Source organism: Bidens hawaiensis, unplaced genomic scaffold (genome assembly GCF_021521415.1).
Source record: "Bidens hawaiensis isolate Kalapana, Puna unplaced genomic scaffold, B.hawaiensis_p1.1 tig00032836_1, whole genome shotgun sequence".
Taxonomy (NCBI): domain Eukaryota; kingdom Viridiplantae; phylum Streptophyta; class Magnoliopsida; order Asterales; family Asteraceae; genus Bidens; species Bidens hawaiensis.
Window position 1 is genome coordinate 127,782 of NW_027495618.1, and position 63,944 is coordinate 191,725.

General features: G+C 38.4%; 1 protein-coding gene and 1 pseudogene across 2 annotated transcripts; one reads left to right on the top strand and one right to left on the bottom strand.

Annotated features, from left to right (window-relative positions):
• Positions 1–36,531: 36,531 nt before the first annotated feature.
• On the top strand, positions 36,532–38,271 carry LOC143584171 (uncharacterized). Its single transcript, XM_077066275.1, has 3 exons — positions 36,532–36,553; positions 37,112–37,164; positions 37,999–38,271. The coding sequence occupies exons 1-3, from the start codon at positions 36,532–36,534 to the stop codon at positions 38,269–38,271; spliced, it is 348 nt and encodes a 115-aa protein (XP_076922390.1).
• A 5,284-nt stretch (positions 38,272–43,555) lies between these two features.
• Positions 43,556–59,528, bottom strand: LOC143584174 (protein trichome birefringence-like 38; annotated as a pseudogene). The gene is made up of 5 exons (XR_013144313.1): positions 59,029–59,528; positions 57,427–57,598; positions 44,625–44,800; positions 44,367–44,529; positions 43,556–44,265 (listed from the first exon to the last, which is right to left on the bottom strand). The product of XR_013144313.1 is annotated as a protein trichome birefringence-like 38 (transcript).
• Positions 59,529–63,944: the final 4,416 nt, after the last annotated feature.

Here is a 63,944-nt window from a genome sequence, read left to right on the forward strand (position 1 = left end):
AGATTTGTGCCATCCATCTGGTGGTTTAGAAACTTAGTTTGATTATGATTAATTTCTTGTATGGGGAAAAACTGTTGTAATATGAGTTCTTAAAATGCTTCCTATTTCATTTGAAACATGGTTTCTCTGCCCTTTCTCACGATTAGAGTGTTCCACCATTCTAGAGCTTTACCTTTGAATTTCAGAGATGCGTACTGAATCTTTTGAAACTCAGTACATTGACTAATGATGACGATGGACTTGATCTCTTCAAGCCATCGTTAAGTTGGTATAACACCTTGGTTTCCATAAAATTATTTTGGTTCATAGGTTATGAAATCCTTAAAACTGCAACCTTAAGTTACTAAATGGTTCTTAAGCTTATTATTGAATCTACTATCAGTATTGAGATTATGAATTCTTTTATCATGATGTGAAGGTTTTCGTTATGGATAGGTTCTAACGACCATATTTGAATATTTAAAATTATGTGTCTCTCCTTTCATTGCATCGATGAGATGAGTCATTATGTCATGAATTCTCTCTTGTATCTTGACTAAATATTGTTTAGGAATCTCATGGTCAGATTCTATCATGTCCTTGTTGCTTATTTGGTTGGAAACTTCATCATTATTTGCTTGACTGTTTAGGTTCGTCATTCTGTGAATTGAATTGCATCGGTGTGAAAGAAACTTATATACTGATGATAAACTATGTGACATGTAAACTTAACGCTATAAGTATAAAAAATCTCTTGATTATGAAACATTTAATAAATTAGTCATATTCTTAGAGGAAATTTCTTTCTAATTTTGCTTCTTCTTTTTATCGGACCTCAACTAACTTTTCCTTGCGGTTATTTGTTTTGTTTTGGCACAATCCATATGTTTTTCCTTTTAATTGAGAAATGATATTAAGGAAGATGATATATCCATATATCTCATAATTACCATAAAATTCTCTAAATATCTTGATGATGTTTGATAAGCTTCTATAAAGATATAACTACCTTTCCCTTTATTGTATGCTCTTGAAATGACTAGTACATACCTTGTGTACAGACAACCCATGAGAATTTCTCTAATTCTCTTTGTAGGTTTATTTATGTATCTTTTGCTAATTATCTCTCTAGTATTGACTTGGAATTATTATTATTTATAGAGTTTGTCCACCTGGACTTTTCCTGAAGCTGATATTCTCTTACTTCCAGACTTGCTGGGAGAATTACTCTAAGAGTTTATGGTTTCTATTCCTTGACATAATTTAAAGATAAGTTTAGTATTTAGAAGAAAGTAAAGCATATCTTTTATTTATGTTGTAGTAGCAAGAATGTACAAAACTACTATTGCTATACTGATATTAAGATCTTATTGTCTACTTCTTCCAGCGAATGATCAATTTCTTGATCTTCTTTTTCCTTCTTGGTGTTTTTGCTCATCTCCTCTTATTTTTGTCTTTCCTTGTTTTCCATATCTTTATTAAGCATTGATTCTACTAATTTGGTGACATGGATTTCGTAATGAATAGAATTACCTACAATGTCATACATTCCTTCTAAGGAATTCTGATCTGTATTCAAGCGTTTTCCTTGAGTGTGAGCAAAGTTAGGATTTTGAAATGCTGGATAATTGAAATATTGTTGTCCCTGATAATTGTCTTCTGGATTAGTCATTACTCATTTTCCTTTTGACATTATTGGTTTCTTTGATCCACTTGAACTTGCTCCTTACATATTTTGATTTTCACTTTATCAGAACTAATGGAGTCTTAGGGGGTTTTTGTATTTTAACAAAAGAGCTTCCTGGCCTCTTTTGTCTGCGAAGCACAGACATTAAAGCCTGCAGACTGTTTGTTTTTCAGAAGACAATTCATTAAAAGAAGGTCTGCACGCCCTCTTCAACACGCAGACATGGATCAACCTCTTCTTACCTCTTCTAAACCTTTTCATCTCTTCACATAAACTTTTAATGGTTATCTCCACACAATCCTAGCCCTCATATCACCCAACCTCCTCCCGTCACCCCCTCTCCCCACCTCCGACGCCGCCCTCCACCCCCAGTCTCTTCCCGTCACCCATCTCCCCACCTCCGGCACCACCCTCTCCACTCCCACCTCCGGCCCTCTCATTCCAGCCCCACATCCGTCGTCGCCCTCCACCCCTATCCTTTTCCCGTCACCCCTCTCCCCACCTCCGGCGACGCCCTCCACTCCCACCTCCGGCTGCCACATTCCTGCCGAATTTTGGTTCTCTAATTTTTAGGTTATTTTATGTTATTTTGTTTGAACTCATTCTCCTACTCTTGTTTACGTCTGGTCTTTGTTTTTCTAACACGATTTTGCAAATTTGCAGAAAGGGTTCAAAGTCAAGTGCTTCAATGAAATGTGGTGGTTTCCAAGGGACGGGAATGAAGGTTTCTATCAAATATCTTGGACCGTCTATGATCCAGCAAATGCAACATCCTTGTAATGAGTGCAAGGGTACTGGAAAACCATAAACGATAAAGGTCGTTGTACACAGTGCAAGGATGAGAAAGTTGTCCAGGAGACCTAAGAACTGATAAAATATAACATTGTTCTTTAATTTCATTAGAATTTTGGTTCTCTAATTTTTAGGTTATTTTGTAACTACAACTTTTAATTTGTTATGTTAGTATTCTTTGATTTAATTTGAATTTGTATGCAACTATAATGTTAATTGTAGTTTTGTTTGATTTGTTAATAATTTTAATAGGTTTTATTACCATCAGTTTGTTCGGTTTGGTTTGTTTATGAATAATTTGTTTATATCTTTGGTTTTGTTAAGAATTTTAATAGGTTTGATTACAATTATTTTGTTCGGTTTAGTTTGTTTAAAAACACTATGTTTTATTTTATCAGTCTGCAGACGTTAAAAACAACAGTTTTCTTCTTACAGACTGCAGAGGTATGGTCCACCTCTTCTGCAACAGATGCATGCAGATGTGATCCGCATACTGCAGACGTATTACCTCTTAAAAAAAACGTCACCTTAGTGTCGAATGAATCTGAATTTTCTTCCATTGTCATTTAGTATTAGTCTTTATCACTTGACACATGAATTGGAAGTAGAGACGTTCCAATGTATCCCTATCGAGGTCGACTGGAATTGTGATTGGACATATGTGTGAGGTTTGATTAAAAGTAGGAATGCATTCCTATATTATCTGTAATATTTGAATATTCTGTGATTACTGTTTAGATATTTTCTAGTCAAATATCTAATTTATTGTAATTGATGATTATGTAATAAGATTGCACTTTCTATTAGTATTTGTGGATTGCCAGGAAGATACTCAGTTGACCTCTGTATGGCAAATTAAGAACTGTCGGTTTATTCTTGACTGAAAAGCTTGTTATTACTGGCCATGTCTGATGGCTCAGATTTAGGTGTAGTTATTGAATGTCTAGCTACTCGGTGTATATGCCCAGAGTAGTTTGTATAATACATTTGTACAGTTTATGTTTAGGGATATGTAAACGTTCAATCTTTACTTATCCCTACTTATTCAACCAGTAGTTAAAGCTTAGATACAAATACATTTAAAACCTAATTAGCTGAAACTAATGGCTCTACTATAAGATTGATATCTATTTCTGATCAAAGCCTAGATATAATTAAATACCTATTTCTCTAAGATCGATGGCTCTGATACCAACTTGTCACACCCCATTTTAGGGCCTAGAAGTATGACCAATAGTTGGTACATGTTTTGTAAATATATCAGAGTTGCGGATTATTTTAGCGGAAGACTTTGGTTATAATAAAATATTAATTTATTTGAAAACTTATCGGATAATAAATACCCAAGTGTTTGATTTATAAATCATATTTAAATCTTGTTTATAATATTTTAATAATTTAAAACTGAGCCATCTCTACCTTGCGAGCGTCTAACTCCATGAATGGCTATAGTTCCTTGCTACCTGTACTAATATGTTTCCCTGCAATGTGGGGAAAAATACGTCAACGATGTGTTGGTGAAGCGTTGACTCTAAAAGGATGTAAATTACCTTTACGTCCTTATATAGTTTTCTTGATAAGCTCAGCGGAAATATTTCTACTTCCGGCATTTGTACCACTGCCCTCACACACACAAAAGTGTTCCCCAAGCCACATAGCCCTTAATGGAGAACTAGTTATGACTGTAAGCCCGTAGCCACGTAGCCTTTGACTGTTTAGGCTGAACAGGTATGTTTGGATCCAGACACATGTGTAATCGGTCTTAGTTGCTTTTATTTTCTACTTTGTATTATAACGTTTTAGAGATCACGTAATCTCATGTAAGCATTGACTGACTCTTTAAGACAAACAACCCGTTCATCTTCTAGAGTATAATTTTGTTTTGATTGTTTGTAAAGGTTTAACGTATTCACGTTATAAATTATATAAAAGTTTGAACATGTTCACCTGTGATTGTCTGTTCTGAATAATGTGGTGATCCCGTTTGAAAACCTTTGTGAATGAATGATTGATTGATGATTAACCTATAATAAAATAGGTTTATATATAAATATCCAGATCGTCTCTTGAACTGGTTACAGACCTTTAGTCTGGTTTTGATAGCTTAAAACTTTGATTGATCATTTGTTTGAATAAAATATTTAGACCTATAGTCTTTTGGTTCATTTACCAAATCATATGCTGAGCTTCTTCTTCGTGAAGAAACGTCTATAATATGTTTCTTCTTCAAGAAGAAACATTCACTGACTGCTATTTTTGTATGTAAAATCTTATGTTTCTTAATCATGAAGAAACAATGTTTTAAATTGACAAAATTGGTATAGATATTTTCAGGATGTTAGTGTGCGGTGAAAAGAGTGTTGGAATAGACGTGGTGCATTCCTTTATGTGTTCGTGTAGATCTTGGTGGGTTATAAGCGGAACTTTTCTTTGCTGCCTACTCCATGATTTCAAATGCTTCGTTATGTGATTTGGATCCTAGGTCTCCGCAGACAACTTGGTCGATGGCCTGTTTGTTTTGACTTGATTGTGCGTTAAAGAAAATTTATACTTGTAACCATATGCTCAGTCCATGTTGTGGGCATCTTCTTAGAATACTTTTGTATCTCTCCCATGCTGCGCGTAACGACTCATCATCATCGGTCTGGAATCCGGTAATGCTAGATCGGTATTTGGCAGTTTTATCAGGCGGAAAGTATTTGAGAAGATACTGTTCAACCATCTGGTCCCAGTTGGTGATGGAACCATAAGGAAGAGATTCTATCCAATCTAAGGCTTGACCCCTTTGAGAGAAAGGAAAGAGTTTTAATTTAATCTGATCTTCTGAACAGTATTGAACTTTAAAGGTTGCACATATTTGTAAGAATCGAGAAATATGAGAAAGAGGGTCTTCGTCGAGGAGACCATGAAATTGAACTGAATTTTCCAAAATATGAATGGTGCTTGATTTTATTTCGAAATGTTCGGTGATATCGGGTGGAGCCACTACATTGCCATAGCCTTCGAGAGTTGGCTTGGCATATTCGCTCATGTTTGGTTCATGGTTTTGTGCTTCCATCATTTCTTCGGTTTGATTTTCTCCTGATACGGTGGCTTTTACTGACTCGTCTTCGATTGTTTCGGCGGTATCTGTAGTTCGTTTACGTGCTCGTCGACTTGAGAGTTGTTCCGGTTCAGAAATTGGAGAAACAAGCTCAGGTCCGAATGTAGAGGACATACATGAGATTAAATCAAATTTAAACTATTTAAAACTAAAGGTTAGTGAAATTTAAGCTAAAACTTAGGTTAAGCTATTTTAAAACTAGACTAAAGTATAAGTTAATTAAGCTAAAGTAAAGGTTAGGCTAGCCTAAAGAAAATTCAAATATAATAGTTAGTAAAAAGAAAAAAAAACAAAAGTTAAAATTTTTTACAATTTATAAACAATGATTAAATTAAAACTTGTATCGCTCTTAAAAACGTACAGTGTCCCCGGAAAGGGCGCCAAAAACTTGAGGTGTGTTGTGTGGTTATAAAATATAATGGATGGGATTTAGCTTTTGCACAAGGTCGTGTTTAAAATTTATAAAAGTGATTTCTACTAAGACTAAACACACAAAAAATAAGCAAGTGTACCTATCATATATGTAGAATTGTATTAGTAAGAACCAAGTTTCGATCCGTGGACACAAATATCTCTAATAGTGAATCTTCGTTTTAGTTCAATCGGAGAGGTTAATCATTTTGGAGTTGATTTTTCAAACTTTTTGTAAAATAGAAATACTTATATATATAATATATAGGTGACAATAAGAGAATTTCTAAATGAGTAATTCAATTATAAGAAGGTTACCATCTAAGATCAAGAATCCACTCCATTCTTCCTTGATGATTATTAAGTAAATATGTGATAAACTTGCCTTAATAATATATGACAGAATAATCCCTCATTTCTAAGTGAACAATTCTATGACATAAAAGAAAGTAGCATGCGTATTTTCAAGTCCATCCTTGCTTAATCACATACTACCACGAGAATGTCAATTTATGTAGAGAAGTAGTTTGGTAAATTAGAACGATTAGGATTGACTTCTATTTCTCAAATACCAATCCTAACAACTTCGGGTGGTTAGAGTTAACTCACACAACCTCCCCTTGGTTGATTTGATTAGGTTATAATTACACATTCCATTAACATATGATTTCTTTAACTAGCATGATAACCTAAGAAGTCGTGTTAACAATGTTATTTCAGAATTATCAAAACTAGAGAAATAGATCATAACTTATATCTCATAATTTCGAAGTACAATATAAGGATCCATGATTTATCTTGAGTGAGTTATCAAGGTATTCTTTTTACCATTTCTAGTCTTCAAGAACATGAGTGAATCGTGAATGATTATTAATCATCAACCTTGATGTATTGAGTTAAAGTGATAAAACATTTCTTCATCAAAGGATAATTGCAAAATAACCATGTACTTTACCAAACTAAATCACATGTTCAATATAATCATCAAGTAAAACAAACCTTCATCATAGATTTTAGATGGTAAATGGAGTTTAGCTCATAATGAGCATGGTTATGAACATCAACAGAGATGATAACAAACACATGATCAAACTAAAAAAATCTAACCAAATTTTGGATGAATATTCCTTCTTCAATGGTGATGGATGATGATGATGATGATGATGATGATAGCCTACAAGCCTTCAAACTCTCCACGAGATCTTCAATTTGAGTGTAATGTGGGTGTTTTTATATGAGAAATCGGTATAGAGATTTTCTTCAAGCACACCAAATGAGTGCAACATGCTCATCTATTTATAGGCTGTCTGGGCACTCAGGCACGTCCCCGTGCTTCATGAGGCTTGCCTCCCCGTGTCCAGTCTCATTAAATGCTCTGTTAGGTCGTATATGCTGAATCAGCACGGGGCGTGCTTCCTAAGGAACGGCCCCGTGATTTTGGTTTTTTGTTATATTTTTTTGTCTTTTCTGAAAGGTGACCACGGCCCCATGCTTCCTGATACACGACCCTGTGTCAACGTGTGTAGTATTTTGTCTTTTCTTGCCTTTCACAGGAAAGCATGGGGGCGTGTCCAGGGAGGCATGGGGGGCGTGCTAGAGTGTTTTTTTAGGTTTTCTTTCATTTTTCTTCGTCTTTTCGCTTGTTTCTTCGTTTAAGGCTTAGGTTTATCTAAAAATACATTTTATATGATAAGTAGCTATTTGAGCTATATTAGTTGATGGAGGTTGCAGTTTTTAGAGATTATTTGATGCTAAAAAGATGTATATTTTTATATACATCAACTACCAAGTGACACTTTGAAGAACCATCCATCAAAATAATTCCAGTGGAAAGAACACCCACATTAACCAGGTAAGTACCCTAAGGAATGGTAAGGTTTTTGATAACGGGGTAAATCGACCATCAACCTTCGTTGAAGGAGTGGTGGAAGACTTGGGGGGAAATGGGAACACTGATGATGAGGTGGAAATATTACCAATAAATAAACCAAAATAATTAATTAATAAAAACTTAAATGAATCGGTAAAGGAAAAAGGAACACCAACCACCAAGGATACGGGGCCTACAGATAAACCGTTCTGTTTCCTCAGGCATTGGTGAGTCCCTCAACATCATCACCAAAAAAGGGGGCCCCATAATATGAGGAAATGTGGGCGGTCTTTAAGTAAGTAAAAACTAATTTACCCCTCATTGACTCTATTAAACAAGTCCCCGCATATGCTAAATATTTGAAGGACTTGTGTACTAAAAATGAACTCATTAAATGCCTAAACAGGTCGATTTAACAGCTAATGTGAGTTCGATTTTGACGGGAGTCCTTCCACCCAAGCTACAAGATATGGGAACGCCAATAATACCCATTCAAGTGGGTGGTTTTAAAATGATGAGGGCGTTATTAGATCTTGGAGTGGGGGTGAGTATTCTCCCGGGAAGCTTATACAACCAGAATGATTTTGGTCCACTTATAAAAGCCGACAACAACGTGGTGTTGGCCGATTTGACACTTAAGCTCCATAGGGGAATTGTTAGTGATGTGATTGTGATGATCGAGGATTTTTATTACCCGGTCGACTTTCTTTTCTAGATTATGTCAGTTGAACCAAAAACAGCAACCGAACGTGATTCTCGGTAGGCCCTTTTTGGCAACCGCAAATGCTTTAATAAACTCTAGAACCGTAGTAGTCGACATGACCTTTGGGAATAAAAATCTTCGGTTGAATGTTTTTTCAAATGTTTTTAACCCTCTGGTGAGTGATGAATGCTTCACGGATGAAATCATTGACGGGTTGAATCCTCATGAAAATGAGAAAGATGCCATAGAAGAGTGTGTTATTTGGTGCAGATCAGCAGTTGAGCATTCACATCAGTTGGAGAAGGAAGAAAGAGAAGTTGAGATTTATGCTGGAAGTATCGGGAATCCGCCATAGTCTCAATAGGTGGAGAAACTACTAGATATTATTGACTCTAAGTTGAGACCTTCACTTGAGAGTCCATCGTCAGTTCAGTTGAAAGAACTCCCAAAACACCTCAAATATGTGTTTCTGGGAGAAAATGATACGTTACCCGCCAACATCGCCTCAAACTTAGAAGATCAGGAAAAAGCATTGATGGAAGTGTTGAAATAACATAAAGCGACAATTGGGTGGACGATTGCGGACTTGAAGGGAATTAGTCCGTCTATCATGATGCATAAGATTATCACGGATCCCGAGGTGAAACCCGCACATGATGCACAAAGACGGTTAAATCCGAACATGCGGGAAGTTGTGAAGAAAGAAGTTTTGAAATGGTTGGATGCGGGAATTATTTTCCCGATTTCGGATAGTACTCGTTTGAGTCTAACACAAACGGTTCCAAAGAAGTAGGGTATTCAGATCACCCGTAATGAGAGAGGTGAAGAAAGTGCTACCCGACCGGTAACCTGGTGGCGAATTTGTGTTGATTACCGGAAGTTAAATGTCGCGACCAAACACCATTTTCCTCTCCCATTTGGTGACCAAATCATCAAAAAATTATCAGGTCTGAAATTATAATTATTTTAGATGGCTATTCGGGGTACAATCAAATTGCTATTCACCCCGATGACCAACATAAGACCACTTTCTTGTCTCCATACGGTACTTTCGCATTTAGGCGAATGCGTTTTCGCTTGTGTAATTCCCCAACCACCTTTCAAAGTTTCATGATGAGTATCTTTTCAGATATGGTTGGGGAATCATTTGAAATTTTTATGGATGATTTTTCTATATTCGGCTCATCTTTTGATTCATGTTTAAAAGAATTAACAAAGGTTTTAAAAAAATGTGTGGAAACGAATTTGGTCTTAACTTGGGAAAAGACCCAAGTCATGGTTCAAGAGGGAACGGTTATGGGGCATGTCGTCTTGAGTAGGGGGATTGAGGTTGACTGGGATAAATTTAATGTTATATCTAAGTGGCCACCTCCAACTAATGTTAACGGAATCCGGTCATTTTTGGGACATGCCGGATTTTACGAACAGTTCATGAAAAATTTTAGTGTCATCATAAAGATATTGTGTAATTTTCTATTAAAAGATGTGCCATTTGTTTTCGATGAAGAGTTTTTTAAATGTGTTTAATGTTATAAAAAATTGGTTGAAGCCTCGATTTTGCAATCACCCGATTGGTCACATCCAATTTAAATTATATGTGATGCAAGTGATTATGTGTTTGGAGATTTTTTGGGTCAACGGGTGGATAAGAAACCCGTTTCCATATACTATAAGAGCAAAACCCTTTCGTATGCTAAAATAAATAACACAACTACAGAAAAGGAGTTGCTTGCAGTAGTATATGCATTGGATAAGTTCAGATCTTATATTTGTGGGTGATAATACCCAAGATCTATTCAATAACGATTAAACGGATTAGATCTAATACTTTAAACGGATCTAGTTTATGATATCTATTAATTGATTATCTATATATGTATAATATTAGTTATATTATGTGTATTAGTAATAGATTAGTGAAGAGTTGAGCGAGAGATTATTTGGATAGAAGTTCGTTATTATTAACTCAAAGCTTAAATTATCAAGGGTATGAACACCCTATACTTAAATTATCAAGTATTTGGACAGAAGTTGGTACTACGATTATCGTAGTACCAACGGTTAAACGTTAGGTGAAGACCTTGCGGGAATGTCTTCACCGGTACATACTTCATCGTTTTCGGTAGTTTTACCTTAAGCACGAGCTTCCTCCATCCCGTACGTGGATCAATCTCATCAGTAAGTTTACGGATCAGAATCTGCGGCTTAAAGAACTTAAAGCCGCGGGTTACCTCGAAGAGAAAATGTTGATGAAATCATTTTGCTCGACGATCACCACCGCGGTTGATAAAAGGTCGATTCACGAAGTTACGAACATCCGAACGCGGTAATGAGAGAATGTCAGTGATTTTATGATAATATTGAACACCGTTCTCCCATTTTACAATACAGACCTTAACCTCAGAGTCATAAGGCCAGGAAACGATATCACCTTTACAGTCGACACGGCTTTGAAAGTTGTCTTCTGATTAGCTTTAGCGCGTGCGATCGCATCCTGCTTCAGTTCTTTATCCACATACCTGTATGCTTCAATAATTTTACAAGCTCGTTTGCTCCGGTACTCGAACCAACCTTGAATATCAGCAACCGACAGATCAAGATTCCACTCAAACTTCTTGCCTTTACCCTTTGATATCTTTTCCAGATGACTTCAGCAGCTTTGACATTTTCTTCATTGAAGGTAGGAATACCCTCATCAACATTGGATCATTGATAAAGATCGGGGTATTTCTCTGCTGTCACATATTCAATCTCTATTTCTTCATCTTCATAAATAAACGACGCATTCATCTGAGGAATCGTCGGATCTTGTAAGACTTTCTCGTCGTTTACCACCTCTACATCATCCTCGGCTTCCAGAGCATCGAGTTCTTCATCGTTCAGTCCCAGTAATAAAGTAATCTGTTGACGTCTCAAAGATTGATCGATGAACTGCCCTTCTTCAATATCATCACGGTTGGCAGAACTCATCACAATGCCCTTCTTGTAATCGATGAACAGGATGGTGTTGGCTTTGACCAACTCGACTGGTTGAACGATCACCGAGTCATAATAGACCACCATCTGTCTATCACTGCCTTCATCGCCGCTCGTGCCAGCACTAGAGGATGAGCTGTGAGCTTGTTTCGGTTCATTGTCTCCAGCACCCGAGGCGTCAGGATCATCTTTGACATTCTTCAGCTTCTTTAGTTGATCGTCTTTACACGTAAGTTGAAGAATCAGATCCTCCCGTTCCTTTATCTTCACCCCCCTGAGCTGTGACAATCTCACAAAGCTCCTTTGTCTCCTTTTGGCAATACGAGACAAACCCCATCATACGCCTTTGATTGAATAGCATGTGCTCTTGATCTTGAAGATCGGCCGCCATTTGATTCTCATAAAGGTGAATCAAACTCAAGAGCATGCTTATTTGATTTTCCGGGGGCAAAACATAGAAAGACTGAGGTACCGGCTGCACGGGACCTTGAGGAAGACTGATCCTCATAAACGAGACGTCCATGGGAACCGCCGGCATCATGGTTGGTGTTGGAGGAACCACCGAGGTAGCAGCAGTAGGCCTTGGTATCGTAGATAATACATATTGAGGAATCATTCCAAGCCTTAGATTAGATGTCAGCGTAGTCTTCAACGTGAATTCCGGGGTGCTAGTAAGCGGCACTGGCGGGATTTGAATATCAGACGACCTAGGCTCACATTGACTTATCTCAACTCCAGAGCCATGAACTACACGGCGTTTGGGCAGTTGCTCTGTTGCTAGCTCTTTGCCCTTTCGTTTACATTGTGTAGCAGAATAACTAGCTACTACAACCTCAACACATCGTTGGTCACCACCTTGACCACCATCTCCACCATCATCTCCATCATCACCTCCATTGTTCCCACCTAGACCCTCTTCACATTCGGAATCCGAATCATCGTGTATCCAACGATCATCAGAAGGACATGCATACGCCAGATTCGAGATATGACCAATCAAATGTTTGGTCCTCGGCGTTTCCTGATGATACTGCTTCATTCTCTTCAATGTGTTAGCAATCATATGATCCAGCTTTAGCACATCGTTACGAAGCGTTGAATCAATCTCCAGATCAGGAATAGCATCCTGAGTGATCATCTGGATAAACCGTGGATACATAAGGAATTTGTTTCGTCGATTCTTTACTAAACACTTTTCCTTAAGATGATAGAAGATCATCTCGGAGAAATTGAACAGTTTGTTCAAAATCAACGCGACAAATGCCGATTGTAACATGGTACGGAATTCATCGAATCCACCTTTACGACCTCCAAGGCTATGGATAAGCACGTGTAATAAATACTTGTACGTGGGGCACAAGTAAGCCTTGTTGTACATCGAACGTTCAAGGTCGCCAATATAAAACACACTACAAAATAAACCTCGGATCAACCCCTTATTGAATTCACACGAGTTGTCCATGTTATCACCAAACCTCAACACCCTTCGTATCACCTCGGTTGATATAACAATTGGCCTCCTGTTCACCTCAGCAACTATATGATCTTCAGACTCCGCATATCAAGCTGAGTTCCAGAATGGACGTATAACACTAAATTGAATCTCCAGGTTTTCTGTGATAGCATAGCTTATTCAAGAGCGACGTATAAAAGCTAGCATATCTTGAAATAAATCTTCATCAGCAAAACTAGTCCCAACAAAAGCACAAATGTTATGCTTTTTTTGTCAAATCACATCAACGGAGGTTCCGGCTCTTGTTGTTGTTGCACTGGTTGTTGCTCAGCAGCAGGGATATCTTGAACAATTTCGTCTGCCATAACTGAGGATACATGAAATCCGAGATTTAGTAAAACGAAAAACAAATAATATAAATATTATAAATCTTTGTTTAAAATTTTCAAAAATAAATCTAAGTATAATTCGTTAGTCTTTCTGATTCGATATAACAAATTAGGTACTTCGTTATAAAAAATTGTGTAATTTGATATCAATAAGAGAACACGAACTAGACATAACGAAATACCTTTGAAGGAATAACAAATTTAAGAACAAATGTGAATTAATTCGTTATCAATTTCACGAAAGAGTTGATTCATTATGTCATTGGTAACGAATTGAACACGAATGAGTTTCAATTTGTTACTAAATAACAAATCGACAACAATAATTTACAATTTTAACTAATCAGAAGTCAAAGTCAAAATTGGGATGAACTTAAAGGTCAAACATGCAATTCCAGAATCAATTGAACCATGTAGGACGATATAAAGATCTGCAATAAGCATAAATCAACTCGGAATCACATCGATAGCTAACCCAATCTATCTAAATTGATCAAAACTGAGTATAACTTGGTTTTTAAAGATTTTCATTTTATGAGTTAAACCGGTATACATAATCAATTAATAGAACCCTGAAATGGTCATGTTATTCGACGAAAATCATTGCGTTAGGATTCTCATTACCTTACGAAGCTAAAATGATTATCAAAAGAGGGTTTATTGAAGATCAAGATTTCTGGAAAATTTTTGCAAGAGTTTGCTTAAGGACGAAGGGAAAATAGTGAATGAATGAACTGAATCGTTCGTCACTATTCCCTATATAGGACGAATTGGCACATTTCCCAAGACAACAAATTAGCTGATTCGTTAAGTTTGAATTAAGGAATTAGCCAATTTGATATCTCATTCGTAACACGTGGCAACGAATGAGTAATTCTTTATAACTAACACGAAGTAATAACGAACTAAGAGTAATTCGTGCTTAATTCGTTATATATTAGAAGACGAATTGGGTCGTTGGTTACAGAGTGGCGGAAGCGAATCATATGGTAACGAAATGAAGTAATTCGTTATTAAAATAACCCCATTCGCTATCCATAATTAAAGAATTAATTTATTACGAATTAATTTATTTAATTCCCTTTCACAATATAATTTAAAAATAATTAACTTAAATAAATAAATAAATAAATATATAAATGAATAAATAATATCACTGAAACCCTTGTCCCGATGACCTTATACCTTTCGAATCTTACCCAGTGTGATTAGATGTATTACCTTAACGTTTTTTACGCTTACAACACATAACTTAAAAGAATAAAATAATATGTAAAAGAGAACATTAAATCTTTTTGGTATTTTTCATTTTCTTTTCAAAATATTTACATTCAAATCCGAAAAGTAAACATAAAACATAAAACAAAATTTTTTTGTATTTTTGTATGTTTTACGAAAGTAGTACATATTTTTGTAGTTTTTGTGAGTTTAAGCAGAGAATCATATTGACCAAATTTCCCTTCCATCGCAGTTTTTTATTTCAGCGATATTATGACTGGCGTTAAGTCGGTCATTGATATTGTTGTCCACTTAAATCTTATAACAAACTGTCAAGCGTTTTTGTGATATGACTAATTGTTCGATTAAAGCACAAAATATCAGAAACTATCAGCCTCTAATCGCAGTTCAAGCTTAATTTGATTTTTATTGTATCACCCCAACTTGAATTAAACAATTATGTTGTCGATCAAAATTTTGATTTTATTTAGGTTTTGTTTGATGCACCAAGATTCGTTTACTGTGAGTGAGTATGCACGAGTTTATTTGTAGGCTTACATACATTGTGTCCCCTGGGGTCTGTTTCTTATTGGTATTGAGACGCACGCAAGGGAGGAACAATGTATGACTAACAGCGGATCTTGATTAAGTCAGTAATTCAAAATTTACAATGTACAGCAGCGATCAAGTTTAATGACTTCGGGTTTGCTCTAAAAGCGTTTGAAATATTCATGCATATGAATACCTAGATGATTAAGACGCATAAAGACTCACAATGTTCAGAACCCTAATGCCTTTTATTCAAACTTATTATATTTTTGGTGATCAGACAAACATAAGGCTTGAGTATGACAGGCTACTACATTTCTGCCATCATTACCGAGATTTTTGGTAGATACTAACACCTCTTTTAATTTGGCGTTTCTTTATGTATATATCACATACTTTACTCTAACGGCTTGTTTAAGACCTATCAACGCACCAATGAAATTAAGCACTCAGTCTTTTAAGCTTATTTTTTTCTGGATATGGGACCAGATGATCAATGTACTATCATTTTCTCTTTTTGCTTCAAAACTCAAAATTTTTTAGGAGCATAAACATAAAATAAATCCAATCGCCCTAGTTACTTTTAGTCTATAGATTAATGGCTATCCTATCAATCCACAAGTAGATAACAGGACCAAAACATGCAAGCATGTTCCAGAAACTTAAATAACCGACATGATTTTCAGCGAAAGAATTAAATAAGAATGCATAACAGTCGCCCCAACTACTTCCAATTCTCGGGTAAATGGCTATCTCGAACATTCACAAGTAAATATCAGGACCAAACATATACAAGTATATGTCCTTCAAATATAAGTAAATGGCATAATATTAAGCGACAATATGCAAAAATCTTTTTAGTTTTTCTCTGTACATACTTTAAAAAACAATCTTTTTATCTTTTCGAATTTTTCTAAACAAACTGAAAACACAATATTTTTTATTTTAAAAGTTTCAAAATATTTTAACCAATAATAACAATCTTTTTGTATTTTTCAAAATTTTAATGTTTTTGGATTTTTTTTCTATACAAAAAAAATCACAATATTTTTATATTTTCATTTTTCACCCCCAAAACCCAAAACATAAAAATAAAGAAAGAAAAATAAACAAAAATAAATTAAAGATAGTTATCCTTGATTAAGGATATCAGCAAGCGATATTAATCCATTTAAACCAAGCAGAAAATTAAAACGAGTTTTATCAAATGCCTTGGTAAATAGATCGGCTTTTTGAAAATCCGTGTGCACTTTCTCAATATCAATTAATTTCTTTTCGAAACAATCCCGTATAAAATGATATCGAATTTCGATATGTTTAGTTTTTGAGTGTTGCATCGGGATTCTTGGAGATACTTATAGCAGCAGAGTTATCAATATAGATAGGAGTAGTAAGAAACTTCAAACCATAATCCCGCAAATGTTGCTGGATCCATAAAACCTGTGAACAGCAACTCGAGGCTGCCACATACTATGCTTCTGCGGTTGAAGTGGAGACCCATGTCTGCTTCTTACGCTGCCAGGAAACAAGCTGGCTTCCTAGAAATTGACAACCTGCTGTGGTCGATTTAAAGTTGATCTTGCATCCTCCATAATTCGAATCAGAAAATGCAGTAAAATTGAATATATCATCCTTGGGATACCATAACACGGTGTCAGGATTACCCCTCAGATAGTGAAGTATACGTTTTACCGCTGCCAGGTGAGTCACTCGGGGATTTGATTGGTACCTAGCACACAAACACACTGCAAACATTATGTCAGGTCGAGAAGCAGTTAAATACATTAAAGAACCAATCATTTCTCGGTAAAGGGTAGGATCTACGCTATCCTCCAATTCGTCCGGTGACAAATTGTGACCCACGGGAAGATGCGTTGAAGGGATTTTTACGGCAGTTATCTTGAATCGGCTCAAGACATCGTTCATGTATTTTGTCTGACGAATGAAGATTCCCTTAGCAGACTGATAAACATGCAGCCTAAAACAGAAATTCATCTCCCCCATCGAGCTCATTTCAAACTTTGTTTGCATAGACTTCTCAAATTTCTTACATAACATGTCATTTGTATACTGGACGAGGAGCAGATCATCACCAACATTCTTATAAAATAGAGTGCAGTCCACAGTTCCTCTCTTGAAGCCATTATCAGTGAGATGGTCAGCAAGTGTGCCGTACCAAGCTCTCGGGGCTTGGTGTAGACCATACAGGGCCTTGTTCAACCGGTAAACTTGGTCAGGATAATCTGGATCTTCAAAACCAGGAGGTTTAAAAAAAACACTTCCTCGTGTAATTCTCCGTTGAGAAACGCACTTTTCACATCCATCGGATAGACTTTAATATTCTTGTAAGCCACATAAGCCAAAAATATTCTTATAGCTTCCAATCGTGCAACTGGAGCATATACTTCATTGTAATCTATGTCCTCTTGCTGATGAAAACCTTGAATTTGTATTCACGATTTTGCAAATAGGTTCTGTATGAACGAATTTGGGCTTTATGTTACTTGCATTTTAATTAACATGAATCACCTTTCAAGGATTCACATCAGAAAACATTATGTGGGTTTCATCATCGAAAGACATTGGTCTTCTCAAAATCTCCTTAATCACAGGAACGGGGTTTGATTGTTCCTTGATAAATTGATGAAGAATTTGGGATTTCTTCATACCACATTTTCTGACTACATGACCATGTTCACCACAGAGAAAACACGTTCTCATGTCAACATTCATGTGATGGTTTAGTAGAAACATGTGCAACTGAAGGTTGATGATAAACTCCAGCAATGGGACCTTTGTCCAAGTCATCAAACGTCACATATTTCCTTTTCATGTAGAAATCCATATTTGAACAATTTGAAAAGCTTTGTTGAGTGCCAGTTCCATTTGATTTCACAAATTGAACATTTTTAGCAGATTTTAACAAATTTATAGCTTTTATCAAAGGATCTACCATATTTGATGTCTTGGAATTCACAAACTTGTTTTCAAGGTTTTGTAACTTAGAAGTTTCATTGTGAGAAACACTTTCAATCAATTCGGGCTTGATCAAGTTAAGTGGAATGTCTTTCTCAGTGAACACTTTGCTTATTCCTTTAAGCTTAAAAACACGACCAGTTGATGACTTAGATGCAAAAAGATTGATAAAACGCATCAAATCCTCATCAGAAACTTTAGGCTTTTCTGATTCCTTAGCCTTCACTGGTTTAACTATTTTCTCCTTTTTCACCTGAGATGTGTTTGAACCATACACCGCCTCTTCAAATTCATGAGGTTCACATAGAATGTGATTCGAACGTGGAATGTTCTGGTCTTTGTGTATCACTTCAGGTTCAAACACATCCTCAATGACAACTTTCTCAACATTCTCAACAAACACTTTATTGCTTTCAACATGATGTTTTTGAGTTGACGATTGGGCCTTAAAGTTATCAGTTTTTACTGGTTTAGGTTTTTCTTGAACAAAAGGTTCATTAACAACAACTTCTTCTTTTTGAGCAAAAGGATTTGCAGTATATTCATATGAAAAAAGTGGTGGTACTTCAACAAAACCTACACCCTTTTTAGAATCTTTTTGCTTACCAGTAACTTTAGTAATCTCATTTAGCAAAAATGATGAATTTCTAAATTTGCCCAATTTATTCTTCAACTCAAGAACTTCATTCTCAAGTTTGGTTATCTTAGATCGATGTTTCAAGATTTCTTGAAATTTCTGATCATTAATTGTCATTTTAACCGACAATTCAGCTTTTAGATCATGATTACTAGCAGACAATGCTTCAATTGTTTCCCTAGATCTCATTTTAGATTCTAAAGATTTTCTATAAGTATCCTTAAGAGAAGCAATTTCTTTCACCAAACAATCACTATGTTCTTTCAACGATTCTAACTTAGGCTTAACAGTCTCACAATCAACACAAGGCACATTAACATAATCAGAAACAGAAGGACTAACCTCGTCGATTTTGGCCACACATGTAAACGTGGTTGGCTGCATTTGACATGAATCATCATAATCAGACTCAGTTTTGTTGTCAGAAGATAGCTCATTCCCACTTTCATCTTGAAAACTTTCATTCAATTCGAACATAGCCAAGTTTGCTTGATTATCGTTGCACAATAACCTTTGTGTCCATTCAGTTCCATTAGCAGCAGAAAGCAAGGCTTGTGATCCCAAAGCAGACGGTTTACTGACGGAAGGTTTATCAGCATCATTACTCTTTTTCACAGAACTTTTATCTTGGCTTCGAGGTCCAGTGTACTTTTTCTTTGGTTTGTCACACTCTTTGTCAAAATGGCCAATTTCTTGACAGTTATAACACTTGACTTTTAGCTTATCAAACACAACTCTCTTGTTCAACGATGGTAAATCTTTCCCAGTTTTTTGCATGAACTTATTCACTTTCCTCACTATCATTGCCATGTTCCACATAAGATCCATAAGTTCCAAATCATTAGGGTCGACTTGGTCATATTCTTCGTCGGTTAACTCAATCGTCGCAATTTTACTACCGACCAAGTTCTCATATGAAGTCATGAAAGCACACAGAAAGGCAAAATTTTGTTCAGCCTCTTTCATGTTCACGTTAGGTGATGGAGAAAATTTACTTGCTGTAGCAGAAGTTTCGGAACCTCTAGAGTTATCAGTGAAACCAGATGTCATAAAGCAAACATTTGGATCACTATAAGTTGTTGTTGACCCTTCATTTGCATTCTGAGTGAGAAATGCAGTGATTGGAGATGTTGTGGTGCTTAAAGGCATACATCCACTATAGAAAGATGGATCTTGAAGTTCTTTTGATGACTTTTGGCACTTCAAATCATATTCCCGAGCTTCAATCTTTTGCATAAACTCAAAAGCAGTCAAATCTTTGTTTTTGAAATAATTATTCTCCTTCAACAACATCAAGAATGTTGAGTATGAGCTAGGTAAAGCATTTTTAACCGTATCCATCTTGTCAGATTCAGAAGGTTCCATCTTTAACTTATTCATCTCAGCAATTAAATGATTGAAATGAGTAAGCATTTCCTCAACAGTTTCACCTTTGAGTAAGTTAAAGTTTTGGAATTGGAACTTTAACATTACTTTCTTGCTCTCCTTAGTATTTCCCATGCATCTCATTCTAATGTGCTGAAACAATGTAGAACAGATCTTGAAACTTCCCACTTGATGGAATATATTATCAGGTAAAGCCATAGTAAGAGTCGAATATGCTTTAGTCTCGATTTCTAAAGCATTTTTCTCTTTTTGTGAATACTGTGTAAAAGCTTTAGGGGTAAAACCAGTAGTCTTATCACCAATCATTGGCACAGTGTAGACATCATCAAGACATCTAGAGCCATCGGGATGCACAAAACCAAGGTGTGCTCAAAATCGTGGTTCCCATTTTGCAAAATCACTGAATTTCATCAGTCGAGGACATTTGGAACGGGATCCAATTTCAACATCCAATTGTAACATCTGTTGCATAAGCAGGTTCTGAGATGCCAACGGGTAAGAACCAGCCATTGTAAATAACAACTTCAAACGTGATAAAAAGTCAAACTTGTGGGTTAAAATTGAATTTTTTTTTGTAACGAATCAGATGAAGTATCGAAACAGCTAAGGTATGGATAACGAATCAGGAATAATGACGAACTAGTAATGAATTAAGATTATAACATATTAGTAACGAATCAAAGACACGTCACTAACGAAGTACTGACAAATCAGTGTAACGAATCGTTGACAAATCGAGATGAAGAATTTAGAACAAATAAGTAATGAATCACTGAACGAATCAATATGCGAATTGATAACGAATCAGTGATAAAATTATGACGAATTCAAGAATCACGAATTAGGAATAGTAAGAACGAATCAGCTATAGTTGATAACGAATCAACTACAGCTGATAACGAACAAGGTTGTTAGACGGTTATAGAAACTCAGCCACGTTGCACGAATCTGTTTAGAATTGATAACGAATTAGGACACGTAGGTAAAGAATCAACAATAACGAATTATCACCATTGATGAATCTTCAAATCTTCAAGTAAGTTTTCCAGAAATCTGGAAAATTTCCAGATTCACAAACACACGAAAAACAAGCTCAAATCCGTAATACTAACTCAAACCAACACCAGTTCGGTAAAATCTTAGCTTAAATTACTCGTAAACCACTTGCGAATCCGATTATATCAATCTCGTATACATTAGTCGATAAAACAATCACCATATACCACACATAACATCCCATGCTCCGTACACATGTTAAACCAGACCAAAACCAGTCCAAACAACCACCAGTTCACAATTCAATCCACACACATATACCTTAATCCTTACCTAACACAAATTGAACCAAATCAATCCATAATCATTCAATTCAACTCAAAATTCAATCTAAATTTTAATAACACTTAAACGAACCAAAACTTGATTTACTAAGTTTCAATCACAACATAATCAAGAGCAATCTAACACCTAAATGCTCTGATACCACTAGATAATACCTCAGATCTATTCAATAACGATTAAACTGATTTGATCTAATACTTTAAACGGATCTAGTTTATGATATGCTATTAATGATTATCTATATATGTATAATATTAGTTATATTATGTGTATTAGTAATAGATTAGTGAAGAGTTGAGCGAGAGAGTATTTGGACAGAAGTTCGTTACTGTTAACTCAAAGCTTAAATTAACAAGGGTATGAACACCCTATAAATAGTTGATGGAAACCAATTCGTTACACATCCCGTAACGAATTGGATCCATTTAGTTAACTTACATGACTCAAAAGGAAAGCATACCAAATCTTTGATTCGTTATGCCCCCATTTGTCAACATTCCATGACGAATGGTAACATACATAACGAAATAACAGTCCATTCGTTAAACATCCTTAACGAATGGTCTTTACATTAAACGAACTGGCTAATTCATTAAACATCCTTAACGAATTAGCCTTTACATTAACGAACTAACATAAATTACATAAATGCCCTTAACATTAAAATATTAATAAATTACAAAGACTCGAGGTGACATAACCGTGCACTAACAGTGGGAGCAAGGTTGTTGTGTTCTCATATTACAACGTTGTTAAGTATTTGATGAAAAAGAAGGATGCAAAGCCGCGCTTGATCATATAGATTTTGTTTTTTCAAGAGGTTGATTTGGAGATTCGTGATAATAAAGGAAGAGAGAATGTGGTTGCTTGATGTGTGCTTGCGCGTCTTATAAATTATCATGGATTGGATATTTAGCTTTTGCACAAGATTGTGTTTAAAATTTATAAAAGTGATTTCTACAAAGACTAAACACACATAAAATAGGCAAGTGTACCTATCGCATATGTAGAATAGTATTGGTAAGAACCAAGTATCGATCCGTGGACACAAATGTTTCTAATAATAAATCGTTGCTTAACTTTAATCGGAAGTTTTAATCATTTTTGGGGTTAATTTTTAAACTTTTTATAAAATATAAATACTTATATATATTATATAGGTGACCAGGAGAAGAGATTCTAAACGAGTTGTTCAATTTTGCGAAGGTTACCATCTAAGATCAAGAATCCACTCCATTTTAGCATTGATAATTAATATGTAGACATGTAATAAACTTACCGTAGCAATATATGATAGATAGCTCCTTAACCCAAAGTGAGCATCTTTGGCACTAAGGAGATGATATGCGCATTTTAAAGTCCACCCTTTCCTAATGTCATACCATCTCAATGATGTCAATTTAAGTTGGCAAGTAGTTTCGTTAAGTAGAAAGATTAGGATTGACTTCAATTTCTCAAATACCAATTCTAACAACTTCGGGTGGTTGTAGTTCATCACACGACCTCCCCTTGGTTGATTTAAGTAGGTTATGATTACACATTCCGTTAACATATGGTTTCTTTAGCTAATTTCATATCCTAAGCAAAGCTATTTTCGGATTACCAAGGTTTAGAAAAATACACCATAACTTATATCTCATCATTTCTAAGTACAATATAAGGATCCATGTTTCGATAATGTATCAAAGTATTTCTATCTTTCAAGAACATGAATCGATCATGAACGATTGCCAATGATATTGACAACCACCAACTTTGATTTAGTGATTTAAGATGGTGAAACGTTTCTCATCAAAAGATAATTGTAACATAACCATGTACTTAACTAGACTACATCACATGTCTTGATTAATTATCAAGTAAACAAAGCTTCTTCATAGATTTTAGATGGTGAAAGGAGTTTAGCTCATAATGAGCATAGTGATAAAAACATTAAGATGATTGATAACAACAAATACATGATTAAACTTAGAACAATCTAACCAAATGTAGATGAATCCTTCTTCTTAATGATGGTAATGATGGTTGATGATGATGATTAGTGATGATGACCTCCAAGCCTTCAAACTCTTCACTAGATCTTCTAGGTAAGTGTTAGTGTGTGTTTTTATAAGTGAAAATTGGAGAGAATTCTTGTCAAGGCACACTTGATGAATGTAACATGAGCCACTATTTATATGCAATCTGGGCGATGAGACACGGCCCCGTGCAAGATGAGCACGGCCCCGTGTATTTTTATGACATGTGCCAGATTTGTTTTGTCTTTTGTGTGAGGTGGCAACGGCCCCGTGGTTAGCAGGCACGGCCCCGTGGTTTTTAGTGACATGTGCTAAATTCTTCTTTGTCTTTTCTGCATTTCCGTCCACGGCCCCGTGCATGCTGAGCATGTCCCCGTGCTTTTGTTCTCAGATTTTGTCTTTTCTTGTATCAGAAGCATGGGGGCGTTTTTCTTGAGGCATGGGGGCGTGTTTCTTTGTTTTCTTGTGTTTTCTTCTGTTTTTCTTCGCCTTTTTGCTTGTTTCTTCGTTTGAGGCTTGGTTTTACCTGAAATTATGTTTTATTATGATAAGTAGTCTTTTATGCTATGTTTTTAGATGGAAATTGCAGTTTTTAGAGATTATTTGATGCCGAAAAGATGTGTATTTCTATGCACATCAAACATCCCCACACTTGAACATTGCTTGTCCTCAAGCAATCGTCTTATAAATGTTCTCTAAAAAACAACAAATTTAGATTATAGCCATTCCTTAAGTGAGCTCCAAGAAGATGAAACAAAATAACCAATCTTTATGTTAGTGATAAAAGATAGAAAAACTTTTGTTTTTATGAGTTTCCGTTTATGCAAAACGTCACGTTCTCACAATGTTCACTCACACTCGGTTTTATATCTGATTATACCTGTGATGTAGGTATGTGAACACCCTTAGCCAAGATGTAACCTGTGATAAATAAGCTTGTAACAAGTTCAAATCTCCCCCTTTTGAAGGGTTGTATAGATCGGAAGGTAAACCGTGGTTTTGTGTGAGTAGGGATTGGTATTTTGTGATGGTTCAAGGGTTAATGGTAAATACAGCTTCCACTGTTTTCTGGGAGTTTTGAGATGTCTTCTATGGTTAGATCCTTTTCCTTCGATTTTTTTTATATACCTAATGACTCTTTTAAGGTCAGATCGTCAAGACCGGTTTTGTCGAGGATGTGGATTAATTCTTCCTCAATCCTGTTATGAATATAACTTCCAACTCTAATGGATCGTTCGGCTTTGAGCCTAATAGCCCCCACCCTCATTAGCTCGGTATATTCATGCTGAGACTGAGTTTGACTTTTTCTACATCTTCCTTCGTGGGACCAGTTTCCGCAACCTAAGCATCGTTCATATCTTTTTGCTCTTCTCTTCATTGCGTTTTTGGAAATTCCACAGAATGGTGGCCTTTGTTCGTTTTGGCGCCACTTTTTCCTCACCTCATTGCTAAAGAGAAAGATTATCTCCCTAAGTTCTGGAGGCAACCTAGGTTTTGTGAAGTGTATGCAGCAAAGGAAATTGAAATCGAAAGAATGCATTTCCAGTTCTTTAGGGTCTGCCGATAAAAGACCAGTGTTGTATTTTACCGGTGAAAGTGGATAGGGTGATCGGATTTTTGGGTTTTGTAATTTTGATAATAGGTTTGATGGAATTGTGTAGATATTACCTTCTTATTTATACAACGCTTCATGCGGTCTTGAAATGAAAAATTGGGACAAGTTCTAAATCACACGAAACATATGACTCACTCAAAGTTTCCGAAAAAATATTTATATGGCATGAGTTTGTCTCACAGTAACGGAGGAATTGGGTATTAACGCCATATTTTGCATAAATTTTTTTTTCTCAATATTACAAAACTTTTCTTACTTTTCACTTTTATGCAATGATTGGTTATTTGCAAAAAAAAAATTCTTGGTTTTCTTTTAAGGTTAGAATAATCTTTGTCTGCTGCAAAAATATTTGTTTTAGAGAATTTTTATAATTAGTTGGACAAACAATTGGTCAAGTAATTCCCCTCCCCACACTTGAATCTCACATTGTCCTCAATGTGATAAGATTCATGGAAATATAAAAATTCTAATTGAGTATTACGGGTTGAAATGGAGAGTTACTTCCCTACGGGTTAACGAAATTTCGGCAGAGCGTCCCCTGTTTTTCGTCCGTTTTCCTGTTTTTGTACCTGTAATAATGTAAAACTGCAAATAACCACAAACAACCAAGCATAAACTGCTTAAAATTGGGTATGGAATCATCCATCCCTTGCCCTATCGGGCTAAATTAGTACCTAGCATAATGTCTTTAGCACCCACGGCCATAATAATATCCAAAGCAACATAACACAAATAAACAAGTACGATGAAAAGTAAATTGTTTAAGACACACATAATAATAAGTTCATGAAATACTGCCAACCTATGCCTGTGCCGCCAATCATCAGTTACCCGCATCCGGGTCAAATGGTCCCCACTTTCTGTCCATGCGATAGCCCGTACGATCGATCTCTCGCCTCGTCTCTGCATATTCGGCTGCTCGTTGTGCGTCCGATGTAGCCATTTGTTCTGACATTCTGTTAAACGAGGCAGTAGTGTTAGCTGATAATTGATCAATAAGTCCAAATATACCCTCGAAAGTGTATCAGCTATCATGTGATGAACTAGGGCCGGCCCCTGATGAAGATGGGCCTCCTGTCTGATGGTAAGCTTGGCGTCGGTACTGTCTGGGCGGTGACTGTCGTCTCTCATGCACATCCTGAATCATCATCTCTGACGGGTCTTCTGGGTCCTACACTTGGTTGTTCTTGTCACAAAATCTTCACACTCCCGGGCTGATTTCCTAAACCATCTTCATGCTTTCACAGTAGTCAAGGTTGAGAGCGATCGTGTCCGGGCTTGGGGTTCCCTCTGTGTCTGCACCATAGGCCCTGTAGAGGTTGTAGATCCAAGGACCACCGAAAATAGGGGAGTTCCCTCGGGCAGTAGCATTTGACATGAAAAGTTTGCAGAAAAGCATTGTGATATTGCACGGTATTTTGTTTTTCATGCAATATAATGCCCAAAGATCCTTTAGGTTGACAACCCCTTCGCTCTGACCCCAAGCTGTGACTGTATGACTCAACAGACGGTGGATGTATCTCATCAGCGGGTCACGTAGTGCAGTGCTTTTAGAAACACTGGGCCTGTACGTTGTCGTTCCATAACTTAATTGTTCCCAAGCTTCTTCCCTTATGTCACCCGCTTCGGCCTCATCATCTTCACCTTCATATGTAAATGTTGATTTTGCTTCGAACCAGATGGCCGTGTCAGTCTCTGCAGCCGTGTAAATACCTAAATCAATTCCCAATTGAGTGACAGAAGTTGTATGCCAAACACCCCCACAACGAAACTCGATCGCCTTAGTATCCCACATGTCAAACTTTTTCTTTTTGAAATTGAACGAGGCTAGGAATTCTTTGGTGAGTTCTGTAACTGAATCCCCAGTCTGGTTAAAAACCCGTCCCCAAGGTCCCTTTACAATGTTTTGATAGCGGTCCCATTGGTTTACGTGTCTTAGGGTGTTTTCACATGCACGGAAATGGGTTTCCGGGTATCTATTGTTGAGGTATGTTAGTCTTTCGTTTGCCATTTGGTCCTTTTTCTTTTGGTTTCCAAAGACTAGGAATGCATGAAAATCGTCCCCATACTCGGCCATCTGCAAATTACACTTGAATTAGTCAAAATTCATGAAAAATTTACAAACTGCTGAAACAGAAAGCAAGCACGACGGCGTGCTTCCAGAAGCACGGTACCGTGCTGCTACTTCTAGTTCAGTTCCTTTGACTTTTGGTTGACCACGACTGGTGTTGTTTTGGGCACGGCTCGTGTTTTTTTTTAATATCAGTTTCTAACTTACTCAGACTCGAACCCTCGTTTCTAACCGGTTATAGAACTTGGGTTTAATGGTGGGTCGGGTATTTGTGTAAAAACTAAAAACCCGAATTGTTTCTCTCAATTAAACCCTAACCATCAATCATTCAACAACTTATTCATCATAATCAAGCATAATAACCCATACCCTCTTCTGGTTTTGACCCGATTTGGTCGATTTGAACAATTTAGGGTTACTCTAAACCTAGAATGACGAATTTAGACAATACATTTGTTAAATTAACATACCTTAGGTTTAGAATTGATGAATTGATGAAGAAATTCGTGAAGTAGTTGAGGTTTCGGCGGTTCCCGTAGTGAAAAATAGGGTTGGAAGTGATAGAAAATTATTTTATTAAGTAAAAAACTCGTAACTGATCTGACACCAAAAACACGACCCCGTGCATTAGGAAGCACGGTACCGTGCTGCTTAGTGCAGACAGTACTGTGTTGTTTATTTGTCGAGCTGGTTTGTTTTTTAAATGGGTTTATATTTTCTGGTTACTTTAAACTTTAGTAAAAACATCCTAATTTTCATTAAGAACATAAAAGTAAAGACATAATTAAAGATAGATGAGATGAAAAGTACAACAAATACTCTCGGGTCCTAACACATAATTCTAGCAGAAACAACTTAAACAAGAAACGAAGTCTGAACTTCAACGGCCACCACTCCCGAACAAGTCCTGGATGTGTGGTGGTGCTCGCTTGGCTTCCAAAAGTTCGTCAAGCTTCTTGTTGAGCGTGACGATTTCTCGGTTGAGAAAGTTAAGTTTTGAAGTCACATCCTTGTGGTGGCCATCCACAACATGGAAGTTCTCGAACCTAAGCAGGTCGACTTTGTTGATCAGCTCGACTACTCGAGCTTCGGTTTGCATGTTGCTTTCAACTTGATCTCTCACGATGCATTGGAGTCGCATGACTTGTTCCTCGAGAATGGAAGATTCATGTTGCTTCCCCTTTTTCACTGGCTTCCATTCAACCCGTTTTCCTTCCATTTGGGTAATTTTTGTTTGGTGTGAATGGAATAGTGAAATTATGCATGCATTATATAGAGACTGGAAAGTTGAACACAGCAACGTGTATTAGGAAACACGGCCCCGTGCTGCTAGAAGAATAAATGTTCCTACATCAGAGAATTGTACGGAGTCAGCGTGTATCATGCTGAAGATTCTAAGGTGACCACGGTACCGTGTTTAGGAAAGCACGGCCCCGTGCTTTTATCACTGTGATTTTTTTCTTTTAATTTTCAACATGATTCATGATCCGAAATTTTTAGAATTATGTTTATTCTGATAATTTGGAAGTTTGGTTATCTAAAAATTAATTTTCATTGAATAAAGATCCTAGAACAGTTACGGGATAAGCCCTGGTTTCCTAAGAAAAGAAATAGTCGGGTTAAGCCCAAAGTCCTAACACATTGTGCTTAATGCACTTGATCACACATAAAAGCATAAAATTAAGTTTCCTAGAGTTCTCCGAAAGGTTCTCCTCCTCCGAATGGTCCTGGCGGTGGAAATACGTGAAACCGAGAACTTGAAACCGGAGTTGTTCGTTGATGTCTCGGAGTTCCATTTTCATGTTTTCCACTGATTCGGTGAGTTACATGAGACGCATCTCTGCGAGGACATTCATTTTGGTAAGTTCTCTCACGAGTTCTTGAAGTTCCAAGAGAAGCTCGGTTTTGGAAACATGGCGGGCATCATTTCTCGGATGTCGGGAAACGGGAATTGCATCACTCATTTCAGTTGGCATGCTGAATTTTCAGAGGTTTTTTGGTTTGGGTTTTGGTTTGTGCAAGGAATGCAATAACACAAGGTGCCTTTTATAACCAAACAGGAAACCAAGCACGGCACCGTGCTTATGGGAGTACGCCCCCGTGTTTTTAGTCTGACAATTCAGTTACAAACCAGTCTGACTGAGATTTTTGCAGTGTAGATGCCGGCCCGCAATTTAGGCACGGGACCGTGTTTTTGAAGGCACGCCCCCGTGTTTTTGTGTTTCTAAAAATTATATATATATATATATATATATATTTAAAAACAAATAAAAATTTACAAGGCCTAGTTTTTAGAAGGTCTTGGCCAGACCTTATTTCCTTATGTTCTTAATCAAGAAGTTTGGAGGGTTAATACCTCGAACAATTCTTCAAGTGGACCGTCGATATATGGTTTCAATCGATGTCCATTCACCTTGAACTTCTGGTTGTTCGCATTTGAAATTTCGATGGTTCCATAATCAAAAATTGTTTTAACTATGTATGGACCTGACCATCGGGATTTCAGTTTTCCTTGGAAAAGACTTAAACGAACGTTGTATAACAGTACACGATCGCCAATTTTAAATATTTTCTTTTCTTTTATATGGGCGTCGTGTATGCGTTTAGTCTTTTCTTTGTATGACCAGGAATTTTCATAGGCCATTGTCCTCAGTTCCTCGAGCTCCCGAATTTGATCTTCCCGGTTTGCTCCGGCGGACGTTAGATCAAAAATCACTACTCTGAGGGCCCAGTAAGCTTTGTGTTTTAATTCTACTGGTAGATGACATGCCTTCCCGTAAACAAGCTTGAAGGGTGTCATTCCTATGGGAGTTTTGTAGGTCGTCCTAAGGTCCCACAATGCGTCATCTAATTTTTCTGCCCAATTTTTGCGATTCATCCCCACACTTCTTTCTAGAATCCTCTTAATTCCTCGATTCGAGACTTCCACCTGTCCACTGGTCTGCGGGTGATATGGTGTTGCCAGGCGGTGGTGAACCCCATATCGTGCTAAGACCTTGTCCATCAGGGTGTTACAGAAGTGAGTACCTCTGTCGCTGATGAGGGCTTTTGGCATTCCGAATTTTAAAAATAACTTTTTCAGAAATCGTACAAATACTCGAGCATCGTTGGTGGGAAGAGCTTGTGCTTCTACCCATTTAGACACGTAGTCGACTGCTACAAGGATGTATTTGTTTCCGAATGAGTTAGGAAATGGCCCCATGAAATCTATCCCCATACATCAAAGATTTCACAAATTTGAATGCCTTTTTGAGCCATCTCATTTTTTGATGAGATGTTTCCTGCTCTTTGACAAGCATCGCATGCTTGGATCAAAGCATGTGTATCTTTGTATATAGTGGGCTAGAAAAATCCTGCATCAAACACTTTCCTGACCGTGGTGGCAGTACCGTGGTGTCCGCCTGTTGGTCCTTCATGGCAGTGTTTGAGAATGTCTAAGGCCTCCTTACCTGCTACGCACCTACGAATGGCTTGATCTGCACCTATCCTAAACACATAGGGATCTTCCCAGAAGTAAACTTAAGGTCGGAGAAGAATTTCTTCCGCTGTTGATGGGTAAGCCCTTTTCTAATGATCCTACAAGCTAAATAATTAGCAAAGTCGGCATACCAAGGACTTTCGTCTTTTTCTTCTATCACCTCTTGAATGTGCATAAGAACTTCAAGTGGAAAATTATCATTGATAATTTCCTTGGGAAATTCTTTGGAAGTTGGACATTCTAAACGTGAGAGGTGGTATACGGCTACATTTTCTGCTCCCTTTTTGTCTTTAACTTCGATGTCAAATTCTTGGAGTAGTAGGATCCACCGGATGAGTCTAGGTTTGGCATCTTGCTTGTTGAATAGGTATCGTATTGCGGCATGATCGGTGTAAACTATGGTTTTGGAAAGAACTAAGTAGGATCTAAATTTTTTAAAGGCAAATACTACAGCTAGTAATTCTTTTTCAGTTGTGGTATAATTTTCCTGTGCATCGTTAAGAGTTTTACTGGCGTAGTAGATTGGGTGAAAGTGTTTTTCTTTGCGTTGTCCGAGTACGGCTCCAACTGCAAAGTCACTTGCATCGCACATGATTTCGAATGGAAGGGTCCAATCGGGTGTGGTCATGATTGGTGCGTTGACAAGTTTGTCTTTTAGTGTATTGAATGACTCAATACATTCCTCAGAGAAGACGAATGGTGCGTCTTTCTCTAGAAGTTTGGTCATGGGTCTTGAAATTTTTGAGAAGTCTTTGATGAAACGTCGGTAGAAACCTTCGTGACCTAGAAAACTTCTAATGGCTTTGACTGAAGTTGGTGGCGGAAGTTTGGATATGGTTTCAATCTTGGCCCTATCAACTTCTAGTCCGTTTTGCGAAATCTTGTGACCTAGGAAAATGCCTTCCTTTACCATAAAGTGGCATTTTTCCCAGTTGAGCACTAGATTTACTTCTTCACATCTAGCTAACATTTTGTCTAGATTTTTCAGGCAATGACCGAAGGAGTCTCCAAAGACTGAAAAGTCGTCCATGAAGACTTCCATAGAGTTTTCGATCATTTCATGAAAGATGGCCACCATGCAACGCTGGAAGGTGGCTGGAGCATTACATAGTCCAAATGGCATTCTTCGGTAGGCGAAGGTTCCGTATGGACATGTAAAAGTAGTTTTCTCCTGATCTTCGGGAGCGATGGGAATCTGAAAGTATCCGGAAAATCCATCAAGAAAACAGTAGAACATTTTTCCAGATAATCGTTCGAGCATTTGATCTATGAAAGGAAGTGGAAAATGATCTTTTCTTGTGGCATCATTAATTTTCCGGTAATCGATGCAAACTCGCCAGCCTGTGATGGTCCTCATTGGTATCAGCTCGTCCTTCTTGTTCATTACGACTGTCATTCCTCCCTTCTTGGTTACTACTTGAACGGGACTTACCCAAGGTGAATCTGAGATTGGGTAGATTAATCCGGCATCAAGCAGTTTGATTACTTCCTTCTTCACCACATCTTGCATGTTGGGATTGAGACGTCTTTGATGTTGGACCACGGGTTTGTATTCTTCTTCCATGAGGATTTTATGAGTACAAAAGGAGGGACTAATGCCCTTGATATCCATGATCTTCCATGCGATAGCCTTCTTATGGTTTTTGAGAACCTTAAGAAGTTCGTCTTTCTCTTCTTTAGAAAGGTGAGATGAAATAATTACTGGGAGTTGAGAGTCTTTTTCCAGAAAGGCGTATTCAAGATGTTTTGGTAGTTCTTTTAATTCCAAGGTTGGCGGTTCTTCGATTGATGTTTTTGATTTTTCATTGTTTTCAATGATTTTGCATGCTATTTCTAATTCTTCGTGGTAGTTGTTATTGAAATTTTCATTCTCTATGATGGGTTTGTTGAGTGTTTTGTCTAAGACTTGTGTTTCTAAGGGAGTATTGGTGGAGGAATCTCGCATATAGCAACTTACGATGGAGTCTATGATATTAACACAATATAAAGTGTCATCGTGTTGTTGCGGATATTGCATAGATTTTCCTATATCAAAAGTGATTGCCTCGTCATTGACCCTGAGGGTGAGTTTGCCGGTGCAAACATCAATGATAGCCTTTGCAGTGGCTAAAAAGGGTCTTCCTAAAATTAGAGGTACACTTTTGTCTTCCTCCATGTCTAGAATCACAAAATCTATTGGGAAAACGAACTTGTCAATTTTGACAAGCATGTTTTCAACAATGCCCCTAGGATATTTAACGGATCGGTCAGCTAACTGAATGCTCATGCGGGTGGGCTTTGGTTCTCCTATCCCTAGTTTTGCAAAAACCGCATAAGGCATTAAATTAATACTAGCTCCTAGGTCAGCCAGGGCATTGTTAACAGATAAATTTCCTATGAGACAAGGGATAGTAAAGCTCCCTGGATCGGTCATTTTTGTTGGTAGCTTGCTTTGGAGGACAGCCGAACATTCTTCACTTAAGGTGACATGCGAGAGCTCCTCCAGCTTCCTTTTGTTTGTCAGTACTTCTTTGAGAAATTTGGCGTATTTCGGCATTTGAGCGATAGCTTCGACAAAAGGGATGTTGATATGGAGTTGTTTAAAGAGTTCTAGAAACTTCCCATACTGGGCTTTCAATCACTCCTGCTTCAATCTTCCAGGGTATGGAATAGGTGGAACATAGGTTCGAACTGGCTCCTTAGGCAGTGTTGTGCTTGTTGGGGTCAGCCCTTCCTGCGTTTCATTAAGAGACTTTTTCTCCAAAGTTGGTGAGACAACAGTGGTTGTACCACTCCTGAGTGTAACGGCGTTAACTGTTGCATTCGGGTTGGTGATTGTATTGCTTGGAAGAGAGCCAGGTGGTCTTTCGGATAATTGTCGAGCAATTTGCCCGATTTGGGTTTCTAGGTTCTGAAGTGATGCTTGTTGACTTTTGAGATCGGCTTCGTGCTTCAGTAATACTCCGCTGATATCAACAGCTCTTGAGTCGGCTTTCTTCTCGGCTTCATTTGTTTTGGTCATTAATTGGATTAATATTTCTTCGATCTTAGAGTAGCTTGGGTTTTGATGGCTACTAGAGCTTTGATATTGGTATTGAGGTTTTGGTTGGAAGGATTGATTCATCGGTCTTTTCTTGAACCCGGACGAAGGTTGAGTGTTACCTCCGTCTTTCCAACTGAAGTTTGGAAGGTTTCTCCATCCTGGATTGTAGTTATTGCTAAAAGCGTTGTTCTGTCGAGTGATGAAATCAAGTTCTTCCATGTCCATAATGACTTGTTTACAGTCACTCGTCTTATGATTTCCTCCACAAGTGTCACAGGTGAGTCTAGTTTTTGATAGTTCGGCTTGAAGTTGTTCGAATTTTTTAGAAAGGGCTTCAAGCTGGGCTGTGACAAGTGTGTTAGAGTCAACGTGGTGTATTCCCTTATGGGTGGGTGTAGATCTTAGTGGGTTGTAAGCGAAACTCTTCTTTGTGGCCTTCTACAGGACTTCAAATGCTTCGTTAGGTGATTTGGATCCCAGGTCTCCACCAGCGATTTGGTCGATGGCCTGTTTGTTTTGACTGGATTGTGCGTCAAAGAAAGTTTGTACTTGTAACCATACACTCAGTCCATGATGTGGGCATCTTCTTAGAAGGATTTTGTATCTTGCCCATGCTGCGTGTAACGGTTCATCATCAGCGGTCCGGAATCCGGTAATGCTGGCTCGGTATTTGGCAGTTTTGTCGGGCGGAAAATATTTGAGGAGAAACTGTTCAACCATCTGGTCCCAAGTGGTAATGAAACCAGAGGAAAAAGATTCTATCCATTCTAGGGCTTGGCCCCTTAGAGAGAAAGGAAATAGTTTAAGTTTGATTTGATCTTCTGAACAGTTTTGGATTTTAAAGGTTCCGCAGATTCGTAGGAATCGAGATATGTGAGAAAGAGGGTCTTCGTCGAGGAGACCATGAAATTGAACTGAATTTTCCACCATATGAATGGTGCTAGATTTGATTTCGAAATTTTCGGTGATTTCGGGTGGAGCCACTCCATTGCCGTAGCCTTTGAGAGTTGGCTTGGCATACTGGCTCATGTTCGGTTCATTGTTCTGGGCCGCCATCATTTCTTCGGTTTGATTTTCTCCTAATGTGGTGGCGTCTACTGATTCGTCTTTGATTGTTTCTGCGGTTTCTGTGGTCCGTTTACGAGTTCGTCGACGAAAGAGTCGTTCCGGTTCAGAAATTGAAGAAACAAGCTCACGCTCGGAAGTAGAGGACATACATGAGGCTAATTCCAAATCACACTAAAGTAAAAGTTAGCTAAAGTTAAACTAAAGGTTAGTCTAAGTTAAACTACAAATTAGGCTAAGCTATTCTAAACTATCTAAGGTCTAAGTTAATTAAGCTAAAGTAAGGTAAGGTAAATAAAGGTAAAAATTAGGCTAGCCGTAAAATTATATATTTTAATATTTTGTAAAAAAAAATTAAAGGTAAAATAAAATAGAAGTTAAAAATTTGTACAATTATAGACAATGATTAAATTAAAACTTGGATCGTTCTTAGAAACGTACCGTGTCCCCGGCAACGGCGCCAAAAACTTGATGTGTGCTTGCGCGTCTTATAAAATATGATGGATTGGATATTTAGCTTTTGCACAAGATCGTGTTTTAAATTTATAAAAAGTGATTTCTACAGAGACTAAGCACACATAAAATAGGCAAGTGTACCTATCGCATATGTAGAATAGCATTGGTAAGAACCAAGTATCGATCCGTGGACACAAAGGTTTCTAATAATAAATCGTTGCTTAAATTTAATCGGAAGTTTTAATCATTTTTGGGGTTAATTTTTAAACTTTTTATAAAATATAAATACTTATATATAATATATAGGCGACCAAGAGAAGAGATTCTAAACGGGTTGTTCAATTATGCGAAGGTTACCATCTAAGATCAAGAATCCACTCCATTTTAGCATTGATAATTAATATGTAGACATGTGATAAACTTACCGTAGCAATATATGATAGATTGCTCCTTAACCCAAAGTGAGCATCTTTGGCACTAAGGAGATTATATGCGCATTTTAAAGTCCACTCTTTCCTAATGTCATACCATCTCAATGATGTCAATTTAAGTTGGCAAGTAGTTTCGTTAAGTAGAAAGATTAGGATTGACTTCAATTTCTCGAATACCAATTCTAACAACTTCGGGTGGTTGTAGTTCATCACACAACCTCCCCATGATTGATTTAAGTAGGTTATGATTACACATTCCGTTAACATATGGTTTCTTTAGCTAATTTGATATCCTAAGCAAAGCTATTTTCTGATTACCAAGGTTTAGAAAAATACACCATAAATTATATCTCATCATTTCTAAGTACAATATAAGGATCCATGTTTCGATAATGTATCAAAGTATTTCTATCTTTCAAGAACATGAATCGATCATGAACGATTGCCAACGGTATTGACAACCACCAACTTTGATTTAGTGATTTAAGATGGTGAAACATTTCTCATCAAAAGATAATTGTAACATAACCATGTACTTAACTAGACTACATCACATGTCTTGATTAATTATCAAGTAAAACAAAGCTTCTTCATAGATTTTAGATGGTAAAAGGAGTTTAGCTCATAATGAGCATAGTGATAAACATTAAGATGATTGATAACAACAAATACATGATGAAACTTAGAACAATCTAACCAAATGTAGATGAATCCTTCTTCTTAATGATGGTAATGATGGTTGATGATGATGATTAGTGATGATGACCTCCAAGCCTTCAAACTCTTCACTAGATCTTCAAGGTGAGTGTTAGTGTGTGTTTTTATAAGTGAAAACCGGAGAGAATTCTTTTCAAGGCACACATGATGAATGCAACATGAGCCACTATTTATAGGCAATCTGGGCGATGAGACACGGCCCCGTGCAAGGTGAGCACGGCCCCGTGTATTTTTATGACATGTGCCAGATTTTTTTTGTCTTTTGTGTGAGGTGGCAAGGCCCAGTGGTTAGCAGGCACGCCCCGTGGTTTTTAGTGACATGTGCTAAATTCTTCTTTGTCTTTTCTGCATTTCCGTCCACAACCCCATGCATGCTGAGCACGGCCCCGTGCTTTTGTTCTCAGATTTTGTCTTTTCTTGTATAAGAAGCATGGGGGCGTGTTTCTTTGTTTTCTTGTGTTTTCTTCTGTTTTTCTTCACCTTTTTGCTTGTTTCTTCGTTTGAGACTTGGTTTTACCTGAAATTATGTTTTATTATGATAAGTAGTCTTTTATGCTATGTTATTAGATAGAAATTACAGTTTTTAGAGATTATTTGATGCCAAAAAGATGTGTATTTCTATGCACATCATTGCTGATCACCTATCTAGATTGATGGGTCAAGAGGAAGAAAACATTAGGGCTATAAATGAATCATTCCCAGATGAGCAACTGTTTGTTGTTTCTATCTTACCATGATATGTTGATATCATTAAATTTCTTGTTGCAGGTACCATTCCAGATTTCTGGCCCAAGAAGAAGAAACATCAATTTATGTCTAAGGTGAAGTAATACGTGTGGGAAGACCCGGACTTGTTTAAGATTGGAGCTGATCAAGTATATCGGAGTTTCATTCCAGATAAAGAGATTCGAAGTGTGTTATCACACTCACACTCACTTGCACGCGGTGGACATTTCAGTGGGCAGAAAATGGGGCATAATTTTTTAGCGTGTGGTTTTTATTGGCTTAGACAATTTATACATGCAGCAGAATATGCTAAGAACCATGTGTGAGATGTCAATAGTTAGGTAGTATCTCAAGGAGGAACGAGATGCCCATGCAACCAATCCTCGTTGTCGACATCTTTGATGTTTGGGGGATTGATTTTTTGGGTCCATTCCTGAATTCCTTTGGGAATTATTATATTTTGGTGGCGTTTGATTATGTTTCAAAATGGGTTGAATCAATTGCCATCAAAACAAACGACCATGCCGTTATTTGTAAATTTGTCCAAACCAATGTTTTTTTCGAGATTTGGTGTTCCTCGCATCATTATAAGTGATGGGGGATCTCATTTTAAAAACTTTAATTTTGGAAAATTACTTAAACGGTATGGCGTAAACCACCGAATAGCCACACCCTATCATCCTCAAACGAGTGGTCAGGTGGAGGTATCCAACAGACAAATTAAACAAATTTTACAAAAGACGGTAAGGCCCGATCAAAAAGATTGGTCAACAAAATTAAATGATGCTTTATGGGCTTATCATACCACATTTAAACACCTATTGGTACCACCATATCGGTTTGTTTATGAAAGGTTGTCATTTACTTTGAACTTGCCCATCGTGCATTATGGGCCGTGAAAAATGTTAATTTAGATTATGTGTGTGTAGGTAAAGAAAGAAAATTTGAATAGATGTGAGCTAGAGGAGCTGCGGGACGAAGCTTATGAGTGTGCTTCAGCATATAAAGATAGAATAAAGCAATTGCATGGTGCCAAGATCAAGAGAAAGACTTTTGAAGAAGGACAGTGGGTCTGGTTATACAACTCGAGAACAAAACTGTATCTGGATAAGTTAAAGAGTAAATGGATGGGATCGTATCAGGTGAAGCGCGTCGGCCAGTTTGGCGAGGTCGAAATTGAAGATTTTGACGATAGTGAATAGGCATCGGTTGAAACCATATCTGGAAGAAGCAGATTTAAATAAGAGCATACATGAGTCGGATGTGAGCTTTATAGCTACTGAACTGTCATATTCAGTCGACTGTTAAGGGCCAGGTTTTTTCGGGTTGTAGACTCTAAATTCAACGCTTCTCGGGAAGGCAACCCGAGCATTTAAAAAAAATATTTTGAAAAAGATCTTATCCATTTATTTTACCAACCTTTTTTATTCCTTTCTTCTCATTCTCTTCTTCTTATTCTTCTTTTTCTCCATCTCTCTTAACCCATAATCCTCCATCTCAATCCTCTAACTCTTTCAATACTTAACCAAATACTTAACCAATATTTTGAATAAGTGTCTTTTCTTGTAGTTAAAGCTTGTTAAATCATCTTTCATCACTACAGGATGAGAAGGACCGGTGACACGAGGAAGAACCCGCCAAGAAACCAGGGAAAGGCTGCTCATCGTAGTCTGACCCACCGTCTTTGCGCAAGCGGAGATTGATTTTACGTGATGACGAGGAGGAGGAGGGACCAATGCAAGAGCAATACAAAGACGAAGGGATGGTGCCTCCCATTAAGCCACTTTAGGGGGGGTCCTCTATAGGGAATGGATCTGTATTCATAAGCAGAGTTTTATATGATGAATAGACAAATTGAAAAATAAGATAGATGGGTTTCTTTGTGAGAAACAGGTGACGAAGAGTCAGCTGAAGCCGTTTGGTATTGTGACGATGTTTGAGAATTTGGGTTGGGAAGCGGCTTTGAAGTGATATGATGGTGAGGATAAGGAAATTTATATGGACACTATTCAAGAATGGGTTTCATCACTGATAATGGATTGGGGAAATAATCCGCCAAAGACGATGAGATTGATTGGAAGGGCAAGTAACAAAGAGGTGGTCATGTCATTGGAAACCTTGCGTCGTATAGCAACATTCGATTAGAAACCATCGGCAGAGTATGTGTATCCTTCGGAGGAGGAATTTTATGCGAACCCAAAGAAACATCCTACGTATGAGAGAATGAAATTTGAACTCTTCAAACCGGGATTTTCTCATACGATGTTGCGGAACAATTTGAGGATGCAAGTGAGAGTGTTTTTGAGTTTTGTGATTCATAATTTCATGCTAAGGCGAGGTGATAAAACTCAAATTCAAAAATGGGAAATTCCGATGTTATATGCATTGATGAAGGGTACACCGAAGATTTCGTATCGGTATTTGGTCATGATGAACATCTGGATGTCAAGAGAATCTAAGGTAAAGTTAATCGTACCATATTGTCATTTGATTACAACATTGTTGAAGGAAAAAGGAGCAATTCGAGTGGATATGCCCACGGTTGAAAAGAATCTTAGCCCCTTTGATAAAGAGCAATTGCATAAAGAGGGGTTGATTTACCACGAGCAGGGGGGGTATGTTTATGTCCAACACTTTGATACACAGACACAAATGAGGGCACTAAAGAATGGTAATGGGGAGAATATGATTGAGGAACCATGTGTGTTTCTTCCTGGGAGTTGGGGTCATCAGGTTATACGAGGTACGTTTGGAAGTGAGCAGGGTGGAAGTTTGTCGGGACAGCCACAATAGGCCTCGATTTAGCACCCACATGAGATGGTTCAGGATGATTCACGGATGGTTGACTGGCTTTAGGCATCAAGGCCACCTGTTTATGGTAATTGGAGTGGTGAGTTTCAGTATATGTTTGATCAACAGAACAGGATTGCAGAGATGCAATGGAGGGAGACTCAGAGCCGGTATGATCGGATGGAGTTGTGGAATCAAACTCATGCATATATTTGGCAGCATGAGATCAATGACAGGTACAGAGATGATCGCCAGAGTCGAGCGCATGGGGCATGGCATCGGGGTGAGCCAGTGGTGGATTATCCACCAATGATTGATTACACAACTCTGGGGCAGTTTGATGGGAGTGTGCACTATCCACCACCTCAGATTCATCATTCGAGATGGGTGGATCCTCATGAGGATGTAGTTCGTGATGCTTGTGCGGGCAGTTCGTCGGATGCTTTTAACTTCTCTTGTGTTATTGACACCATGAGATCCATCTTTGGTGACCCGCAACCACCTTATTATTGAGCACTAGCTGATCCGTTGATCAGGTCCATGTGTCTCACCCTATCTTTTATATTCTGTTAACTTTTTGTATGTTTGTTTATGGGCAGTCGGGTGGCATGTTGAACTTTTAGGCCGTATGGTTGGTGTTTGTGTTTGTGTCTATGTTTAAACTATGTGTGTTTTATTTTGTGATGTGCAACTCTATTTGAATCCCGAGATGGGTAGTCGTTTATATACTTGATTGTGCTTGGTATGAGAATCCTTTGTTATGCATTTATTTTTGAAAAATAAGTTACATTGAGTGCAATGTTAATCTCAAGTGTGGGGATGGAAAAAATGGAAAAATTGAAGTTTTTGGCTTTAGAGTAGCTTGATTGTGCGCAAAAGCCTAAATTGTAACTTGTTAATTGTTAGTATTGATGCCAAGTAGAGGTTTTTGGTCATGATCAGTTTTTAAGCTTCTCGAAAGTCATCCCACGCAAATGTTTTTCAAATAAAAAAATTAAAATAGACCGTTTAGATGGGGATAACGAGTCATGGAGACGGCTACACATGTTTCATGTCGGCAGCCTAATTCATCCGATACGTGTGTGAGATTTTCCTTATATACAATACACATATAATATATAGTATATACACATGTCATGTGAGTGCCATTATAGAGAGTAACCAGTATGTCCATGATATCTAGAACTTGGTTGTCTCCTGCATTTCGAGATCTTAATACCACCACCTGTATGGAGAAATAGGACTGTAGAAAACCTACAATATATTGGCCTTAAAAAAAATCCCTACCCTACATTATCCCTTAGGATCCAATTGTTGTCTTTTCCATTTTTCTTTCTTTAACCCACATTACAAGCCGTGTTAGCCTTGGCCATTATTTTAACTACGTGGATGAAACCCGGTATGTTAGAGTTGTATATAAGTTGTTTGTCGAGCATAGCACATAATGTACGTATGTCTCAGGTCAGTTGTTTGTATATATTGATGTTAGTAATTGCTTAAAAAAAAGTCAAAGAAAAGCTCCAAAAGAATCAATGTTTGAGTCAATATCATTTGTAAATAATAGTGAGTGTTTTTGTGTGTTTGTTGAATAAATTGGATTTCATTCACCATAAAATAGTAAATAAATCCACTTCCACACCCTAATTTAAGCTACAGCAAAACCCTTAGTTCTATTTTCTATGCAACCGGTGGGTAATGGGTGGAGATATGACTTGCTTCTAACCTTATTACATTGTGTTCATACTTGGTATAGAGGGCAAAGAGATACCAGCACATTTTTTGTTGGTCCAGATATTAATCCGAGAGGAGAGATGTCATATTGTGAGGGGTATGACCATGTGTGTCTTAACCGGAAACAAAGTACACCCGTTTGGGCGGTTTTGCAATTTTAAAATGTACCATTAAATTGTTTGGTGTGTTATCAACCTTGACAGTGTCAGTTCTTAGGAATTGTGTAGGACCTTATACCTCACTAGTATTAATACTGATAATTGATGAACCATGGATCGAGGTGTATGTGTTTCATGAGAGTTTGCTTGAGCGAAAGCAAATGATAAGTGTAGGGATGTGATGTGTGGGTAAAAGCACGTGTTTATGGTGTGTAATTTCATGTGTTTTAGTTGGTTAAATATATCGAACATGAGTACTATGAGTCTTTTTGTGTTTATAGGTGTGTGGAGCTTAGTAGAGCTTATTTGGAGCTAATTTGGAGTGTTTAAGGATGGAGGAATCGAGATTATACGAAAAGAGGTGATCGGGAGCTTAACCGGGCAATCAAGAATCAAAATAAACGAGAAATGGAATTTTGGGAACAATGAAGCCGTAGGCTACGCTTCCCAGGCCGTAGCCTACGGCCTGAGGAAGCCGTAAAGTATACAGGGGAAGCCGTAGCCTTTGGCCCAGCCGTAGGCTACGGCCAGGCCTGACGGAATTTTGGTTTTTTGAGATTTCTTCCATATTTAAGACATAAAAACCTAGGGTCAATTTATTCATTCATACATCAATTTTGGGGCATCTTGGAGGATACTTTTCATCACCATAACACATATTAATCACTATAATCATCCATGCAATCCTTCTCCAACATCATAATCAAGAGAATGAAGATCGAGATGCAAGGCTAAAGGCTCCATAACCATCTACGGGCGTAGGGTTGTTTTGTATGTTAGATTTTTGGTACTTTAAACTTTAACTTTGGATTTGGTTAATCATTCGGTTGATCAATTCTTGTGCTTGTTCATGTGCTTAAACAGTTTTATAGTAATTGATTGCTTAATCAATTGTCAGTTAATTGATTTGTGGTCATCAACAATTAGGATTAAGTTCTTTCATCAATGACCCGTTTATCATTAACCATATTATTGATTTTGTGTTTCAATACTTAAAACTGATAATCAAATAGATTTTCATCAAGCTGTGTCAATTGTTCAGATTAAGTTTTGACGTTCAACATAGCCAATCATTAAGTCTTTTGGTTTACATATTTTAATAAAGAATTGTCCAAAGAAGTTTATCAATTTTCTAATTTGCTTCAAAACCCGAACCCTGGAGTTTAGTTATTTTCATATTACTGTTTTACAAACTACTTATTTAAACTTCTTGACATCGTTATCCACTTTAATTACTTCATAATAAAATACGAGTTTCACTTGCACTTTCCACTGATTCCTTGTGGAGACGACCTTAATTACACGTACTAGTTATAGGTATTTAAGTATATAAATACTTATTATTAGAGCACAGCATCTACATTATTGGTCCACCTCAAACTTTTATATATTTTCCCCATTTTTTTAGCTCCTATAACATAACGAAAGTAACCGAAAACAACGTCCAAACTCGTGTCAAGTTACGGTCTCAATGGCCGGGATCGACAACACTTGGCTGTTACAATTGTGTGGGTTTAACGACTAAATAAACTTCGAATAATTTAATGTTTTTATATGTTAATTTGACAAATTTAGTTTTTGGGTTTAAAAGTTCGGGTTTTACCAATGGTGTGTATACCTTAACGAACATAACCGATTAATATCTGAATTCGAGTCGAATTTAAGTAATCGAAACCGATGACATTGCGTTGATTTACCGCGTCAACGTCCGGGACTGACAGCGATTGGGTTTATCAGCACCTGGTTTCAACGGGTAAAGCACTAGTTGTATACATAATGAAACTATTATAACGAAACATTACTGGACAATGGTCAATGGTTAATGGGAAAGATAATTAAAATAAAAAAATCTCCAGCATACAGTTTGGGTAAATGGGTATATAGTTTCGGGTAGTAGGATTGAATATCACCTAACTCCCGATCTTTTTCATTAATGCATATTCGGTCCCATGCCCGAATACCTTGCATGTCCTTGATTTTAGGGTTAATTTCAAGTTTGTTTTTCATCCTATTCCACATTTCCACATACATACTTTTCAACTAGCCAAAAATTCTACATTGTGTAAGAAAACAACTACAAATGCCACAACAGCCCTTCTTTTAAGCTTTATTTCACTCCATTACGAATCTTGTTCATAAACTTTACAAATGAACCATATTACAAATCTCCATTTAAATTGTATTAATTGTGTATAATAATAAATCGTCTATGTTGCAGGTTAAATGATTTATCAGTTGAGGAATGAGGCATACATGAGCTGGTTCCATGTATCGGGTAAGCCAGGAACGCACCAATGGCTACTATCCACACCCGTGTCACTATAGGACGATGGATGTGCATCTTTCCTCAATTGAGACAACGTTGTTATATCAAGCAACGTTACCGGTTTCTTTATGCTACTTAAAACCTTGTTCAAAACAACTTGAGCTTCGGGTAAACCCGCTGGGTATGATGATCCTTCTATTGGTTGTAATTCTCCATAACAATTTCTTGATGATGATCGCCATTCCTTTCCCCTAGTTTGGTTAAAAAAACAACCGATTAGATTTTTGTATGTCACGTAAACATATATAAAATGGTTAAAGGGTTCATAAACTTATATGTGAGATGTACTTACATGTAATGTGTAGGCGATATTCCTTGAAAAAACACTTTGGTTTTTGATGGGTTCAAGTTAAGGTCGACCCATTTACCCCAAGTGGACATACCCTTGTATAGTATGCGGCTAGGCGGTCCATATCTTTTGAGATAGTTGACCCCCGTCTTGTATGAAATCAAATCTGTTACATTAATAAAACATAATGTTTTATATCATATAATCCAGTGGTATAATCTATACACATAATTATATTTGGATACTAAGATATGAACATACGGCTGCATATCGCCGGTATGGGTCCACCAATGCCACGAGTTGAAAACGAGCACATCCATATCTTTCCATGTATCGCCTCCATTAATCGAATCCAAACGCAAAACTCTTCCTATGCTTTGTTTCACAATGTCTACCAAATGTGGAGTTCGGTACAAGTATATCGTCGCATTGTAATCCTATGTTTAAGCGCATTAATTAAAAAAATTAGTTACACTTTGATAAAATATCAAAATAAATAAATAATTTTTTTTAACAAAAAGAGTTGGATTCATAGGCCTTTGCATAGCATGGGTATTACTTGAAATCAAAAAATGAGGAGACGGGTGTGGGGCGTTGTGTCCTATCCTCAACCTGTTTGAGATTTCTTGTTTAGTAAATTACAAACTTTAGTTTAGTCTATATATATTTCACGTTATGTACTTGTAATTGTTGTCACTTGGCACTTAATAAATAATATATAGTTGCTACCCGTGGAAGTTGGTTAGTCTAAACCAAACGTTTTAAATCCTCATGTTTGTTTATTGCTTTTTGTGTTTGTGTTTGATTCATGTCAGTGCAGATCCTAACCTTAAGCTCATACGACTAAATAAGACTTGAACCCTAAATATTTCTGCCTAGAGGTGCACATATCGGGCATTTTCAGGAATTGGAACTGGGTTCCGGGTATGGTCAACAAAAGTCAAGAACCAGGTCGGGTTGAAACTAGTTTCAAGTATGGTTGGGTTTTGACCGGGTTTGCCGGGTTTTTATCTGGTTTTGGTTGGGTTGAGTCCGGGTAGAGATGAAACTGGTTTTGGCGAGTCCGGGTACGATTATTCAAAGGAACCGAAACATGGTTGGTACCTGAAGAAACACTAACCGGACCCCGGGCAGATTACGGGTAACCTGGGGGTTAGATAGATGTTTCCCACGAGGGGTTAGACCCGGAGAAGATGGTTCTTCTGATAACCTGCAAAACAGACACCGTGAGCTTGTCACTGAGAAGGGGGGGTTCCTCCTTGTGACCACCCTCCGGCGTGAGAATCAGACTAGATTGCTCTTTAAATATAAATGTATATTAAGAGATTGTTAGAGCAGATATCAGGTATAATATGATAAGATATGTTAAGATAAGATGATCATACCATTTGTGGTATTTATAGCCGAAGGTAGGTTTCCAAGGAGGTGTGGACGGCTGCAACAGTATTCCTGTTCCACCAACAGTGGCCTACGCACGTGCCCTGCTGGTAGTTGGTGGGTAGGCAGCGGCTGATAGTGACCAGGCCTGCTGTGTACTATTCCTTTTCCACCAACTGCCGGCTACGCACGTGGTATGGCAGTAGTTGGTGAGTAGGCAGCGGCTAATAGTGACATACAGTACAGGAGCATGCTGCTCGCCATACTGTTGTCAATAAGCTGTCGTATCTTTAGTCAGATCTTTTACCCATACCTCGTCAGGTACAGTACAGAAGATCTTCCTGTATCGTACGGACTGGCTTATTTGGGCGGGAGTATTCCCCCTCCCGCCCTTGTGCGGGATTGTTCCCGACTTTGCTCATTCCTTCAGGTGACACTGAGTGATTGAGAGCTAAGTGCCTTGTGCGTGTAGCCTTGCTGCGCGGGTGGCCTTCCCTGATGGCTTGTATCCGAAGCTGCGGGAACAGGCGGAGTCCTTCACCATTGGGAGGCATTTCCTGCGGGAACAGCTTGCGTACTGCGCGTAAGGACGTCACGTCTCTGAGCATGGTGGGTCCTGCGGATCCAGTTGGTTTCTGCGCAGACGTCCCTCTTCAAGGTGAGTCTTGCGGGTCCAACTGGGCTCTGCTGGGACCTACCTCTTCAAGTCCCCCCACTCCAATGTTCTTCTCATGCGTGTTTAATAAAGTGAGGTGAACTTTTGGACTTAAGCAAAGGGTTTTGAAAAGGGTTTTTTAAGGTTTTCAATGGGGATTCTTCCCGCGGAAGTCCTTGTCACTTGCAGAAATTCCCGAGTTTCCTGCTTGATCTTTGGGTATGATGCGGGTAGGCTGTAACCTCCTCGCAAGTCAGGAGCGTTGAGTCCCACTTGTGTGGATTCTCCCTGAGGTTTTGGTAGTTTTGAACATAGTGATCAATTATGTTAAAACCACAAATTCCATCCTGGAGCCTCAAACAATGTAGAACTCGACGTTCCCGCTATGGGGGGATGTTATTTCCGTTTCCGCAAGCATTGCCCAGAAGATCCTTCTTGGTTTCAATTCCCTGCGGAGCGCTAGGTATGTGAAGGGTTTTGCCTTAACACTGTACCCGCGCTCGTCTTACGGTTACTTTACTTCCAAGGTACCCCTGGCGTCAATTCCCTGCGGGTGCTGGGTATGTGAAGGGTTTTGCCTTAACACTGTACCCGCGCTCGTCTTACGGTTACTTTACTTCCAAGGTACCCCTGGCGTCAATTCCCTGCGGGTGCTGGGTATGTGAAGGGTTTTGCCTTAACACTGTACCCGCACCCGTCTTATAGTTACTTTGTTGCCGGGGTATTCTTGGCTTCAATTCCCTGCGGGTGCTAGGTATGTGAAGGGTTTTGCCTTAACACTGTACCCGCATCCGTCTTATGGTTACTTGGTTGCCAAGTTATTCTTGGCTTCAATTCCCTGCGGGTGCTAGGTATGTGAAGGGTTTTGCCTTAACACTGTACCCGCATCCGTCTTACGGTTACTTGGTTGCCAAGTTATTATTGGCTTCAATTCCCTACGGGTGCTAGGTATGTGAAGGGTTTTGCCTTAACACTGTACCCGCATCCGTCTTACGGTTACTTGGTTGCCAAGTTATTCTTGGCTTCAATTCCCTGCGGGTGCTAGGTATGTGAAGGGTTTTGCCTTAACACTGTACCCGCATCCGTCTTACGGTTACTTGGTTGCCAAGTTATTCTTGGCTTCAATTCCCTGCGGGTGCTAGGTATGTGAAGGGTTTTGCCTTAACACTGTACCCGCATCCGTCTTACGGTTACTTGGTTGCCAAGGTAAGGGGTATTTTCCCGCTTACTTTTAAATCTTTTTGAATTTTTTTGAAATTCGAAGAGTTGGTGAAAGGATAAGAACAGTCCAAACCTCTGAAACGTCGTGCGACGGTTTCTTCTGACTGTGTCAGGACGTGCAGGAAGTTATGGTGACGTGACAGTACATGGTCATTCCAGACGCTTTTTCAGGCGCGTGGGCGCGATTTTTCTGGCGCGTGGCCGCGAAATTAATGGTATGCGTCCTGTCAACAGCTGTTGCCAGCTTGCTCTTTGCCACGTGTCATAGTTTCATTGCACCTTCGATTTCTCTCTCCTCCGCATTAAATTCATCGCATTAATTGCGATTAGTATATAAAGGGGGAGAGGGTTCTTTGTAATCCACACTTTCACTCTTCTCTTCATCTTAAGAACGATTTCCGGCGAATACTCATCTTTCAGTCGAGCATTCTCTTGAAATCGTTTTCTTCTTTCTTTTTGCAAGATGTCGTCTCGTGATCTCGAATCTACAGCCGATGACAAGAGTACTGCTGGCAAGTGCCAGTGTGCTCTGCCTGGCGATCTGTATCAGTACATCGTCAGGAAGTTCATGCTCGAGTCTCTCGAGCCTGAGTTTCCTGAACCCCACCAGACGGTGTATGATGCCCCCAGAGGCAAGATCGGGGTTTATTCTGCATTCTTTGTTTATGGGAATCTTAGGTTCCCATTGACAAAGTTTGTTTTCCGTGTCCTTGAGAGGCACGGTGTGCACCTGACCGAGGTGCACCCGATGGCGATTGCCAAGGTTCGCCACTTCGAGTGGGTGTGCCGGATTCTGGGCATTGAGCCCTATGTTGACCGCCTGATGACCTTCTACTCTTGGAGGTGCATCCAGGGGTGGTATACTCTGATAACCCGGATTAAGGGTTTGAAGATTTGCGCGACCGAGCGTAGTCTTCGCTCGTGGAAGCGGGAGTTCTTCTACATCTCCGCTCGCGCCATCCCCCTTGCCATGAAATTCAAGAATGGGCAAGCACTTCCCAGCCTTCACGCCTCCAACTACCAGGAGGCGGAATGGTTTGCGAAGATATCCCGAGTCCAATCTCCGGTTTACCGGTTTGCGGAGTCCGGGATGGTGATGCTGGGGATGAGCCGGGTGTGGAAGGCTGCCGATGCGCAAAAGATCCCAATCGTCCTTGAATACGGTTCGAACTCTGTTCCTTACGGTATGCTCTGTTTCCTTTTGTTAATTTAGAATTTCTTCTAACTTTCCTGTTTATTTCAGAGGGGAACGACTTGCAGTCGCTCCTGAACCCGCGGGAGGCTGATGGTCCCGCTCGGATGGGTACTCGCGCTCTAGACGAGAACGAGTTGCCCATCCTAGAACAAACGGCGGATCGGTTCGTGGAGGTCTATCCGCTAGGCCACGAGATCCTTAGCGCCAGGCGGCCAGGTAAGGCGCTATTCGATCCTCGACCCCTCAATGTTGAAACCTCTGCTGGAATTCCTCTAATCGTATGTTCTGATGAGGAATCCGCAGATGGTCCTCCGTTGGTGCGGAAGAAAAAGGCTGTCGGCGGAAAGGGGAAGGAGAAGGTGGCCTCCACTGCCGATCCGGTGCCTCGGTCTGATTCGGAGACCGAGAGCGAAGAGGTGGCGGGGAATCCCGGTGGTGATAAGATCACCATTCCGGAGGCTGTGACAACTGTCACCGAAGAGCCCAGGATGACAACGGTGACCGGCGTGAAGAGGCCGGCTCCATCGGGTTCATCCCCGCCCGTCCGCACTTTCAGGCTCAAGAAAACCCGTAAGTACAAACTTCCTTTCTTTAACTTCATAGCTTAATATCATTAACACTTATCTTCTTTACGCAGGCGTGGATGTTGACGCATTCCAGGGTGGAGCGCAGAGGAATATCTCCCCGCCAATGACGGTAGGCCCGGTCAGCCTACCTGAGGCGACGACCCAGGCGCCTGCGCCTGCTTCCGCTGGTTCAGTTGCTCACTCCTTTGAGCCGACTGTTCCAGCTGTGATGACGTCACCGCCGGCTGTGAGTGCAATTTTTACTGCATCTTTCACCGAGCCGGCGGTTACTTTTGCTGCGGATTCCGCGGCGGCAACCGCGGCGGCTGCTACCATGCCCCCGTCATCGGCAACGACGGCCGATCCATCAGGTACGCATGGGGCTTCTCGCCAATCTCTGCCACCTTCCCATCTGCCTGACCTCTTGGATGGATTTCCCTTGGGTTCAGGTGATGGGTTCGGCGGCTATCGGCCTGTTATTGACCCTACAGGTGCGTAGGGTTCTTTTGGCCCATTTTATATATATTTTTTCTTTATCATATTTTCCTAACTGCTTTGTGTTTTTTGCAGTGTCGGATTCCAATGAAGTGTATGTTCCACGATGGAACATTCGCCGAGGAACAACCCTTCGTACCCCTGTGGAGTGCGTGGAATGGGCTCGTCACGCTGCTCCCAGTGGTGCGTGGGGGAAGCCATGGCTAGCTACCAGGAGGGTAGGCTAACCAATGAGCTTCGGGTTCTCCTGGCCCGGATGCAGCCGCGCGTCGAGCTGCTTTGTCGTGAAAACGACAAGTTAAAAGCAGCTCGCCTTAAAGAAGTGGCTCAGGCGCGGGCTGTCCGGGAGGAGAACCAAAGGCTTTCCGCAGTGGCTGCGGAAAAGGAGAAGGCCTTCAAGGCCCTCGAGGTTAAAGTTCAGGCTCGACTTGAGGCCCGTTCCAAGGCTGCCCAAGCTGTTAATGAACAGCTTCGGCTGGCTAAGGAAACTGCAAGGAACGCAACCGAGAGGGCCACCAAGGCTGAAACTGTTGCTGAGCCTCTACGCGTGGAGAATGAAGAGCTTAAAGCCAAATTAGAGGCTCTCCAGCAGGCTCATGATGCCTTGGCGATGGAAGACGCCAAAAAGCTCCAGGAGATCTTGGACCAGAGGGGGGTGCTTGACCATACTGAGCGGAAGCTAAAGGGCGTCGAAGAGGCTGCGGCTAAAGAAGTGTTGCTTGCCAACCTCAACAAGAGTGAAGCCGAACGCGCCCGTAACGAAGCTCAAGCTGCCCTCCAAGAAGCTCTGGTTGCCAAGGAATGGCTTCTTCGAGAAGCGTTGTCTCAGGTATGCTTTTCATTTCTTTACGCTTTTCTTTGTAAATAGAAAAGGTTCTGATACTTGTATATTTTCTTGTAGGTTGTGCATCGGGTCTTCTCAGAGACCTCTTATGATGATGCTATGAGCGCAGCCCTCAACGCTTCTCACGAGGATGGGGAAAAGGTCGGCTTCCTGCTTGGTCTAGGGTTCGTTGAGAAAGGCATCCCGCCTTCCAACTTCCCTTTGTACAATGTTGATACTGAAGCTGTTTACGACCAAGCAGTGAATCAGTACGCCGCCTTCCCGCATCCGGTGGTAGAGAAGGTGAATCAAGTTGCTGCTGCTGATGATGGGTTAGCTATCCTTAAAGCTTTCCTTGAACTGCCACGATCTACTGATGGTGCTGGTCCAAGTGGAAGTGGCCCTGAAGCCTGATCCTGAAGATCCCTTCCCACTGCTAGGATAGATTTAGCTTGTATAGATTTATTTTCTTGTAGGCGGGTAGTTACCCGGCCATTCTTGTAATGAATATTTATGAAATATAAATCTTTGTGCGGGTAAGACCGCTACTTTCTCTGGATTCCTTGCTTTATAAACGTTATATGACTTGCATACTTTAGTTTAAATTAGCAATTTTCCAAGTGTAGAATAAGTTAACCTTTGAACGTGGTAGATAATAGGTTGAAGTTTTGCTTCCTCTTTCGTGATTGTGCGGGTAGGACCGTCACTTGCACTTAGTAGGATGGCTAAACTTTACCTACGTCTGACTTGCGTGTAGGTTTTCCTCATCTTTTCTGAGGATAAGTTAACCTTTGAACGTGGTAGATAATAGGTGTGAAGTTTTGCTTCCTCTTTCGTGATTGTGCGGGTAGGACCGTCACTTGCACTTAGTAGGATGGCTAAACTTTACCTACGTCTGACCTGCGTGTAGGTTTTCCTCATCCTTTTCTGAGGATAAGTTAACCTTTGAACGTGGTAGATAATAGGTGTGAAGTTTTGCTTCCTCTTTCGTGATTGTGCGGGTAGGACCGTCACTTGCACTTAGTAGGATGGCTAAACTTTACCTATATCTGACCTGCGTGTAGGTTTTCCTCATCCTTTTCTGAGGATAAGTTAACCTTTGAACGTGGTAGATAATAGGTGTGAAGTTTTGCTTCCTCTTTCATGATTGTGCGGGTAGGACCGTCACTTGCACTTAGTAGGATGGCTAAACTTTACCTATATCTGACCTGCGTGTAGGTTTTCCTCATCCTTTTTTGAAATTTCTAAGTGTTTAGGATAAGTTAACATTTGAACGTGGTAGATAATAGGTTGAAGTTTTGCTTCCTCTTTCGTGATTGTGCGGGTAGGACCGTCACTTGCACTTAGTAGGATGGCTAAACTTTAACCTATATCCGACCTGCGTGTAGGTTTTCCTCATCCTTTTGTTAGAAATTCTCTGTTTTGAATAACCGTTGGACGCGCGGTTGTTAATAGGTTAGTGTTCAGTTTCCTCTCATGATTCATGCGGATAGACCGGCACTTTCATTTAATGGGATAACTGAACTTTTCCCCTTCAACTGACCTGCGTGAAGGTTTGCCGTTTTTTGGGTTTATGCGGGTTTTGCCGCCTTCCCCACTCAACGACTTTCCACGTGTTTATGCGGTGAAAACCGGCATATCCGTGTTAAATAAATTAACCATTCGACGCGCGGTTGTTAATGGGTTAGTGTTCAGTTTCCTCTCATGATTCATGCGGATAGACCGGCACTTTCATTTAGTAGGATCTGAACTTTTCCCCTTCAACTGACCTGCGTGAAGGTTTGTCGTTTTTTGGGTTTATGCGGGTTTTGCCGCCTTCCCCATGCAACGACTTTCACACTTATGTATGCGGTGAAAACCGGCATCAGTGTTGATAGTTCATAAAGTATAAATGTAAAATCATCAGCGTCGATGTTTTAAGGAGAATCATTTCCATTAGAAGTGGCTCTTAGCCTTTTCTTTACAAATTTGGAATTGATTTACATGCAAACTGTGTAATTGAGCTCCCTTCCATGTTGGGATGGGAGTGCCATCGAGCCGATACGCACCTGGTTCGGGATCTCGTTCTTTACGCAGCATGTAGTCTCCACATTGAAGCTGGAATTTTATTCGTGTTTTCCCCAGCTGGGGTTCTACACGCATCAGCCTGCTCAGCGTTCATTGCGCCACGAGGTGCGCGAGCGTCCCATCTCTGACAAATGCTTCGACCATGTCCTTTACGTCTATGCATTCTTCGGTGTTGTGGCCTTTTGTCCTGTGAAAGTCACAGTATTTGCTCCGATCAGCATTGTGACGATGTCGGATTATTTGAGGCTTTGGCCATGGGAGCTCCTCAGTGGCGAATATCTCGGTGACGCTTTTGGTGAGCGGCGTCCATCTGGAGTTCTGGTTCGACTGTACGTTACCCCTTCCGCCTAACCGATGTTGCAAGCCGGATGAGGTGTCAAAGTTTACCCTTGACTGCCAAATGCCTAGCTTCCGCTTTTTGTTTAATCGGGCGGTAAGGACGTTGTCTTCTCTTGTTTTCTGGGTGTAGAGGTTTGTGCTCTGAGGGAGATCTCTACCCAGTTGCTTCTCCGTTTCCGCAAAGCGTTTAGCTGCAGTCATGATGGCATCCCATGTGGATGGCATGCCATCTTTACCCGTCAAGGTGCGGATGAGCTCTGGGTCGTTCGCGCCCTGGATAAAGGCAGCGCGAACAAGATCTTCGCTAATGTTACCCAGACTTAGCGTCTTCGAATTGAAGCGAGTGATGAAGTCTAGCAAAGATTCATCTTTTTCTCGAATGCACTTGAGGATTGTCCATTGCTCCTCGGTATACTTTCTTTGCTGGCTGAAGTGTTGGCTAAACTTCTGTTGGAAGTATGCCCAGTCGTAGATGTGGTTGACCGGTAGACGATCGAACCACGCTCTAGCAGCCCCGACCAGCGTCATTTGGAACATGTAACACCACGTAGGTTCCGTCCAACTACTGACGGTTGCCCCCGCTATGAATCTGTTCAAATGATCATCTGGGTCGGATATACCATCATATGTGCCTATGCTGGACATTTGTTTGGCACTTTTTGGGGCAATTGCTTCTGCAATGTCCCTTGCAAATTTGGACGTTCCCGCATTTGCAACGTTTGGTCTGAATGTTTTGGAGAAGTCACGTGGACTTCCACCTGTGTTTTTTGGTTTGAAGGCTTCTCCAAAATGCCTTCTCGGTTGGGAGTCCGTTTCCTTACGCTTCCCTTTTGCCCTAAGGCGAGGGTTCGCGTCGGAGTCGGACTCCTCCGAGTCATCGTCCCAGTATTCTTCGAATTCGTCAGCTTGTTGGACGGAACGCAAGCGTTCGTCCAACTCAGCTTGGAATTCCTTCTGACGTGCCTCCGCCCATGCCTTAACTTCATCGAGTGTTTGGCGGGGGAGTCTTGTTCGTTTCTCTAACTGGGTATCGGTGAATCCCAGTGAGCGATTATTTACTGCACTTGCCCCAGCTTGGGTAGCTGGGGTAGTGTTCGTAAAATTTACTTCACTTGCCCCGGCTTGGGTAACCGGGGTAGTGTTTGTAAAAACTGTGTAGCCGGTATTCCCCCCAGTAGCTGGGGTTGTGGTTACCGGAGTTTCTTTAACCATCTTTCCAGAAGTTTGAAAAAACTGGAGAAAAATGAAGTTCTAGCTTTTATGCACGGATGGCGCCAATGAAGAAACACTAACCGGACCCCGGGCAGATTACGGGTAACCTGGGGGTTAGATAGATGTTTCCCACGAGGGGTTAGACCCGGAGAAGATGGTTCTTCTGATAACCTGCAAAACAGACACCGTGAGCTTGTCACTGAGAAGGGGGGGGGGGGGGGTTCCTCCTTGTGACCACCCTCCGGCGTGAGAATCAGACTAGATTGCTCTTTAAATATAAATGTATATTAAGAGATTGCTAGAGCAGATATCAGGTATAATATGATAAGATATGTTAAGATAAGATGATCATACCATTTGTGGTATTTATAGCCGAAGGTAGGTTTCCAAGGAGGTGTGGCCGGCTGCAACAGTATTCCTGTTCCACCAACAGTGGCATACGCACGTGCCCTGCTGGTAGTTGGTGGGTAGGCAGCGGCTGATAGTGACCAGGCCTGCTGTGTACTATTCCTTTTCCACCAACTGCCGGCTACGCACGTGGTATGGCAGTAGTTGATGAGTAGGCAGCGGCTAATAGTGACATTCAGTACAGGAGCATGCTGCTCGCCATACTGTTGTCAATAAGCTGTCGTATCTTTAGTCAGATCTTTTGCCCATACCTCGTCAGGTACAGTACAGAAGATCTTCCTGTATCGTACGGACTGGCTTATTTGGGCGGGAGTATTCCCCCTCCCGCCCTTGTGCGGGATTGTTCCCGGCTTTGCTCATTCCTTCAGGTGACACTGAGTGATTGAGAGCTAAGTGCCTTGTGCGTGTAGCCTTGCTGCGCGGGTGGCCTTCCCTGATGGCTTGTATCCGAAGCTGCGGGAACAGGCGGAGTCCTTCACCATTGGGAGGCATTTCCTGCGGGAACAGCTTGCGTACTGCGCGTAAGGACGTCACGTCTCTGAGCATGGTGGGTCCTGCGGATCCAGTTGGTTTCTGCGCAGACGTCCCTCTTCAAGGTGAGTCTTGCGGGTCCAACTGGGCTCTGCTGGGACCTACCTCTTCAGTACCCGTGGGTCGGATAGGACCAGGTCTGGTTACAGGTCAAGTACCCCGGGTCTGGTCCGGAACCAGTTATTTTGCCCACTACTATTTGATGGATCCCATTTTAGCATGGCATAGTTAAGGTACCTGCCCTTTATTAAATAAATAACAATGTGTTACAAATACTTTACAACATTTATGTTTTTGAGGGTATTAATTTGTATGTTTGTTTAGTGTTTGCAAGTAGTTTTGACATTGTTTTGAGGTTGGTCACATGTGATGTTCCTCATTACTAAACTCCAAAACTACACCTCTCGTTGACACATCACTATGAACGGAATCACTTTTTGTCGCACTATCTTATCACTTTCCACATTGGGAATATGCTCGTGAAACTTTAGGCTCATATTATCTGGCTACATCTCACGTTATGGAAACCTGTGATTCACGGGGTGAGGCTGTTCATTCACATTTTGCAAACACCTTGGTGCTATGATTGGATAGATATTATTATTACATTATTTAATACAGAAAAACCTAGTTTAAAAAATATAAAAATACCATGATTCATAAATTAGTTACCATTCGGATATTTTGTTTTGTTTTCTTCTTAAACAATTGCCGATCTACTATAATAAATCACGTTTTTATTTTACATAGTAAATCAGCTTATTCTGTTAAAACAAATAATAACTTAATAGACTTCCATCACAGGAGTTACTTTTTAGTTTCTACTATATATAAATATTTTTAATCACTTGTTGAAAGAAAATACAAAATAGATTATATCCAAGTGAATAATTTATAGAGAAAGTAAAAAAACATCATATTTTTTTAATCCTATAATTAAAAAGACCTATTATCGAAGAATTACTTCAAATTAGTTTTCTGATATAAACTACTTAATTAACTTTTATTTAAGATGGATACAGGCATAGATAAAATAGAGTAAATATTTTATAAAAAATTAAAAAAAAATGACTAACAAGAAACTAAGTTAGTAAGAAATTATATATTTCTAAAGGTCGTAATTTAGAACATCATGCATTTAAATTCTCCAAATATGTTAAGACGGCTATTTATTATTATTATTTCTTGAAATGGAGTTAGTCTGGCTGGCATGTCCCAAATTGGAACTTATACATTAATTTTGTGTTCCTGAGTTTCATTTAATGATGAAAAAAAAGGAAAAAATAAAAGAGTTGTTCCCGAGTTTCATTAAAGAAAGAAAATAAGGGGAGTAGAGAGAAAATGATGAGTAATTAAGAGAATTTTTATCTTTCTAAATCAGAAATATTTGGAAATAAAGAAAACTGAATAGAAGGAGGAGATGCCAAAAGATAAGAAAAAAAAAGAAAACTTTCATTTCCTTGCTTTTCTTTTCATAAATAAACTCGGAAACACCGCGTAATTGCGCGCTCCTTCTCCAAAGTCGAATCCTCTTTCAATGGTGTTCTCCCACTAAGTAACATACATTTGTGAGAATCAAACCCATGAACTCTCAAGAGTCAAGAATAAAACCTTATGAAAGAGGTTAGTTAAGACACTGACCACCTAAGTCAGCCTCATTAAAATCATTTAATAATTAACTAATTATAAATTACATATAATTCGTACAAAAATTACTTCAATATTAAGTTTAATACACCCATTGTTAAAGGTTTTATGAGGATGACAAGAAAGAGACTTGTCAAATGACTCAAATACAAACAATTTAAAGTTTGTCTATATAGTTGACCTGCCGGAACAACCACGGACCACTCCTCCAACTTCTTACGCCTTTTGTTACCGACGGTGGGGCTTTTGGGCCCGTCGGAGCCGTGGGGTCTGGTTAGTGGTTGATTTGGTACAACTTGTTTAATATAAAAAAACACGATAATAATTTTTATTATTATACACTTTAAAAACTTAATAACCTTTTACAGGTCACATTATCATAAAGTATTATTAAACAATCACCTTAATAATTGGATAGACAGGGTATATTTAATTATTTACTATTAATGCATGAGACAAAAAGTAAAAAAAATAAATAAATAAAGCAGATAAAATTCCCTAAAAAGAATAAATAAAAGAAAACGAACCTGAAAAGCAAGGGAAGTAAGAATGTCTCTATGCAGTAAAGTGGTTTTGGAATCAGGCACCGACGCATGAAGCAAACAAGCCAACGATTCCCACTGATTCAGACTCAGTGAGTCACCCACAAACATAACATTTTTCACTTTCCATTTGTTTAACAAATCCACCCCATTAAACCTGCATCCGTCCATCATCATTTAACTAAAGTATATAAAAGAAATTTTTAAAGCATTTCAAGAAGAGACGTTAAATTTAAAATTAGTTGGACCGAGTGGTTAAAAAATCAACTTCTTGTTAACTTTGTTACCTTGGCTAAGTTTTTTTTAGCTGAGGTTTGTGGTTATGTATTTTATCTTTGGCTGATAAAAAAAATGTAAAGAATTTATGAAAATGTCATATTTTTTTATGCGCCTATGTTTTCTTTCGGCTGAGCGGCGATCCAACAGTCACACACCCATATATATTTTACTGGTGTCATTAGTTGAAAATATGAAAATAACATGTAAAAAGGATTTATACTAGGTTTTAGAAAAGTAGAAGTAACATATAAGTTATTGAAAAATCAATAAATTATGTGAAATCTATAGAAATTATTTGATTGGAAGGTGCAATAATTTTGTCTTCAGAACTAAGAGAACATAAAGAGGAATTGTATTTATTGCAAAAGTGTCACTTCTTATAATTCCTTTGCTTTTAATGCTCAATAAATATGTATAAGGCTGAGGGGCGTGGGGGCTTTAATGGGGGCTTTAGTGGGGGCTCAAATCAATAATATTATGACGTGTGGCAGAGAGAGAAACTAGATAAGGGGGTTCTTGGAGCCCCCGTTGGAGCCCTGGCCCCTGGTGTGGAGGGGCTCCAGCGAAATTTTTTTTTTTTATTTTTTTATAAATATATTCAAATAACGACATTTTTTTTGTGTTAGTTTTAAGAGGATTTTAGGAGGAAAGGTGTATAATTGTGAAATAAAGTATATTTTATAAAGGTATATATTTATAGTTTAAGAAAATATTTTTTTTTAATTTAATATGAGCTCAACGGCTCTTTTCCGTAAACCTATATAGAAAATATATATTTTTTTTTGTTTTTTTCGGCTCCCAACGGTCCAAAATACCTCAAAAGGTGTGCTCCTCTCTCTCTTCTCCCGCTAACCAGCTCACGCCTGCATTGTTTTTCGCGTTAGCGCCCCCGTTAGCGCCCGGTGGTGTGGTGTTAGCGCCTGGGGGCGCGAGCGGAGGGGCTCTAGCGCCCCCGTTGAAGCCCCACACCCCTAAGCCTAACTTGTGTAAATCAATTCCAGTTTAGAGCCGAAAACTCGGGTCCACGAGTCTAGATGTCATGAACTCTAGGCTCGAGGCCTAATTACCTCTTGTGTCAATCAACATAAGAGAACATATTAGTAATATGAGATCAAGGGACCATGGGCTCATTAGTTTGGTTTTTTCAGAGGTTACAAAAGTTTTTTGACACTTGACCAAACACACGTGGGTGTAGTCTTATCTATGTTCTTTCTTTTCTAAAGTTACATGTTTGATCAAGTATTGATTATATTATATTAATATTATATCTTTCTTGTTCATTGCCAAAACTAGAGAGAGAGAGAGTACCTTGGGAGGTCACAAGTATCTGGTTTCCAAGCATACTTAAGATACTGAGTGTCTGAGCGACCATGTTTAAGGCAATCAAATTCAGAATCAATGAAGGGACATGTTGAAGCTACATAAAGTGGATATGAAGTGTCTTGAACCCATCTTCCTTTGTACAAATCACACCCTAGCAACCCTCTTACTCTTGGTCTTGGTTTTGGCCTTGGTCTTGCTCTTGATCCCCTTACAACTCTTGTTCCCCTCAAGGAATCACTTACACTAATATTACTACTACTCTTGCTAAATGTTGATAATGACACTACTTCTGTTTCAGCCAAAGTTGAACCACCAAAAGCTGCACATGAACGAGGCGAAGAACAAGAAGAAGAAAGATCTTGCTTTGGTACCCAAAACCCATATCTTTATTGGATTTTGGTATGAGAAACTATGTGTAGAAAAAACTGTCTTTGTGCTACTTGGTCTCTCATGCCATCACCCATCATTCATTTTATTTATGAAAGAAAAAAATAATAATGTTTTAAATATTATCATTAAAAAAGTTTTATTTATAATTAAAAACATATAAGATGTATTGGTATATAACTTTATGCAATAATATATGTTAATAGTCTAGTATTTAAATAACATGAAACGGTCCTTACGTTCGACTACATGCTATCTCACTGAGATATTATTTTAATTATTATAACTAATGATTTCATGTGCGTGTTGTGGTGAATTTCTTCTTTATGAGGCGGTGAGTTAATACTAATTCAGTTGGTATCGTTTATGTTCGTTATAGTACCAGTACTCAATGGATTTTAACACACTACTCTATTTATGCGGGCAAACGATATACTATTAGACCACTATCTAAATCGATCTACAAAAACTATTCTCAATAAATGTCCCACGCATTAATGAAAGACAACAACAAATACTAGATATAACATCATAAAACAACATATAGACATAATTTCTAGAAGACAACATCAAGCAAAATTACTATACACCACTAGCTAGATCATAATGATATTATAAGTACGGTTAACCTAATAATGCATGCAAATATATCGGCTAATAGTATATTCATTTTTAACAATTTTCTTAGTAATCAAATATTAAAAAAAATGTTTTTTACTGGGATTAGTCTATATTAACATATGTCATATTAGAACTAATAAACACAATCATCATACATAAACAAACACAAAGTAAAATTAAGTAACAACTTAACATAAATATATCATATCACGCACACATACAAATAACATACATACATATATCATAATGTGTGTATACGTATATGCGATATGTATATGTGTATGTGAGGTGTGTCGACATGATGTATATATAACAACTTTATATGTCAAGTTATGTTCTATTTCTATTTTCTATAGATATATTACATTAAATCTGCATATGTGATATTTAGAACTTCAGACAAATGAGAATTTTATGCATAAATTTTCAAGACCACCATAAAGCTAAGGGTTTTAGTAAAAAGCGAAGATTTTAGTCGCTATCGCACTCGTAGGTGTAGGGCTCTACTTATGGAATAACACTAGGGCTGTTCAAACTGCTCGCCTCTCGTTCGTCGTTCGCTCGAAAATTGCTCGAAAAATGCTCGTTTGATTTCGGCTCGGTTTGGAAGTGAGCCGTTCGGATCGATTCGGTTTAAAAACAATCCAAGCACGAACAAAGCGTCACTCGGTTTGGTTCGGTTCATTTTGCTCGAATTATTTTTTATTTATTAGTTTTATATATAAACTTTATGTATATATATAAAAGTATACTATTTTTTTAAGTTGTTAACATTTCCCTCTTTTGTGTCGAATTCAAAGTTCATATTTAAACCATAGCCGCTCATTTTATATGTTTTGTTGTTAACTTTGAGTTTTATACATTTTAAAGGTGAAAGTTTAGACAATATAAAGTTGAAAGTCTTGAACTAATGATATTTTGAAGGTTTAGAAATTTAAAATTGGAAACTTTATACAAAATCAAAGCAAAACCAAACCGAACCAAGCCGCTCGGTTTCAAAACCAAACCAAGTTCAAGCATAAAGATATCGCTCGTTTCTTTAAATTCAATCCACTCGGTTCGGCTCGCTTTCAAACCAAACCAAGTATGAGCATGCCCACGTTTGGTTCGTGAACAGCCCTAACACACGAGCGTCACACTTTATTGTGTTAAGTAATTAATGAGGCATCCGGTGTCAATGGATCGCCTCAGACAAACAAAAAGAAAACATTCGATTATGGACTGTTGAACTTTGTTTTCCTAGTAAGATGATTTTCCATGTTTCTAGGGACTTTCTTAGAGTGATTAGTATTTAATTAACGACAAATTAGAAATAACTAATCCACTTTTTGAGTATTGGACGATGATAATCCACATTTAAAAATCACTACCAACAACAATCAAAACTCTCAACTATTTTTGTCCCAATGATCCTCCGTTAAAAAACATTTAACGCCGAAGTTTTTTTTCCGAGTTTCAAACCGATGTTATGGGGCTTTTGATCGAAGAAGGATACAAGTCGATTGATGTAAAACTTATATTGAAACGGTGATTCAAATGGATAAATTTTTGTTAATTGGAAATTCAAACACATGAATTGAAACATTGTTTCGTCGTTTAGATCGCACTTTCGAGATAAGTTTTACATCAGTTGACTCATATTCTTCTTCCTATCAAAAACACTAACATATCGGTTTGAAACTCGTAAAAAACTTAACGACGTTTAATGTTTTTTAACGGATGACCATTGAGACAAAAATAGTGGAAATGTTGAACCGTTGGTAATGATTTTTAAATGTAAGATTACTATCGGGCAATTCACAAAAGCTGAGATTATTTATTTCCAATTTCTCTTAATTAAGAGACATGATAAAGTGATGTGAAGCATATTTTTAAAAGTGACTATTGAAAATTATATGTTTTGAATATCTTTCCTGGTCTGGTGAACTAGATGTGCTAATCATTGTAGTTTGGTCGATAAAAATATATGTAATTATGTAGTAAATGAAGGTTGAGTCATCTCCACGGGAAATTTGTAGTTGGTTTTAGTTTTTAATTTATAATGATTGATTATTAAAAAACAAATAACTTCAATTAAGTTTTCTAAACAACTATGAGAAAAGTGATTCTTCAAGGTTTTGAATTTCATGTTGATTCAATTAACTAGTTTTAATTGGCTAAAATAATTGTTTAGTTGATTGTGATAAAGCAACAACAATTTACTCTGATTGCAAAACAACGAGAGGTTATCAAACGATTATCAGTTAGAGATTACCAAACCAAAGCCTTCTGTGACATTTGTTAATTTTTATTTGTATTCGTATTTGTATTCGTTAAACCGACCCGTTGTGTCGTTTCAATAAATCCGTATTTGTCGTTTATCATTTAATATTAACTACGATAATTTATAGTTATTATTCGTTCATTTTTCTATTTGTTTAATTCAATTAACGAATCTCCGAGCTATAAAATTCTATAAAATAATCAAAGTTTAAATCTATACGGATATAAAACGTAAACAATCTAAGGATATTAAAAATATAACAAGTTTAAATCTATTATGCATAATTATAAAGTTAAGGGTTAAGGATTAATTAAGCTTAAAAACAGTTTGTATATATTAAAGAAGTTGAGAGGCTTAAAGTGTAACATTTATATTTAAAATATAATATAATAATAATAATACACCACCCAGCCTCCCCTACCCTCCTTCCCACGTTTTTCCGGCATCCCAACTCCAGCCGGCGATGAAAACTTCCAGCGACACTTAAAAACACACTTTTAACATCCGAATCAATCCGTTAATGCATCGAAACGTTGTCTCCACTAATTATAAACATTATTACGTGATTAACTACACCATTAACAACCCATTAACACCCACTAATCACCTAAACCGCCGGATATTATTAAAATCGTAATAACTCGAATTAAACATCCAACGGGCAAATTACAACTATAAATAGCATCCTAGTTTCTTCCTAAACGTGTTACAAATATAAAATCACACTCACAAACTCGCAAATATCATCAATCGTTCTTATAAACACGGTTCCGGCCAACCCATTGTTCAACCTCTTTCCAGCATCTTTATAGGTAATTGATAGGTGGGTTTTCATTAGTTTGATCCGTCTAACAAAACCCCTAACCTAAATCTATCAAACATGTAATGGATTTGAAGAATAGAAATCTAGGGTTTATATGAAGAAGATGAAGTTAGGTTTGTTATTTATAAATTATCAGTTTCCATCTCCTAACAACAATACTAAATGGTCCAGTGGTTGTGTATGTGTTGTGTGGGCATGGAGACCCGGGTTCGAACCCGGGTCACAACAAATCTTTTTATTTCTTTTAAAAACCATTTGTTTATCAATTTTAATAAGTTAAATATATATTTATAATCAAACAAAAATAAATAAAAATTATTTTTATAGATAAACAATTTTCCGTTAACAAATTTCCGTTCAAGAATAAACTTTTACAACCAAATCACTCATTAAAACTTGTTAAATAGTTATTTAAATAATATATATAATAACGTTGTAACTATATAAATTCTAACCGACAGTGATAAATTCTGTAAATATGATTTAAAATCTAATATTCAACTTATAAGTAATATTATAATAAAAATTCATGAAAAACCCGTTAACTTAAATATTAATACACTTAAAAATGTGTAATAAAATACTTATAAACCAACCCTTTATTTTCCATAAAATTAGTTAGTAATTCTTGTGTTTTTATTATTTTAGCTCGTGAGATTCGATCGTTTGGTTTCATATAACGCGCTTTCGTTTCATTTCCAAGTTTGTCATCCCAATTCAAAGGTGAGTTTCTCACACCCCCTTTTACCCTTTTTACTATTTTGGGGGTAACATATATATCCTATCAACAATGAAATTTTGTTTAAT

What these genes read in the sequence shown, in the direction of transcription:
- LOC143584171 (XM_077066275.1), top strand. Translation starts at nt 36,532, where the DNA reads ATGAGACACGGCCCCGTGCAAG. An exon ending in GAGACACGGCCCCGTGCAAG is followed by an intron (nt 36,554 to 37,111) that starts GTGAGCACGGCC and finishes TTCTTGTTGCAG; the next exon opens with GTACCATTCCAGATTTCTGG. An exon ending in AACATCAATTTATGTCTAAG is followed by an intron (nt 37,165 to 37,998) that starts GTGAAGTAATAC and finishes ATGTGTGTGTAG; the next exon opens with GTAAAGAAAGAAAATTTGAA.